The 61,452-nt window shown below is 37.6% G+C and overlaps 3 protein-coding genes across 3 annotated transcripts; 1 reads left to right on the top strand and 2 right to left on the bottom strand.

The window, feature by feature from the left end:
- Positions 1-17,220: 17,220 nt before the first annotated feature.
- On the bottom strand, positions 17,221-25,647 carry LOC107590116 (branched-chain-amino-acid aminotransferase, cytosolic-like). Its single transcript, XM_016278731.1, has 11 exons — positions 25,591-25,647; positions 24,472-24,516; positions 21,478-21,678; positions 21,247-21,357; positions 21,021-21,140; positions 20,190-20,350; positions 19,705-19,847; positions 19,069-19,154; positions 18,455-18,595; positions 18,194-18,268; positions 17,221-17,785 (listed from the first exon to the last, which is right to left on the bottom strand). Exons 1-11 carry the CDS (start codon positions 25,606-25,608, stop codon positions 17,747-17,749), a joined length of 1,140 nt encoding a protein of 379 aa, XP_016134217.1. The 5' UTR covers positions 25,609-25,647; the 3' UTR covers positions 17,221-17,746.
- A 3,140-nt stretch (positions 25,648-28,787) lies between these two features.
- Positions 28,788-45,460, top strand: LOC107590912 (lymphoid-restricted membrane protein-like). Its single transcript, XM_016279868.1, has 23 exons — positions 28,788-28,811; positions 28,949-29,005; positions 29,226-29,285; positions 30,409-30,473; positions 30,617-30,710; positions 31,820-31,957; positions 33,214-33,315; positions 33,792-33,943; positions 34,062-34,063; positions 38,047-38,099; positions 38,657-38,744; positions 38,958-39,105; positions 39,500-39,578; positions 42,128-42,174; positions 42,311-42,393; positions 43,517-43,701; positions 43,931-44,009; positions 44,101-44,158; positions 44,268-44,295; positions 44,576-44,716; positions 44,907-45,041; positions 45,147-45,294; positions 45,381-45,460. Exons 1-23 carry the CDS (start codon positions 28,788-28,790, stop codon positions 45,431-45,433), a joined length of 2,019 nt encoding a protein of 672 aa, XP_016135354.1. The 3' UTR covers positions 45,434-45,460.
- A 2,201-nt stretch (positions 45,461-47,661) lies between these two features.
- dnai7 (dynein axonemal intermediate chain 7) lies at positions 47,662-56,167 on the bottom strand. Its single transcript, XM_016278719.1, has 16 exons — positions 56,125-56,167; positions 55,847-55,864; positions 55,485-55,572; positions 55,310-55,401; positions 55,059-55,163; positions 54,832-54,969; positions 54,575-54,709; positions 54,390-54,493; positions 54,024-54,315; positions 53,834-53,942; positions 50,267-50,430; positions 49,989-50,175; positions 49,643-49,857; positions 48,461-48,619; positions 48,081-48,194; positions 47,662-47,992 (listed from the first exon to the last, which is right to left on the bottom strand). The coding sequence occupies exons 1-16, from the start codon at positions 56,125-56,127 to the stop codon at positions 47,717-47,719; spliced, it is 2,199 nt and encodes a 732-aa protein (XP_016134205.1). The 5' UTR covers positions 56,128-56,167; the 3' UTR covers positions 47,662-47,716.
- Positions 56,168-61,452: the final 5,285 nt, after the last annotated feature.

The following is a 61,452-nucleotide window of genomic DNA, read 5'->3' as shown; positions in this document are numbered from 1 at the left end:
GTATATTGACTGTATGTTGTGCTTGGGGTACTGCAGGTCTATAGACATCTATAGATCATATATAAAGAGATTGGTTTTGATATCAGTGTATTTTGTTCTCTTAAATTATAATACTCATACTTCATGTTTTTTTAAAATCATGAAATGGCTTTCACAATTCATTTAATTTTTGTGATGCAACAAAGTTCAGGGTCAACAGGATATGCAGCATGAAATAATGTAGCACTTAATCAGGATTTGATTTTATTGTAAATACATTTTTACATCACTAGTGGCACCAAATGCAACTGCAAATTGTTTTTACTGTAGGACTGTTTGTTGTTTGGACAAATGGATGGATTGTTTTTGGTCTTCCACTTGTTTGGTCAGCAGAAAAGTCATTTCAACGGCAGAGAAAAATGGATGGATATTTTATTTCATGTTTGTTTGGTACACATATGAATCACACATAAGATCAGGTATGTGTATTAGGTGGCGTAATTTTAGTATTTATGTATTATAAAATTAATATTTTGAACTTTACACTTTCAGTTTGTTTTAATAGTAGTTTTTTATAAGATTTTTTTACATTTCCATTTTCTTAATGTTAAATGTTGCTTTGGCTTCTAACTTAAACAAAATAAGTTTAAGTTGTTCATCTAATGTTTTATTTTATTTCAGCTTTATTTCAATGAACAAAAACTATTTTAGTCTTAGTTACCAATAACAGCACGGGTACTGGGAAAATCAATTAGATTGATTACATGTTGTCACTTTAAATGCCAGGATATGTAATATGTAGGCTAAATAAATAGTAAGAGACACCATGCAAGAATATGGGAGGATTGTGGTTTGAGGATTTCAATAGGCTGCCATCATTTATGCATTGTACTAGCTATGCAGATTGTTTTCTAAATAGAGAACAGTGGTGACCTAAAGCTCCTAAAATGTCACAAAGCATTATAACAGTGGTTCAAATGACTGTATTTGAAGTCTGAAGTCTGTTACCATTCTATAGTTTTTTTGGGGGGGTGGGGTAATTATTGTTTATACTGTGCTATTAGCTTTTATTTTGATATTTTCATTTTAAGTTGCAGTAATTCTGTGCTTTTGTAATTTTATTAGTTTTTTTTATTCTGCTGTTTAGCTTTATTTAAGTTTTTTAATAAATGTTATTTTTATTTTAGTGTATAATGACTTAAATTCCTCATCTCATTCGCTCTCATTCATCTTCACTTTATATAAAAAAGCTGTGAACATTCTGCCTAACATCTACTTCATCAGAAGAAACCCAAATGGGTCTGAAACAATGGTGAGTGAATGATTTTCATTTTTTAATAAACTTTCCCTTTAACAAAAGTGCCTTTATATAAATTTATATGACATCCGAAGACATTTGTAATATATTTTTTTGTTCAGACCAAGTTCAGGTTTGAATAATCTATTACAATTCTTAGAAAGGATATTCAATGGTTTCTCGGGTTTTACTAAGAATCCAGAATAATTTGCAGACTGTAATTTATCTAATTGGGCATAATAATTGATTTGGTATTACCAAGAAAAATGGATGAAAAAAATATTCAAAATACCATAAAGACAACGCTTGCCAGTCGCCTGCTCCACATTTCAAATTATGTCTGCTGAACCTAAGTCAGGTGGCCAATTTTTCTATTAAAAGGCATGATTGGTCCACTATATATCCATTAAAAAGTGCTGACAGATTGTAAGAGCTTTGTCCCGTCACTGAGTACCTCTTTTTTTTTTTTTGTCAGTACAGCCACAGCCTGATTTGTTTGTTTTGGCAGAACCGGTCATATTTTAGGAAGTATCGCTTTGTCATGCGGTGAATGCAATTTAGGGCATTAATGTACAGTTTGGCAAATGCTATACCTTTATTATCTTTTAGTATTCGAGGTGTTTTGCAAGGGGCAGAAACATTACTTCTCTGCTTGAAAGACTGTCTGTGTGTTAGCTTTGAGTTGACAAAACAGTCTTTTTCTTCTGGGTAAACTGATGAATAGATGACTCATTATGCACTAACAGATTTTTGCCCAATCAAATGCTCTCAATAAGCAAAAAGCCCCTCCCCATGAACTGGCAAATAATCAGCAAATATTGGTTCATGGCTATTATGTAACTAAAAAGTATAGTTCCTGTTATTGTAATAATCACTCTTTGAGACGTCAGGTATTGACAAGTGGTTTATTCAGCAGGAACGGTGAACAATCTGTCAGTATTTTCATATTTTGTACAGAAAGCAATTGAGCACCAGTAGCCCAATGAAAGCCTCACAAGCAAAAGAATGCTTTAATGATCAATGCCTAGAATCCTAGTATGTGTTCTTCCATACTGTTTCTGTCTCTGGAGTTATGTTCTGATGACAACTATCAAACTCAAGCAAAATGCCGCAAATCTCCGCAGCAGTCTTAAGTCCTACATTCAATTGAATGGAAGCAGAACAACTTCAAAATAAGCACACAGTTTTTATCTTTAGTGCTGCCCATGATACACCAACAAACCTTAAATATTCAAAGTCTTTGGTATTGTGTGAGGACCTTTTGCTGGAGGTCTACACCAAATTGTGCACATTATATAGACATTCTGGGTGGCTATTGCATATGATTCTACATTATTCTATTGTTTCTTAATTCAGATTGAGATTATATAAAACGCATACTGCCCAGTTCAAAATTACAAACACTTTAAAACCCAAATTTAGGTGGTCCAGAAATGGATAGTTACCTTTCTGAAATGTTATCCATCTGTATCATCTTGTTTATAGATGATTTATCTTCGAATGGTCAACGTCCTGCTAGTTAAAATATACAATTTCTTCATAACACTGATGGTGTAATTTACTTAATTTTGGTGCAATTTTCCTATTAAACCTTCCCAGATATATTGATTGATAAGTAAAAACATAGGCAAGTGAAAAGGAAAAACAATGGTCCTGAATAGTCGTACAGTGTTAGCCAAATTACACTGTTACTAACTGGTTGAATTGTACTGTAACTGTGTCTGTATTACACTGAAGACTGTTTTGCACCGTTTCTTTGCCAGTTACAAATACACAAGTTGTAGAATCAGTGCCAGGATGTCTAAATGAATGTAGTGTGCATGAAAAGCTACTTTGTGATGGCCAAAATCTTGGTAATGCTGGACATTTGCAGTTCACAGTACTCTGTCAAGTTTTTTGGCATAGGGACGTTATTGTTTCAAAAATAATAATTTAAAAACCGTAGAGAAAACAAAAACAGCAATTAACCATCTCGGGTCACATTTTTTCCCCTTTTTCCATGCATTCACAGCTCTCACAAAAAAAACTTTCGCTCGCTTACACTGTAACCTTATTGAAATAGCTTAAAAATAAAAATAAAAGAATATTATTACAATGGTGGCCACAAGGCTGTGCAAAAGGGAAGACTTCCAACATAGAGCTTCATGTTTTCAGCCAACCCCTGCAAGTAACAAACTACAAAATAGCACCATTATACAGTGGGTTGATCTTTTATATGGTTCCGCTATATGATGCCATCACATAAGATTATGGTTAGAGAATGCAAAGGTTAATATAGGTTGAGTATAGATACAGAGTAAACAGTGTGGGTTGACGTGATTCATTGGGGTCAGAAAAGAGGAAATCACCATGCAGAGGGACTGTGAAAACGGCCTAAAGTGGGCTGTAGGGGGATAGTTCACCCAAAAACAGACATTCTGTCATTATTTATGCATCTTATGTCATTTTTATTAACCTGTGCTCTGGTATTTTTCTTTTTCAGAATGAGAATTGTTTCTAATATTTGCTGTACAATCATAGTTTATAGTGACCACGTCTGTAAAGCTTCAAAAAGGGAAAGTAAATGCAAATAAAACATAATTCCAAATGACTCGGGCTCTGCAATCCAGAAATTTAAATCATTATTCACTGACAAATGTCGCCTTTATATAAGCCCATTTACACTGTGGCAATAAAAATAAAATAAAAAGGTAATTGTGTGATAGTTTCAAATAGTCACATATGAGCCATAAGGCTGTGTTATGCAAAATAAAGTCGCAACTGCCTTTTACCCAGCAGAAACGAGTATCAGAAATGGACTGAAAAAGTCGTAAGTAAACACATGAGGAGGTAAAGTAAAAATGAGTGAATGACACAATTTAAATTTTTGGGCGAAATATCCTTTTAATATAGGTAGTGAGTTGCAGTAATGTCACCAGTCTTTCGCTGTAAAGATGCAAACCTGCAACTTCCTATTTGATAAACAGCAGCTGCTAAACCAGATTATGTTCTTCTTAATGGTATATGTTACAATTGCTCGTAATTTTTTGCATCTGTTGTGGTTTCTGTTGTCATCCCTCTGTCTTTACTGTGTGTGCTGATACACTGGTGTAAATGCATGCGGATAACTGTTCGAGTGAATGGCTTTCACCTCCCATTTTCTAAAGAAGGTAAACCATACAGTTAAAATGATTAAAAAAAGAAGCAAAGATCCCTCACACACAATTTAAAAAACACACACACAAGGTGTTTTGCAGGATGTAGGTCGTGTTCCATCAATCCTAAATGTGTTCTCTAGAGCACCTCAGCACATCTGCAGAAGGCTTTTGTATAATCCCCCTTGATCTGGTCTTGCACAATGATTCAAATACGAAAAGACTGATTTGTATTTTATACGTCATCTCTCTGTGCAGCCGTAGTTTGGTTTTGCAAGGGTTTCAAATGGGTCTAGACAGCCTTTCTTGTCAACACGGTCCGTGATCTCACTCCTTTCTGTGCCCGCAAACATTAATATTTTGCCACTAAAAAAAAACTTCCGGCATCCATTAGGTGCAACCGTTCACACGAGGAGATAAACCGTTATCATTTGACTTTTTTAGCAGCTAATTTAGTATTTTCCCCCAGTATGGAATGGTGCAGTGTATGGAAATCATCAGATTTTGTTTGTCTTAACATGGGGCTTTAACAGTATCCAGTATCTTGTTGTTTTTTTTAATTGTATTTTTAGTATTTTGTTGGGGTTTTTTTGTTTGTTTTGTTATGTTTTGTTTTTTTACAGTGGAGCACATCCCTGGAAGACCACAGTCTTTCTTTCCTCTCGTTTTCCGCTGTCCAACAGTTTCACTTGTCTCTCTCAGCCATTCGCCCTACTGTCCTCTACATGCGATAGTTTCTGCCCCCTGTATTTCCTCGGCTCGAGTTCTTCTGATGAACCTCCTGAAAATAAGAAAGAGAAAAGGCAGTAAGCTGATGAGAAGTAATGAAGAAAGCCGACCCAAGGAGAGCAGAATGGCTGCTGCTGCCCATAACAACACAGCTCTTTGGTGAACAGTGTTATTTCATAATGCTGAGGAAATCTACTGTCAAAGCAACACATCAAAGGTTTCACCGCAGCAAGATTAATAAGTGTAATTCACGAGCTGGGAATGAAACCGCGTGCAAAGGCCGGTGTGAGGGGCCAGACTCTGATTTAAGAATGTGCCAGTCAGTTTTTATCCGACTGGAGCTTTCAAGCTTCAAAAAGGATTGTGAAAATATCTTAAAAGTGGTCCATATAACTTGTGTGCTATATTCCAACTCTGTGTGTTATAAACAGAACAAAATGTAAGCCATTATTCGCTGATTTTTCCCATTAATGAGCTGTTACACATTCCAACTGGATCACTGGATGAGTCAATGAGTTAAACTTGAGAACTGGATCAGTCTGGCATTGTGAATTGTTTCAATGGATTTAATTGAAGATATGACTCAAAAGAATGTTTTGTTTGGACATCCATATTAAGATTTAGGATGGATAAATAATGGCTTAAATTTTGTTCTGTTTTTCACACAAAGCTTTAGAAGCCCTTTAACACAGAGTATGAGTTGTGGAAACCACTTTTATGGTACGTTTTTGGTCCTTTTTGTCCTTTTGGAGCTCAAAATGTTACCAGAAATCAGTCATACAGGTTTTAAATTACCTGATATCTTTAAACTAGCCTGCTGGTTTGGGAGGCCAAATCCGGCCCTTGTGGGGGTCAAATTAACCTATGGAGAAAAACCCCTGCTCAGCACCACTGTTGAGAAGAATGATGTTGCTAGAAGACCAGGATGAACGATGAGCTTTTCCCGAAGTGCTTGTTAATGCCGCTGCTGAACTAGGTGATAATTACCCATGTGAAAGAACATGAAACTGCCTTATGGGTATAAATTTTGTGTGCTGTCAATGCACTATTATGTCCTAGACATTACATCTAACGATGAGGTTGGACCACTTACTGTACATGTGTAGGATTTGGGTTGTCTGATCCCAAACGGATTTATGTTAAAGGTAGCACTTAGACACCTGACTAAGTTAATGTTTCTTTCTCCATGTCGCCAATCTCCCGGTGGCCTTAAAAAAATATCCCACTCTCCATTTACAAGTCGCCACTCACCTAGAGCAATATAGCTCCAATAGGCTTCTCCCTGTTACCAAATGAAATAATAATAATAATTTAATATGGCATTTACAAGGAGGAAATGCCTTTCCCTTTCAGAGTTAATAGCTCTTGGCTCGCAGGGCTGCCAGTGCTGACAAAATGCATTAACTTCTGCCTTGCACTTGCTGCACTCTGACAGCGTTGTTTTGGAAAGAGAGGTGCTCTGATTCTGACAAACATGCACCCCTGCAGACTGCATGGCTCTTGGGTGCCGAACACTTCTGGGAGATTAGGGGGCGCTGTTATCGTTCAATAAAGTTGAGTCGTATTGAGAGTTTTAAGTAGGACACTGTAACGGTTGAATTGTGTTGACACTCATTTTGGACACTTTTGATGGCCTGAAGTTGCCTCATTGAAACAATGTCCTTATATGCTCAAAGATTTACTTCATTTAGAGTTTTGTGGCTTTTATTTAATGTCTAAAGCCATCTATAGTAAATACTAAAAATATCAAATGTTCCTCTCTGAATCAGGGGTCTATTTGTATTTGCCATATAAACGCAGTTCAAGTGACACAAAAAACAAGAATTATCTTGCAGTAAACCGTTCAGTCAGGTTGTTACAAAATGGTCAGATTGTTTTCTGGATGATTTTCTAATCTGTTTCTACAAAAAAAATACCCTTCCAAAATTAACATCTGCTGTTTTTGTCAGAATAGCTCTTATGACCTTCATGAAATCCATTGAGTGGTGGCCCAAGAGGTGCAATATACAACAAAAGCACATCTTATAATGCAGTATAATCTGTTTAAATGGCTTTTCAGAGATTTGAAGTGCTGAATTTTAAGAGGTCAAAGTAGGTAATCCTAAAATAAGGTATTATTGTTAGATCATCTATGAACCAACACTGTTCTGCAGGCCTGTTTTCATGTTTTGTTCTTTTTATCAGTAAAACAAGCAGATTAGTAACAGACTTTTGTGTTTTTCATTATCCATATAAATTGTCCACCGATTAGGTCATGCATTTATTGAAGATTGTTGCATTGTGGGATAAATTATCTATCAGATCAGCTGACAGTCTTCCATCCCCTCCCCCAGAAAAATCATCAACCCATTCACAACATTGTGAGAGAGCTGTGAAACCTGAGCAAAGCACATATCTCCATCACAGTGATTAAGATCAATGTGCCGCCTGCCTACCTTTGGGTAGACACCTTGCTTCCAACTAAACATCGTCATGCATCAGAACATGTACATTCCAATGAACACCGCTGGAAAGAGGCTGAGTTTTATAGCCATGCTCAGATTATTAAAGAACAGGGAGTTCTTGGAGCTGCTGCCATACGCTGCCTGTATAGTGTCAGGAAGTTTACTGTTCACTGGAGACTATGAAAGCTGCTATAGTCCTGGAAACTACCTCTTTATCAATGGTACCACAAAGAGTTTATAGTAAGATTAAGTTTCCTTCCAATTTTTTTTGTCTCCTGGCTCTTTTTGCCACTGTATACAATGCAAAGAAATGTTGGCTCTTGCGGACATTAACGATTGAATAGGAACTGTTTGTGGTGTTTGAAAGGTTGTCAGCAGCCAAGGAATGGTTTGCTGTTTGTCAGAATGTTTTGAAATGTTTTAACCAGGGTGTTTTGCTGTTATACATTATTAGAAATGAATAGAAATAATTTTTTTAATATTTTTGTATCTGTTACAAATAGATAGATTTTTTTTAAAATCCTTTTATATTATCTATTTAAAATTATCTACATACCAAGTTGTGGAAAAACAGTGTTTGCGTTGCCATCCTTCTGATCCTAACGTTAAGAAAGTGTGGATGAACTTTATTTTTAATGAAGTTCCTAACCGCATCAGTAAGAGCTCAGTCCTTTGTTCACTTCTTTTTACCGCAGATTCATTTACAAACAAGACACAATTCGACATGGGATTTTCAGAAAGGGTGAAACTGAAAGACGATGCTGTGCCGACTATTTTGGATCCGACAGTAATGTCGGAACACAAGTGTGAGTAACTTTTTTTATACACAACTCTACCCAATCATAGCAGTGGGTGTTTACTTCCGAGTCTACAATTTGCCACACCTATTCAGACAGAGCATTCTGATGAGGGGGGTTAAAAACAGGACAGCAAAAATAGACTATTACTTCTAATTTATGTTTTTTGAGGTAGAAATCTTGATAACATTATAAGTGGACCTCAGAGAACAGTACAAAATAAAAACCAAGGCAGTTCATGATCCCTTTAAAAATAATAAAAATAATAAAAAATTATTCTCCAAAGGTCATGTGAGGTTCAAGCAACAGGAGGGTGGGAATATGATGACAGAAGTTTCCTTTTAGTGCATATGATGACAGAAGTTTCCTTTTAGTGCAAATGATCTACAGGTAAAATTCAATTGAATTGACCAAATAAAGACATGTGAATGAGAAAAGATAGTTGATTTTTGCACTTGGCTCAAAAATCCAAATAGGCATGTGTCGTGGTTCATGCTTGGGTTTAATGAGAATTCTTTTTGTCTGCGTGTCTTGTAATTCAAACACAGACAATGCTTATATATTAGGCCTTGTGTTTAAAAAAAAACCTTCTTCTCACTAGAAAAGTGTTGAACCCAGAATACCCAGTGCCCTCTGCAACGTGTTTGTGTCCAGTAGAACAACGAGACGGGAGGGGGCAGGGGGCATCCTGATCATCCTGTAATCCCCCATAATCCGGTGCTGCTCTAGAACAAGAGCCAAGCCTGACTGTGTGCTGTTGATGCGTTCTTCTCTCCAGCTGCTTCAAACATAATGAAACCAGACAAACAGAATTGAAAAGTGGTCCTATCAGTGATGTTTGTGACAGAACTTCCATTCTGTTTTGCGGTCTTTGCTACTGAGAGGAGATGACCTGCAATCCTTTCATCACCGATTGATTAATAATACTACTTAGTAATGTTGGAAGTATATGTTTGCAAGTTGACGGCATATGAACACCATGATAGAGTTGTGATTGGCCAGACTTTCTAAGTTGAGCTGGACAAAAATTATTTGGTACTGATCAAACATGTCGTAATTATAAATGCTGGTGGTACAATTTACTTTACAGGCATTTTGTGTTCTGTTGATGAAGAATAGCAATAAAGCTGCCCAGAAATGCTATTTATTCAGCTGCTTTACTAGGCCACAAGCTTGTGCATCCAAACTATATTTCCTATAATTCTCCATGGCAGCACAAGAGTGATAAAATACATAGCTAAAAGCAACAATTACATACCTAATGTGCATTATTTGCTCTTAAAAAAAGCTTCCTGTTTTGTCAGGAAGTGAAAAAGATATATGAAATAGTCCATAAAGTGCATTTTATTCTGGCCAAAATCACTTGAAAGCTCAGCATTTCCAGACATGACTCAAATGCAACACAATTTCTTTCAGGATTCACATAATCCTGAATGAGGCTGCAGTTCACCTGTCATCCTGAAGTGCCAGATCATTAGAGGTCCTTCCAAATGTGTGAGAGGAGACTTGCACCCACCTCTGGACAAATTGTGATTTTACAGCGCATATTGAGCCAAAACTTTCTGCATTCCCAGTATGTTTGTGTCTGGGGAATGGGAATGCATCACGAGGTGCACGTTCAGCCTGTTGGCAGAGTTGCTTTGCTGGACAAGACTACACAACCATGGAGGGAAAGGGCAGCTTTGTGTCAACACAAACACTCCTGGCCACGAGGTGTTCTTTGTAAACAAAAAAAAACGAATGATGTGCTCTAGATCGGCATCAATCGTTTCGGCGCCCCTTTCCTTTCCAATAACCCAAGACAATGTGGGATAAGGCTGACACTGAGGCATTTCAAAGCTCATTCTGGGAGCAAAGCAGCTGGCTGATCTTCTTTAAATGTAATACACAAGCATCAGTCACAGCATTTTTTTTCAGCGGCCTCTTCGGCATTGCAAGTGCTCACCTTACAATAATCTAAAGTGAAGTGGAATTCACAACCTATTTCACTTCCATTATGACATATTTTCAGGCATTTTTTTTGGCCTTTGAAAAGTGATTGGATCATGAAAAGTGGGTACCAGAATGGACCCCTGTGGTTTAACGGGAAATAGGTTAAGTTACCTTAAAGACATCACACCAATGCCCCAGGAAGAAATGACCGCTAGACATCCCCTTGGGTCTCCAGCAAAAGCCCAGCAAAAATGAACTTGTTTGAAGTCATTAAAAAGCGAGAAAGAGGATGAGATGCGGGCAATGTCACATCTCAATATTCCGACTTTGTTCCATTGCGCAGGCTCGTTGCGGAGAAGTGAGATTTAGCGAACAGGAGACGGATTTGGAGAGAAAATCCCTCACATTTATCTACATTACAGAGACATTTTCAACAGGAAACAGCTGGGGCAGCATTTGCCTTCTCCTCTTGCTAAGTTACTCATTAAGGATTTTGGGCACCCTGTCAAATAACGTCATCTGCTTCTTAGAATAGGCTCGAATTTGGATCTTTCTAGCACTTACTAACAGAACAGAAAAGATTGCATTGCAGAATGAAAACGAATAAGAGCGTTAGAGAAAGTGGCGAGTTTTTAGAAAGGAACAAAAGTTGAATTCAGAGACACTCCCATGCGTAATTTGCACGGTGTCTTTTTCATCTCTGTATACTGTATTCCCAGCCGACATGTTTGCCAGCGTGTGACTTTTACAATACTTTTATATGATGTGAACTTTTTAAAAATGAATTTCTATAGGACATGATATTAATTTAATTAATTAATATAGGATATTAAATCCTAATGTGTAACTTTTTGGGTTCTGAAATTGAAATTCGCGCCTTATACCCATCAATATCAAATGACGCACATCTAAATTAATAATTTAATATTTAATTATAATTAAATAAGTAATATCACACCGCAAAAACTAATTATATTTCCCATAAACGATATGCAAACTTAATTGTTTTGAATGTCGTTTTATTTTTGCTTCGGCTACACACCACATGTCACGTCACTCACACTCACACACACACACACACACACACACACACACACACACACACACACGTATGCTTCTGTGAATTGTGTGGACTTTCCATAGACTTCTATTACTTGTATTCTGACCAAACGATATTTTTTATCCCTAACCCTAAACCTACCCCTTACAGAAAACCTGTTTGCATTTACACTTTCAGATAAACATCATTTACTATTTTTTATATATTTTTTTCCCACGGGATGGTCCCCACAATGTCAAAAATTTTACATAAACACACTATATGGCATAATTTGCACGTTCAATAGAAAACAACAGTTTATGTTAAAGCTCCTTATTTAATACTCAAAACAAACATGAAAGTAAATTAACAAATAAACACACACCCGCACACGCTATTGATTTATTAGCCTATTATGTCGAGAAGCAAAAATAAACAATATTTAATCAATTAATTTAGCATATTGTGCAAATAGTTGCAAATGTATTAATTTATTTTCATGTTTGTTTTGAGTATTAAATAAGGAGCTTTAACATAAACTGTTGTTTTCTGTTGAACGTGTAAATTATGCCATAAAGTATCCAATTTTAGATTAGATATTGATAAAACAATATAGCACTTCAAACCGATTATCGGTCTATATTCTGTGTACTGTGAGTATATTGTGCATATAGTGTACAATATATTTTTACTGTGCATACATTACGTTAAATATTGTGGTCTGATATCTGTCACTACACTGCTGCATTGTTTTTGGAACATGCACCCAAGACTTTCATCCATCATCACTGTATATGGTGACGTGACAATAAAATGATCTGATTTGATTTAGAAACGAAACCACATTGTCCACACTCATCAGCGCATACATGTGTAAAACACTGCAATAACACAATCCGTGGAAAAGGGGTTGTCGAGTATTTATTTGATATAATTCCTGTCTAGATGATTGATGCTTAGCCTGGCTTCTTGGGTAAGTTTTGTCAAAGTACGGTCTGGCTGACCTCAGAGGAATGAGCTCTCTCATTGCTTCGATGAACAGACAGTGCATTCACTGAGACTTGGGAGAAGATTTCCCTCCACTAATACCATCTCGTAGTTCGCACGGTGAGCCAATAGAAGTGCTTGCATAGTACGGTCTCTCTCACATGCGCACAGAAAAGTGGTTAGAGGGGACACAGTAGTCAATGTGAAGGGACATGGCCAGTATTACTGGTTCTGGAAGCTTTTAGAAACCACCCAACAACCTCCTGCTGTGTATGGTCAGTGTTCACTGGGCAAAAGAGTTAGACTGGCACAGACATTGCTGTGATGTTTTTCTCATGTTTTCATCAAAAGAACAATGTTCACTGATGATGCCAGCAATGGGTCGGCCAGCAGGATGAGGATTTGTTCAATGGTTAGCGGCATTGCTACAATATGCAATGGCACATGGAGAGTTAATCTGACCCTTGCAAAATTGATTTAACCATACAGTACTTTTCACTGTAAAAAATATTGTTCAGATAACAAAGCATAATGTATTAAAGTAAGAAAATGGGTTTATTCAATCATTATGTAATGCAACTTTACTAATAAGGTTGCATATATTTATAATGCTGGGTCAACCTCTTTTTTGCAGTAAAAGAAAATCTATATTTGCTGAGCAACAATTTACAATGAATCTAATTAGTATGTACAGGATGAAAAGAACATGTTCACTGAGACTTGGGAGAAGATTTCCCTCCACTAATACCATCTCGTAGTTCGCACGGTGAGCCAATAGAAGTGCTTGCATAGTACGGTCTCTCTCACATGCGCACAGAAAAGTGGTTAGAGGGGACACAGTAGTCAATGTGAAGGGACATGGCCAGTATTACTGGTTCTGGAAGCTTTTAGAAACCACCCAACAACCTCCTGCTGTGTATGGTCAGTGTTCACTGGGCAAAAGAGTTAGACTGGCACAGACATTGCTGTGATGTTTTTCTCATGTTTTCATCAAAAGAACAATGTTCACTGATGATGCCAGCAATGGGTCGGCCAGCAGGATGAGGATTTGTTCAATGGTTAGCGGCATTGCTACAATATGCAATGGCACATGGAGAGTTAATCTGACCCTTGCAAAATTGATTTAACCATACAGTACTTTTCACTGTAAAAAATATTGTTCAGATAACAAAGCATAATGTATTAAAGTAAGAAAATGGGTTTATTCAATCATTATGTAATGCAACTTTACTAATAAGGTTGCATATATTTATAATGCTGGGTCAACCTCTTTTTTTGCAGTAAAAGAAAATCTATATTTGCTGAGCAACAATTTACAATGAATCTAATTAGTATGTACAGGATGAAAAGAACATTGCAAAACTCTTACTGTTCTGCAAAGCCAAATGAACGGTGAGGTCCTTAAAGGTCTTTTCAGTTAAGCTGACTTTAGTGACATTTTAGTACCATGGTGTTCCTGTAGATTAACTAGAACAGCATGGTGCTAGCAAACTTCAAGGTCATGAGTTCAAATCCCACCCTTGTGAAAAAGAAGTGCAAATCATTTTATAGTAATGAAGAGAGTGTATTATATTTGCAACACACTTAAGTACTTTATTTAAAAAAAAGTACATATTACATTTTAGTGTTTAATAATCTTTTGTCATTTTTTAAAGTAGTACACTTACTGTAATGGGTTGACTAACATACGGAAGCACATGTACTTGATTATAATTTTCACTACAGTGTGTTATTTGATATGACATTAAAGGATAATATATTTTAAATGTACTAATTTGCAACTTCATCTTTAAAAAATGTGTAATTGCAGATAAAAAAAATACATGACATACAAGTTTCACTTGAAATAGTATTAAAATATATTTTAGTTTACCATACATGCATTGAGAGTATGGGATTACATATAATTATATCTATATTAATGTTTAACTTAAGAGTGCTTTTTTATGCACTTATGTAGGAAAGCACTCTTAAGTTTAGCTAAATGCATTTAATTTAAGAAGTTTTAAAAAAGTTTTGAAAACCATTTACATGTAAATATATATATAGTACTTTTAAATAATGTATATTTTTTAAATCATGCACATTAACATATCAAGAGTTTTATCTGTAACCATAAAAGCTGTTTCATTTTACATGGAGAGGGTCACCTCATAGAGGCCGCCATTTTGAAATCACATGCCCAGCTGGATACTATTTGCATTGTCTCTGTGATCTTGTGTTAACTTCTTTCTATCACAAAATAGATCATTTGGATGATGCCTTTATATACAGCATTTCTACAATGACTGCTACATTCACGCCACCAGGTATCAGTATCAAGTAGGCCTAAGTAAGGCCAAGACGAATGCTCTATTGGCCAGCACAACATCAACCAAAACATTAATGAGTGCACGTTTCAGCCAACTAGAAATTTCAGATGTACTCAGTCACTGAACATTTTTTAGTTGGAGAGATTTTATTTTTTTAGTAATGTAGGCCTACTTTATATGCACAGCCATGTATCATATGAGAGAAGTCACGCAATCACTTCTGATGTGATGCGTGTAAGTACTTAAGGATAAACCCTTTGACTGTGGTTCTTCTCCACAACAGCTGTGAATGGAGAATAACAGTAAGCTGAGTTCAAACCACAAGATCGTGTTTACAAAATGAATGAATTAAACCCCCCAGTGTCGTGAGATGGCTAGATGTAAAGTAATACAGTGGGTTTTGTGCTGATGCCTCGCTGCGTGTCTGAGAGAGTCTGATGCAGTGGGCTGACCTTCTCTCTCTCCTTGCTCCGCACTGGGCAGCACTTAGATTCGTTGTACCTCTGCCAACTTGCTCTTCTTTGGAGCCGTCTGCCTGCCTGTCTGTATGAACTCACTGACCAGGAAAAAAGTTTTTTTTACCCACTCCAGACTCTAGGGAGACAATGTCTGAGAGTGTTATCTATCTGGCTCGACCTGCCAAGCCTGCTGACTCTGAGACGGTGGTCCTTGCTTCATTCAGGAACAATATCAAATGGTCTGAAAGAGGATTGCATGTTGGCCCTGAACCATTTGGATGGTTTAGACACAATAATATGTTGATTCATGTTGGTACGGTGGTGCTTGCAACATTTACGCATCATAAGCTCAAGCAGAAGCAGGTTTGAGTCTGTCTTGCATCATATCAATTTCCTCCTTTTAATTGTTTACAAAATTCACTTTTTAAATGTTAAATTTACATTTTTTTCTTTAGGGAAAACAGAATTAATTATATTGATGACTCATCCTGTACTACACAGATATTTATCCAATGAAATGTTTTCTAGAATGAGAATAACCCGCCCCCTAAAACCACCTGCAACCAATAACAAGAAGCAAATCATAGTTAATGGCTATAATGTATGTAACCAAATCTTATTGATTATTTTACAAAGTAGGAGATGAGCACTTTGAAATGCCCTGTCCTAACTTCCTGTTTAAACACTAAATACACAGGAAAGAAAACCGTGTTGAACAAGTGATTTATAGTTAATTATATATTTTGGTATGGACTGTTGCAAAATGTTAACACATAATGTTTGTAAGTGAGTCATAATGTACACTGTCACAGGTGAATTTCTCTCAGATTTACTTTTTTAAAGGTACATATGAACATAAATAATACAATTGTTTAAAAAAAACTGATTTAGAATGCATAGATTGCTAATTAAATTGATTCTTCCTGTAATATTTATGAACTGTCTTTCCAGGCATCACACACACACACAATACAAAAGACCTTTCTGATTAAGTAACTTAATACCATCCACTTCTATAGTGCTTTGACATTTGTGGAAACACGGTCCTTCATTTAGCAAGCGAGACAAGGACTGCAATCATTCTGTCAGCTACCATTAATAATGACTGGACACAATGCTTCCTGCTGGAATTTCATAAACTGGATACTGTATGCCTCTGAGTGGGTGAGACAGAGAGAAAGAGAGCTTGAGTCGTGTGATATGTGAATGCACATGTGTTTGTTCACCCTGATGTTTTATCAAACCATCATCCGTCAAGTGTTGAGATTTGCCATTCATTGTTGCCATGTATCTATGGGTGCTCTTTCCCTTCAGTACACACACACACACACACACACTTGCTTAGGAAACAAGCCATTAGAATATGGGCAAACTTAAAGGAATAGTTCACCTAAAAATAAACATTCTATCATTTACTCAATTTTCTCATGTTGTTCCAAATGAATTTCTTTCTTCTGTTGAACATAGAAGAAATTATCTCCAGTGACTTCCTTAGTATTTTCTTCCAGTCAGTGGGGACCAAGAACTGTTTGCAACAGCAACTGCATGAACTTGAGGATACTGAGAAAATGACGACAGAATTTTCATTTTTGGGTGCATTATTTGTTTTAAAAAAAGTGTTCCACTCCATGACAGCAAATACATATTTATCATAAAAATTGTATTAAGTTATTATTAATATTACGTATATTGAGCAGATGAAGAAAGTACGATACGATAAAATGTATTTATTTCACATCACAAAATACTTTGCCAATTAACAATAATAGTATTACACATCTCTATATCTATATTATTTATTTGAGCTTTTGTAACTGTTATAATCTTATTCCTAGCAACAAATGTCTACAAGAAATAACAGATCAGTTCAATCTGACAAACATCTTTAAACAAATATATTTTAAGGTTCCCTTTGGGTGCAAAAAGGATCTCCACGTCAACTATATCTCTTGAGTTTGTGCGCTTGGAATGGAATTTCAAAAATAAAGAATAATCGGTTATCGGTATCGGCCAAAATTTTCATATCGGTGCATCCCTAGCTGAAAGTAAACATTACAACATTAAAAATTTTTTTTTTAGATGTTAAACATTAAACATTAAACATTAACACGTTCTTTGAAAATGTTATAACATTAAAATGCACAGATTTTTAAAAATAAAGTTCTACCCACAACAACATACTACCTTAAATATCTATGAATGTCTTTCATATGTTTAAAGAGTTTGTGCAATATGACAGTAATTGCATATTATTACCAGCATCAATAATAAAGTTAATTTATAGTTCCACTGAAAGTTGAATCTAACTATACAGTGAGGAAATCTCTCATATACTTCATATAACAGCAATATCAACTAGTTTTAATGAAACAGTTGGTCACCAACTGTGATCTGCTAGTTACTGATGATTAAAATAAACTGTGACCATAAGGAGGCATTTGAGTGGTTTAGTATGCTAAAGAGCAACATATTATTGCTAGACTAGGATTTAGTTAGCTGGTAAACTTTGTACAAAACAAAACATACATGAACGTGGCAAGTAATTATTCCATGGAGCCACAAATAAAGCTTTTTTGTATGATGTGGATGCCTTAAATTTGTTGAAGAGCTTGTGTACGTTGACATAGTTGAGGTGTCTTTATACGATGCAAGACCAGTCACTGGGGGTCCGTCCATACTGCAAAAAAACAAAGATGTTACAAAGATGAAAACAAAATGACACAATATGATTGTTCTGTTTGTCCAATGTGGTTTGGGATGGAAAGGTGGAGGTAAAATGGTTTTTGTTCTTGTTGAGGAGTTGTCAGAATACAATTCATTTATTGTAAACCCCATATAACAAGCAAAAAAAGGGAAAGACCAAAAGAAAATTCCTAATACGTCCATTTCATCACATGAGGGAGCAATAACCCAATTTATAGGCCCCCTTTTGTTCCCTTCACCACATAAGGAGTTTTACTTAAATTGTTTTAAATGCATAACAGCCTATTTATTATGCTCTAAACACTGTTTCAAATAACACTAACATACATTATATTGGCCTATAAAATATGTCATGCAGTGTGTTGTGAGTTTGGTGTCTTACCTGAATATCTGTGAGCTCTTTTAGCAGTCTGGAGGCAAGTGGAGAAAAGCTTCCTTCACATGGAATATGTAGATTCTATACGGCAAAAAATAAGTATAAGTATTAGTAAGAAAAACCTTGTTGACAGGTTGAAAATTTGTTAAGTTCCAAACAAATTGGCCAGGATGTTGCCCCAGAGGCAGATATCTGTTGATTCGCCAGTATGTTTTGATACTGAACCAGTGTGCGGTGCTCTAACCATCCAAAACAAACTAAACTCACCTCTCCCTGATACAAGATCCTGCCAACTGGACTAACAACACAAGCGGTTCCAGAACCAAACATCTCCCTCACTCGGTTTTCCTCCAGAGCTTGCCGCAGGTCGGCCATGGTCAAATAGCGCTCGGATACTTTGAACTCACCCTGTTAGATAAAATGAAACTTTGAACCAAACACTCTCAGAATAAATGTGTAGAAATGTCACTGGAGCTTTTAAAAGGGACAATTTTTACATTATTTACTCCTAAAAGGTTCAAAGTAGTACCTTAAAGGGATAGTTTATCCAAAAATGAAAATTCTATTGTAATTTACTCATGTCACTCCATTCCTGTATGACTCTTTTTCTTCTGTGGAACACAGTAAATTTTGAAAAATGTTGGTAACGCGACAGTGTCGGTTCCCATTGACTTCCATTGTATGGATAAAAAAGTCAACGGGACCTGAAGATGCGTAGTTATGAACATTCTTCAAAATATTTTTTTTTGTGTTCCACGAAAGAAAGAGAGTCATACAGGTTTTGGAATAAACAGGGTGAAAGTGACAAGCTGTTGTACTCATAAAGATATTTTTTTGCACTTTTTTTCTGACAGTATGGTTATGGTATAGACAGGTTTTACCCATTTGCGACCAAGTTCTAGGATGCTTTGTCGTGTAACGCCCGGTAAAATAATGCCATCTAGAGGTGGCGTTGCAAGCTCCTCCTCTGGAAAGAAAAAACAGGTTTTTCATCTTAAACTTTTTTTTTTCAAATACCATTTCTGTCTCTAATGAAGAAATTACAAAGTTGCTGTGAACAAACATGTTCTTTTAGACCACTAGAGGTCTGTGGTAGGAAAGCTTATGTCCGTCATGGAATAAAAAATAAATAAATAAGGTAACTTGTATGACTTAATATCTCACAATTGTGACCTTTTTTCTCCTAATTAAGAATTATTAGATATTAAATTGAACTTCAGACTAATGGGAAAAAAAGAAAGACTTTTCCAAAGTTTCAGTAAAGTTTGAGTTTTAACGCACAATTCAGAGTTTTTATCTTACAATTCACAGAAAACCTCAATTACCTTTTTTATTCTTTGGCAGAAATGAGCTTCAACGAGAATCTAAATCATTAATTGTGGCCTTTTGAAGGTCCTGCAAATTTACTTTGACCTCCATAAAATCTGTATTTTCTGTTAAAGTAAATATACATAACCAAAATACTTTATCAAAACAGAGTGAAAGAGTATCTTTTTACAAATGTAAACAGCAATCACCTCCTTTCTCATTGATCCAGTAGAGGAAAAGGTTCATGGTGCCGACCTCTGTGATCTGATGGTCGTCCCCGTACAGCCAAAGAACCTGCTGACAGCCGTAATCCACTGCCTCATACTGGGCATAGATAGATGCGCCATAGTTCCTAAAAAATAGAGGTTTCACACAGTGTACCATCTTCACAATCAAAGATCTGTCTTAGTCCTGAAAAACCCCATTGTCTTGTGTCATTATCATTCCTTCCGGAATTGATTCGGTACTGACTGCTTTGCTGAGACGCTCTGCTCTCATGTGAGAAGTTTTAAGCAAGATTGCACAGATTAGCACACACAAATCCGAAAATTTTACTATGAGGCTTTGGTATTAAACCAAGCTTGCACACATTTGGATCAAGGCTAAGAATGTGGCTATAAGCTTGCAACAATGCTCCTCATTCATTTAGTGTTTTGTAGTAAAATATTGAAATCTCTCTCATTCATTCACTCACCCTCCCATCTTGCAGTCTCCTGTCCCTCCTCTCCAAGCTCTGATGTATTTGGAGTCGGCCCACAGAGACACTGGTTTAGCACCCGTGCTAAAGTATGAGCCCACAGGACCAAGGATAACAAAAAGCAATGCCTTGTTGGGCTTCTTGACACCAAGGGTGGGCTGCTCACACAGGAATATGTAAAGAAAACACATGTTTATGTCATGCAAAAGTTTTTTTTTTTTATCTAAAGCTATCATGGATTTATCTATGATGTTTTCATGGAGTTATAGGCTAGTGTATCTTTTACATCATAATATTAGAATGCTAATTTACCAGCTTTTATTGCCAATTAAAATATTAAAATCATTATAAATTATTAATTAAATATTGTTTAAATTGTTTATTTAGGTCAAATAAATGTTTTACTTTTTTCTGATGCATAACAATGTTTGTTGGCTGCAATATAACAAAGAGTGAAAAATTTAAGGGGGTCTGAATACTTTCCGTACCCACTGTATATAATATTGTCAGGGCAAGTAAAAACCTGACCTACAAGCTAGAAATTAAAAAATAATAAGATAAATACATTAAAATACATACAAAAACATTATAAAGATGAATTAATGAATAAATAAATAATCTTGTATATCTGTGTTGTGATGGGTAAAATGACATGAACACCCCGTTTTCATTTGGAACTCAAACTAGTTTAAATAGACAAAGTCATAAATGCATGTTCAGACAGAATCAAAGACCCACATTTGTATGCACTTGTTAATCGCAAGATATGAAAGCTAGAAATAGTCAAAATGAGATTATTGTGAGAATGAGTGTTTGTGTAGCTCTAACCTCTGTGCCCAGGAAGGTGGGACGGATGTACAAACTGGCAGAGTCTGAGTGAGGAACCCAATCCTGATCCACCTCCACCAACTTCTTGATGCACTCCAATAACTCTGCACAATCAAAACTCTACAGAAAATCAGAGAAAATGAGAAACAGATTTTGTGTTTTGTGTCTGAACTACATTAAATACTCAATGTGGATGCAGTAAAGAGGGGAGAAACGTCAGTCTTACAGGCAGACAGGCCCTGTGGGCGGACTTCAGCATCCGCTTCATGTTTATCATGGGTCTGAAGAGACGCACTTTGTTATCTGGCCCCCGGTACGCCTTCATACCCTCAAAAAGCTGCACACAGTATGTATTTACATTTAAACATAAATAAATGCCATGTATTAACTGTGAAAGTCAAATTATTTTATATGATGTCTAACCACACAGATGAAACTCCAGATGGCCAGGACAGACCTGTACAGCGTAATGCAGGGCAGAACAGCCTGGATGTATGGACAGGTTTCCAAAAGGTTGGATGTGCGGCTTCTGCCAGCCTTCCTCAAGACTCCACTCAATGGTCAGCATGTGGTCAGTAAAGACCGTCCCAAACACCAGGCCATTCGGGTCAGGTTTTGTCTTATGGGTCTGTGCTAACTGTATCACTGTGTCTGTGGCCTAAACAGAACACAGCCAAAAATACTCAGCATCAGATGACATAATACACCAGCCAAAACTTTTTACAGTCCCAGAATAGGGTCAGTCTGTGAAATCCACCTCTCTAGCCCTCTATTTAGTTCTATGGATCTCTCTGCCTGACAGAAATGCACTCAAACTCTGAGATTAGACACTCTCACAGATTACATGTTCCTTCAGCAACCCTCTGTAATCCCAGATTATGGAGGAAAGGTGAGCACCACACTGGCCTCAGCGTTTATTAGCAAACCCTGATAGCACGCATACATCTCAGAGACATCTATTTCAAGTGCGTGTTTACATCTGGAAGATGCATTTTTTTGGAGAGTTTGCTCATCGGCAATAATAGACGTCAAATAGACATTTAGAAAATGTCTTTAGGATGTTTACGATTTAGAATGTATGTAAAACTGACATCTTTAAGACCTTTATAAAATGTTGGTACACAGCAGATGCTTTCCAGATGAAGTTATCTTTAACAGACATCTTGCAGACGCACGTGTGCTATCAAAGTAAGGTTTGTTTAACTACAGCACAGGCAGAGACCTTCAGGAGAATAAACCTTGATTGATAAATAAAAAAAATGACACATTAATTTAAATGAAACATTTATCTAAATGTTTATATTTTATACATATTTAACATATTTTCTGCAAATATATATATATATATATATATATATACACACACACACACACACAATTTAAGGTTATCTATCTATTGTACTTATTTATTTATTGAAAATAAATGGAACTATAAGCAAATATTTAAATATGCAAAGATATTATATTTTTAAGTGTCTCTAAAGTGTTCCAAAATGCTGTTTTGTCCTGCTGGTCATCAGCGTATCTGTCTTCATTCATGGATTGTCAATTAAAATAATATCAGATCATTGAGACACTGTTTATGGTGCTACATTTTCAGGCGCTGACTCATAAAGCAGCACGAACCTGAGGACCGTGCTGTCTGACACATTAGTTTACGAGTGCTTGGTGTGTACCTGACTATAAATATGCTAGATCCAATTGAACAACCGTCTGTAATCTCTGTTGAGTCTCAGGAGCAATCATGTTGGCAGATTTACAGTGGTGGTCAACAGGAGTACTATTATTGTTGTTGATGATGGTGTTTTCAGTTCTTTAGTTAGTATGCTAATTAGTACTCTTACATAGTATAAAGAATGTTCAGACACAGTGCTTTCTTAGAAAGCTATAATTTTTTTGAGGTTTCACTGTAATGAGTGCTTCTTTGTGGCCATCACCAAGTCATTGCCATGTGTGACCTCATATAGTCCCTTCAAGAAACTTAAATGCGATTATCCTCATCAAAAGACAAACAATGCTCTGCATGCTGCCATGATGAACCCAAAAATAAACACCTCAGCAAAAAGCCTTATTTTAGCAGCAACTCACATGTTTCTGAATTTTGATGAGACTTTATGAATAAGAGATTAGAAAGTATGTTGGATAATAATTTAAAATTAAGAAAATATTTCAATGCTTTTGCAATTTTCTTTGGGGGGGGGGGTGCTGGGGGTTGGAGTTTTATGCAGAAAGAATTGAAATAAAAAATGTTCTCCCATCGATTTGTTTCTTCTGTTCAAGAAACACAAAAAGAGACATTTTGCAGAATGTACTTGTCGCTCTTTCCCATGCAATTACAGTGAATGAGGGACTGGAACAAGGATGTAAATATATCAGTATCATACATTTCAAATGTGCCATATTTAAAATAGCAATGCCTGATTTTAATGAATGAATCATTCTTTTTAGCTGAATCATTTCAGTGAATCAATTGATGTGATTAAATGATGTGTTCAAATTCAACTCACTGAATTTCAGTCTGTTCCTAACACAGAGCTATCATATGACTTTCAATATAATGCACAAGTCATATGGACTATGTTTAGGATATTTAATTGTGCTTGTGTATCCTTTTTGAAGCATGAAAGCGTCATTGTGCATTCATTGTAATGCAAGAAAAAAAATTACCAACATATTCCTTAAAATGTTTATTTTTATGTTCAGAAAAGTCATATGGGATAGAACAACATAATTGTGAGTTCAATGTTACTTTTTGAGTGTTCTTTACTAAATACTGTTTTAATACTAGATCTTTCTAATATTCTATTGGTACATGCATATACTATAACTACTCTAATTTTGAAAGCAGCCACCAACCTGAGGCATGATTGCAGATATTTGACTATAATACTATGTTTACTTTATGGCAATGGTGTGATTTAGCCTGTGTTGAAAAGAACTCAGGCTTAATCACCACCTGAGTCAGAGAAAGGTAGAGAGAGAGACAGAGAGCATGCCCAAAGCCAAGCCAAGCTGGATTGACAGGGCTTACAGTGATCTGAGAGACTGGATTCTCTTTTACTCAGCACGGGACCTCTTGGAAGAGCTAGGACCTTTCTGCTAACTGCCAGAAAGAGGGGTCCAAGGTCACATTTCGGAGTCATGGAGGTCAAAATATGCTAAGTCGACTCAAGACATTAAGACTCAACTAGGACTATATAGCCACTCAAAATGCATTAGTTATGCTATAAATTTTGGAAACAGTGTGTGGACACTGAGACAACCATAAGAAAAGTGGATTTATTGAAGAAATAATCAAGTTTCGACTGAGGAGGAGAGTTTCTAATTGTCTGTGTATCAATCAAACATCAGAATGATGCCATTGGACATTTCGCTAAAGGCAAGTGCTGTTTATGACACTATATATATATATATTTGTATTATGTGTATATAATATGCTAATATGCCTTACCTTAAAGCTAGGGGCATTGCCAGCCACATCATTATTCTCAAGTACCTAAAAGGGAACAAAAATACAGCATATTGGGCATCAGCATATTTTAAGTTGAATTATACAATCAGATCACATAATTTCCTTTTTGACACATTTCTGAAGTTCTCTGGCGTTTTAAGTACCTTAAGTGAAGGAATGTTACTTAAGAGTGCTGATGGTCTTCACTGATTTAATATTCATTACTGCTGCTCTAAAAGAATAAGCAATGTTGATCTTACATTTTTATGCTCTTAACAATGTCTTCCCTTACAAAATATCTAGTATATCACTTAATTCTTAGGCTAAATTGAGTCCTCTTCATGTCTTATTATATGCAATATCTGAGATATAAAAAGAACAGATGAATTTTTAAGTATAGATACTGTCAAAAATAGCTCTCATTAAAAATCAAGATGCAAAAAATAAAATAAAATAAAATAAATAAATAAATAAAAATGTCCTGACTGTCTACAGAACACACCAACCTCCGTCCTGAAACTGAAACCTTTATTTTTAGGATAGCTGTGTATAGAGTGATCTCCAACCAAGTGTAAGTGTTAAGCAACAGCTATAATTATAACATATTTCTTAAGGTCAAAGACTGTGCTGCGGTGAACGATAAGACGTTTCCTCAAAAGGACGAATGAGCATAGTTTTGTCTAAATACAATTTACACTGAGTCGGACTCATTTGCTACAGAACATTAGCTGTGAGCATCACAGGTTTGTAATCTTGGTGAACAAAAAAAGAAAACATTCAAGTCATGATGACCTGTGAAAAATAGACTTTCTATTTTGGAGGTCTAAATGAAGAAGTAAAAAGTATTATTTTGCCTTAGAAATGTAACTTGAGCAAGAGTGCAAGCATTCAGTTTCAATAACACTCAAGTAAAGCGCAAATTATCCAAAATAAAACGCAAGTATATGACGACCTTATAATTATGACCTTTTTACTTTGGAGGTCTAAATGAAGCTGTAAGGAGCAAAAATGCAATTACTGTAATTTTCAATTGCCATAGGTCCCAACTCCAGTGAAACCCCCTAAAAAATTATATCTTAAGTATAGCAAAGAAGTACTTTACACCCCTGATGAACTCACCCACTTATTAGACATCATCACGTTCGGTCATGAAATGAACTTGAAGTGGCTTGAAGCATGAAATGATATGTGAGTGAGCTGGTTTTTAGTGACCAATCAGCTAGGTTGAATTAAAGGCACACCTCCATGTAGTGACCTTCATTACACTTGCAATGTTTACAGCAGTTTACACTTTGAGGTCACAGTGAGCTAGAAGTGTAACCTCACAGCACACTCACTGTGTCCTCATACTATGGTCACTATGTGATGTCACAGTGAGCTAAAAGTGTAAACTCACAGCGCACTGACTGTGAGCTCATACTGTGAGTTCATCATGCGAGACCATTGTGATATTGCTGTGTTAAACTCTAATTCCATTATTTTAGTGTGAATTCACTGTAGTGCTGGGAGATATACCAGTTCAAACGATGAACCGGGTTGAATTATGCACATGGTATGAAAAAAACGTAGACAGCATCATTGATTGAGAGGAGATCCTTGTTAACTACACTTCTGACTAATATAGTTTATATTTTATTTCCATCAACAAAGTATTTCAAAAAATCCAATTCCTTTGTTTATTTTCTATTCTTTTTTAACCTGGTGTTGGCATTTGACATTTGACCAGCTCAATATTTTTAATTCCCAATGAGCTCACATACTACTCACACACAGTGTTGGGGAAAGTTATTTTTAAAAGTAATGCATTACAATATTGTGTTACTCCCTAAAAAAGTAACTAATTGCGTTACTTAGTAATGCGTAATGCGTTATATTACTTTTGCGTTACTGTTTTTAATATAAGAAGTTCTATTTATAGCAAATATAAAAGCCCTTTCACACCAAAAGGTGTAATGAATAAACCTCAGGCTGAAGCAAAAGTAAATTCACGTCTGTACAGTAGAACGCAGGAGAAGAAACACTCTTCATCAATAAAAAAAACAAAGCACAATTGTTAGTTTCTCTAAAGTCATTTTTGCTTATTTTGTATAGTTGAACTGGATCATCACAGGTCAGCAGCAAAGACATTGGTTAATAAAATGGGATTAGATACATTTATGTTAACATATTTAATTATAGCAGGTTTGCGTCATATTCTGAGTTGACATTTCACTGGTTTAATTTATTTTGATGAATACTAAATCTGTTTTTTTGTGAGTGGGATGAATTAATGCACATTCACATTTAGTCTAGAACTACAGTAATATCATGTTCACACAGCGCACACAAGGCCTCTGTACTCCCGATTTCTCCCAATATGGGAACAGGAGAGCTGTCAGTCAATAAATGGGAAAACAAAGTAACTGGCATTACTTTTTTGAAAAAACAATTAGTAATAATAAATACTTTTTTGTAGCTATTATACATCAAGCACAGTAAAACTGTGAAAAACCTAATCATAATAAACAATATTTATATATAAAACAAACATATATATATATATACCCTGCCGGTACGAGACTCGAACCCACAACCTTTGGGTTATGAGTCCGACTCTCTAACCATTAGGCCACGACTTCCCCACTATAATAATAATGAACTAATAATGTAACACTTTAACATACATTAGCATGATAAGAAGTACCTAAAATGATGGAAACCATCTTTGGGAACATTTTATTTGAAATGTAATTTGATTGTTTAGTTTAGCTCACATCTTATTTGTTTACATGGAGAGTAGGGCTGCATGATAAATCGCATGCGATATTTAACACGCATCTTGTCAGTAAAGCCGTTCTGTAATCAGTGGTAGATCTCCATCACGGGTGGGCTTTCGCATGGAGCAGCATTAACTACACAGAGCCGTTGTTCACTGACGAGCTGCGCAAAACATGCGCAAAATATGATCGTGGTTTTGCTCAGCTTGTCAGTGAACAACGGCTCTGTGTAGTAAATGCTTCTCTATGTGAAAGCCCGCACGTGATGGAGATTTACGGCTGATTCCAGAACAGGCTTTACTGACAAAATGCGCGTTAAATATCGCATGTGATTTATTGTGCAGCCCTAATGGAGAGGTAGGAGTTTATGACCTATATTGCAGTCAGCCACCAGATGGTGATCGAAATGTTTTGACTTCACTTTCAGGTTGTGTGTGGCACATGTACTCTGTACCGTTTGTGCTGTTGATACAAATAAAAGTGTGGTTATTGTTTGATAAATTTCACAGGTGAAATAGTCATTTGATCGAGAATTTCGAGGAGGAAAGATTTTCCCATGTAGATTTAGCGTGTAAAATGTAAATACATATAGAATGTAAAATCATCAACATTTTAGTTTCGTTTAAAGTTTACAATGACAAGCCATTTTTTCTTTATAGAATAACATAATATAGAAGTACTGATAAAGTGTAGACATTAAAGGTGCAGTCACATTAACCTTTTTGGCAATTATTTGTGGGCAAAGTGTGGTCATTGCAATAGGTATCCACACAATGCATGAGGACTAAGGATTTAACTTTGCAGATTTTGCTAGAGTTTCAAGTTTGTCTGAAAGCTTGGTTCAAAAGTGACTTCAATGTGAGCTGTTTCATATATTGCTATACTATTGACAATGGATCGTTTTAGCTCATGAATCTTCACTAATGTGACTGCATCTTAAGACCAGGAATGTGCGTTACAATCAATCAGATTTTGATATCTTGTAGATTTTTACTGCTCCTTTCCCCCTTAGATTGACAGATGTTGTTCCTCAGCAGGTTGTGAAGCTAACTAATATTACAATAACTAATATTATTATTTTTGTTTGGTTAAACTGAAGTAACCTCTAAGAGCATCTGAGAACATTGACTCATTCCAACCCAGCAGCAGAGATGCTTCTTAGCATTCAAACCTAGAGGCAAACACTGTCTGATCTGTCATCAATGAAGTCCTGCTCTCTCCTCATGATGTCTCTGACCTGATGTGCTTTCTGTGGTGACCAGACCACTAAGCTAACAGGAGACAAAAGCTGCTTTCATTTATAGCTATTGTTCTTATATGAAGGCAACCGCAATTTAGGTGAATGCAAAAAGTTTTTTTAAGTATGTTAAAAGAGATGATAGCAGCAGACTTATATGAGATATATATATATATATATATATATATATATAATATATACACATACTGCCTCAATATGCTCAGACACACGGTCATGGTGACTCAGAACAAGTAGGTGTTGCTTTGCAAACTTTCTGTTTGACTTTATTGTTGGGATGGCATCTGGCGAGACCCAGGTCCTCTATGACTGTAGCCACTGTAACCATAGTAACACATTCCTCTGTTGCAGGTAAAGTTTATGTATCGCACATTTAATTTAGTTTACTCATTAATGATTGGTCTTTTATGCAAAAAAAAAAAAACATTTAGGTCTGTCATTGGTGAATGTTTTCTTGCACACTTAGGTCCAAGTTCATTCATTTGATGCCATTCTGGCTGACAAGGAGTCGATAATTCAGGAGGTCAGTCCATCTTGTGTATCACCAAGACAATGATTTGATATGAAAACTTAGACACAAAGTTGAGTTGTTTATAAAACTTTACAGAAGAATTTAGCTTTTATTTAGTTATTGCTAAAATCATTCAGTGTTATTATTTATTTGGTATGTTTATAGAATCTGCAATCATGTTAAATTATATTTGTCCAGTATCATAACAGAAACTGCCTTCTTTCTTTTCTAGAAAAATAAACAGATCGATGAACTGAAGGTGGTCATTGTGGAATATTCCTCAGTTACAGAGGTGAACTCCAATTCTCTTTTTTTCTCTCTTCGTGTCTAATATCAGTAATCTGTCATTTTTACCACAGCGCTGTTTTTAATGCTGCTTTGGCTAAGTTGTTCAAGGGTGACCACATTTTATTTAGATATCATATTGCCATGCCCATGTCTGTCCAAATTGTTAGTTTCACATAAATAGATCTTCAAAGAGCCATACAGCCTACTACAAAGAACTCAACAGTAAAGATTTATCCTTTGGCAGACAAGTATCTATAATTTCACACAAGGACAATAATTTATATTTATACCAATATATTTTCTAGAAATATTTCATTAAACATTTCTGATTTGTTTTTAGCTGATGCTTCCAAGACTATCACAAGCTATTTTTGCAATCTGCTTACAAACTAGGCAACAGTATTTGTGTGCCAAATAAGCAAAATTTGCAACAGCAATTTAAAATCCATCACAGAAAACCAAATGTTTAAGTTTGCAAGGCTTAAAAATGGATGTATCGTACGAAAACTTTCAGTGGCAACACAGCGCTTCCCAAAAAGCTTCTAACACTTCCCCTGAGCCAGTATCAAAGAATCCTGGAAAAATTTGTTTCCGCAAAGATATTAAGCAGCACAGGTATTTTCATCATTAATAAGAAAAGTTTCTTATGCACCAAATCGGCATATTAGAATGATTTCTGAAGGATCGTGTGACACTGAAGACTGGAGTAAAATATATTAAAATAGTTTAAAAATATTTTTTAAATTGCAATAATATTTCATGATTTTACTGTTTTTCAAAAACAGTAAAATCCCCCCCCCCACGTTTGAATAATAGTGTATATACAGTTTCTTTGGAAACACTTTGGAATGTGACGACTGTCTATGAAAACATACGATAGAAGTGTATAATAATGTGGCAAATCATGTATTTGGCTGAGAGCCACAGCAGACAACTTTCTCTCTTTGACTTTCTCCCTCAGAATGCTGAATCAGTGGTGTAAGAAAGTTCTACACGCAAATGATTTAGAAACTAAAGCCTGAAAAATTATTGTAGATAAGGAAGTGTACATGTGATAACTGTGGAATAAGTTAAATCTCCCCCAGAGTGTTTAATTATTGTGTATGTGTTAATTTGGCTTGCTTCAGCTGTTGAGAGCAGACAAGATCAAACTGGAGAGTCAAATGCAAATGATGCAGCCTGATATGACAATGTAAGAGCTCTATGTACTGCACTTAACACAGCAATGAAAATACTAGCTGATTAACTGACCTTATTAATGGCAAGCATAATACTTGCACAAACATCAGAAATGACTTCACATGTTTTTCTAACTGTATATGTATGTGTTTGCAGCCCAGGTCTTTCTCTCTCTGTGGCCTACAGACTAAATCAAATGAGTTCAGGTTCTCTTCAGACGGAGTTGGCTCTGGCACAGAATCCCGTGGAGGTTTGCAGTGTTTTGTGTGTGTTTGCAATTCACTTGTCTATCTTTGTCCCGTCCATGATTTGGAGTGTCTCTTCTCTCCACTCCCACCAACACTCATGTGCTGTTCTCTGTCCGCCCACTCTCTCTCCCACTCCACTGCCATAGAGTGCACTCAGTAATCCACACCCTCTCAGTGCTTTACACCAAACTTTAGGCATTACAATGAGCCTGACTACATGTGCTTTATTTCACAATTTTTTATTTATTTATTTTTTGCTGTGGTAGATTCCATTGTCGTAGCTGGCGATAACTGTATACTAGGGTTGGACCCGCTTTTACCTTCAAAACTGCCTTAATTCTTCATGGAATCACACAGTTGCTGCAGATTTGTTGGCTGCACATCCATGTGGATCTCCTTTTCCACCCCATACCAAAGGTGCCCTATTGGATTGAGATTTGGTGATTTTGGACACCATTTGAGTATAGTGAACTCATTGTCATGGTCAAGAAACTGGTTTGAGATGATTTGGGCTTTGTGACATGGCATGTTATTCTGCTGGAATTAGCCATCACAAAATAGGTACACTGTGGTCATGAAGGGATGGACATGGTTAGCAGCAATACTCAGGCAGGCTGTGGCATTTAAACAATGCCCAATTGGTACTAAAGGGCACAAATTGTGCCAAGAATATATCTCCCACACCATTATGCTACCAGCAACCTGAACAGTTGATGCATAATAATAATAATAATTTGTTACATTTTATATAGCTCTTTTTTGGTTACTCAAAGCGCTTTACACAGAATGGGGGAATCTCATCCAATCTATTGTCCAATTTTGGTGAGCTTGTGCAAATTGTAGCCTTAGTTTCCTGTTCTTTGCTGACTGGAGTGGCACCCAGTGCAGTCTTTTGCCGCTACAGCCCATCTGCTTCAAGTTTCGATGTTTTGTATTTTCAAAGATGATCTTCTGCAGACTTTGGTTGTAACAAATGGTTGTCTATCTATCTATGGCATTAAAATATGAATAAATAAACTATAAAAATATTTTTAAAATATTTATATTAAAATATTTTGAATGTTATAATATTATAAAATATTTAACATCATGCATGTCTGTGTATTTTTAGGGTTTGGAGCATCTGTCCTCCTCTGTTTGTTTTGCATCTTCTTTGGATGAGACTCTAGATCGTGAGGTTCTTCTGCTTCTTCAAGGCCCGACTCCAGAGCAGCTTTCTCTGGAATTTAAAACTCTGATCAGCAGACTGGTAACCAACTAACCAGCCATCACACTCAAATTTTTTTTTAAAGGGGTCATATGATGCGATTTCAAGTTTTCCTTTCTCTTTGGAGTGTTACAAGCTGATTGTGCATAGATAAGATCCCTGAAGTTGCAAAGACTAAAGTCTTAAAACCAAAGAGATATTCTTTATCAAAGTTAAGACTCTGCCACGCCCCCCTAAAATGGCTCGTTCTAACACGCCCCCACATATCTTCCTCACTATGTGGGAATATTTGCATAATGCCACCCAAATGTGCAAGCAAAGAAAGAAGGCGTGGTCTTCCGAAAGTAGATGCATTTAGGAATCTTTAAGATTACTTACAACAGAACAGCAATGCATTTTATGGACGACCGTTTCGTGAGCCTAGGAGAGGAGGTAATTCTGACTTTGCTATGACAATCTGGCGCTTCTGAATCAGCTACTGTTTTGTTATTAGTTTAAGTATTTGCTATTGACTGTTCAAATGCGGAGTTTTGCGCATTGTGTGCGTGCGTGCGTGCGTGCGCGCGCACGCGCGAGAGAGAGAGCTGTGTGTGTGCGCGAGAGAGAGAGAGGCGTGCGTGCGAGAGAAATGCGGAGTTTTGCGCATTGTGTGTGTGCGTGCGTGCGTGCGTGCGCGCGCACGCGAGAGAGAGAGAGCTGTGTGTGCGCGCGAGAGAGAGAGGCGTGCGTGCGAGAGCGAGACACATCACAGTGGAGTCAGCTGTCTTAACCGTGGCTTGTGTACTGCAAACACATACCAGCTTCATCACTGTGTCTGTCACGCAACTCTGTTCCCCTTTCGGGCTCTGTCTTTACATTTATTTTGAAAGATGAAGCTCACGATTATGGTAAGGGGCGTTACATTTCCGACGCGTGCTTGCGGTGTTCGGCCAATCACAATGCACTGGGTCAGCTGGCCAATCAGAGCAGACTGCGCTTGTCGGAAGGAGGGACTTTGTAGAAAACAAAGCGTTTGAGAGAGGCGGGGCATAGAGGACCTACAATAATGTACAGTATTTAAAAAATAGTGTTTTTTGAACATTAAAGCATGTCAACATATTCTTTTACACCAAATACACAAAATAATGATCTTTAAAAAAGCATCATATGACCCCTTTAAGCAAACTGTATCTGTACAGTTAGTCTGATGTTAATTTTGCCGGCTTTCCATCTTTAGACACCTGAATGCTGGTTTTGTATGATGCTGGTCCATGATGTTTTGGAGTGTTCACAAGTGTGTAAAACATGACTTTTTCCAGAAAAGGGAGTTTAAGGAAGATGGCATCACCTGTCTCACAGCATTCAGAGGCCTTACAGAGAACAGTGAAACTCAGGAGATCAATACCGACTTCAAGATACAGGTAAGAGAGTTTCTTCAACTAAGTCAAATCGTAAAGTATCTATCAACAGTTATGCAAATTTTTGCACATATGTAAATAACTAATCATGATAAAAATTATATAGAGAGACACACGGGCATTTAAAAATGATATAAGAACTCCTCTCCCCTTATGTGAACTTTTATCTACCACATTGCATAACTGCTTGGCTGGACATGGTCACTCTTATTGTGTGTATTCAGTGGACCACATCAGTACGTGCGGTCTTCCCCGGTGGTAAACTATACAGGCCAATATTTCTCACTCCAATTCCCACGATGCACAGGGGTAATGTGTCGGGTCAGACTAACTCTGTTACTTTCCTTAAGATAGTCTTTGATGAAACGTTTTGATCTTATCGCATTCACTATGATTTAGTTGGTAGTAATGATTTACTGGTGCACTGTGTGTTGTATTTAGTCAGTGAGCCTCATTGTTGATCTTGTGAACTCTGGCAGGGCCTGGAGGTGCAGCTCGAGCAGAGAAGGAGTGACTGGACCCGCAGTCTAGAGCAGTTGGACCAGTACACAGACTCTCTGGAGAGGGAGCTTCTAAAGATGGCTAGCAACATGCGACGTTCTCGTACCGAGATCCTGCACCTGTCTGTCAAGTAAGTGGACTGATATGGTAGCAGAGATGATATTGTATGATTTTTGATGGCAGTTTATTGAAAAACAAAGATTTTCTCATTTTCCAGTCACATTTGTCATTGTGTTATGAATTTTAAGGGGTGAAATCCACTTCATTAGGAATATATACGTATTCAGGAATTTCACGTGAGATTTCTGTGTAGTCTTGCAAATTTGTGGAATTGACTAACAGAAAGCTGCTAGGTCAGTGGTCTCAAACTCAGTTCCTGGAGGGCCACAGCTCTGCAAAATTTAGCTCCAAATCACACCTGCTTGGAAGTTTCTAGTAATCCTGAAGACCTTGATTAGCTGGATCAGTTGTGTTTGATTAGGGTTGGAGCTAAACTGTGCAGAGCTGTGGCCCTCCAGGAACTGAATTTGAGACCAATGTGCTATGTGCTTCATACATTGCTACACTACTTGACAATAGATAATGGCCTGTTTTCGCCAACGAAATTTCACCAAAATGCAATCAAAAAGCTTAAAAAGACTTTTATCACCTTAGCTGTAGTAAATGCCATGAGACTAATTCTGTGATGTGAATAGCAGCATGCCTCCCTGAGAAATTCACTGGCAAAACAGCTACTTTATTATAATGAAATTTTTCCCATTTTTATGTGTTGCTAGAAACCTTTTCATGATTATTTCTGTCATATTCATGTATCCAGATACTTGTGGTATTAAACTTAAGTAGTTAGAAGACCTTGATTAGCTGGATCAGTTGTGTTTGATTAGGGTTGGAGCTAAACTGTGCAGAGCTGTGGCCCTCCAGGAACTGAATTTGAGACCAATGTGCTATGTGCTTCATACATTGCTACACTACTTGACAATAGATAATGGCCTGTTTTCGCCAACGAAATTTCATCAAAAAGCTTAAAGACTTTTATCACCTTAGCTGTAGTAAATGCCATGAGACTAATTCTGTGATGTGAATAGCAGCATGCCTCCCTGAGAAATTCACTGGCAAAACAGCTACTTTATTATAATGAAATTTTTCCCATTTTTATGTGTTGCTAGAAACCTTTTCATGATTATTTCTGTCATATTCATGTATCCAGATACTTGTGGTATTAAACTTAAGTAGTTAAATTTAGGCATAGTAACTTAAAGGAACAGTATGTAAGATTTTTTTAAATTAAAATATCCAAGAACCACTAGAACAGTGTTATATATTTTGCTGACTTGTGTACTTGCATTATCCCAAATGTTTCAAAGAATGTTTAAATCCAGAGAAATAAGCAATTTTAAAGGGGTCATATGATGCGATTTAAATTTTTCCTTTCTCTTTGGAGTGTTACAAGCTCTTGGTGCATAAAGAAGATCTGTAAAGTTGCAAAGACTAAAGTCTCAAATCCAAAGAGATATTCTTTATAAAAGTTAAGCGTTAACCACGCCTACCTAAAAAGGGTCGTTCTAACACGCCCCCACATGTCTACATCACAATGTGGGAAGATTTGCATAACGCCGCCCAACGTTCACGCAAAGAAAGAAGGCGTAACTTTTATTCTCGCTGTAGTATTGTTGCTGCCGCCATATCGTGAAGACGCTGTGTTTCGTTGTGAAAGCGAAACTACTTTGTTTGGCCTTCCAAAAGAGGACGATATCCGCTTCGTCATGCCTAGAGCTGATCCGTGCTGGTCGCTGAGGAAATACACCAACTTCATGCTGTGGCTCGCTGGATCGGCTTTCACTGTGGAAGAAGCGCAGTCCAGCCCGGGGTCATCACATTTGGTTGCCGGTTGCTTTGTAAAAAAATCGACTCGTTTTAAGAAAGGCGGGGCATAGAGGAGAAACAGTAATGTACAGTATGTGGAAAATAATGTGTTTTTTGATCCTTAAACCGCAAACTCATTTCATTACACCAAATACACCAAATAATGTTCTTTTTAGCAACATCATATGACCCCTTTAACTAGTGACACGGACCGTGTCTACAGTGTCATTGTGTCGCCTGCCAATGACGTCATAACCCCTCGTTTTGTTTTGTAGAAAATATGGAAACACCAAAGACGCTTTAATATGTACAGAGTAGCATTATAACAACTTTCAAATGGTATCTCGTATGATAAAACAGCGCCACTTTTTTCCCCCACATATGTGGTCGACTGGCATAATAAAAGCTCCGCTGATTTTGAGCCATGTGTCACGCTAGTTCAGTGGCCTCGTTTCGCTTCGATGGCTTTCAGCCTCACCCTGCTTCATTCTACTACATTAATAAATCAATAGCTCATCCATGAACATGATTTCTGCCTGAGTCCCGTCGGATTGCATCGGCTGTGGGGATGAAGACGACAGCTCCCATGATTCCACACTCAGTCACGGCGTCATCAAACTACGCCTTTTCTTCTTTGTTTATTTTGAATATGCGCCCTTTAGCGGCGAAAATGACACATTGTGCCTTTAATTTAGAGTTTGATCTTCGTAGTAGGTATTGGTAGTACACATGGCCATACAGTTTTTTTTATTTCAGGTCAGGTGTGATTTGAGAGGAAGTTGTCTGGTGTAAATGGTCACACCTAGAGGACAACCGGTCTGTGTCAGATACCTCAGGCTAAATAATCCTTCCTTAACCTTTAGTGGCACAGATCAGGCAGCCATCCCTGAAGCTTAAACACTAGCTGGAAAAACAGGGTCATTCTAGCTTCAAACCATTTTTGGCTTTCCTTTCACCATTGTTCTGCCATCTTTGGTCAGTATGTAAGGTTAACCTTTATTCTCTGTCCCCATCCTTGACCACATGACTGCCAGTAACACCAGAGGCTTGTCACTTAAGCTCCATTGTGTGATCATAACAACTGGATATGACATTGAGGCATTAAAACATTTTTATATATATATATCTGAAAACTGGGACAATTAAATTTCTTAATAACACAGTTTTGTATTATAAATATTTGTAATCTAATTGCTGTTGTGTTAAAGGGTTAGTTCACCCAAAAATGAAAATTAGGCTGTGTTTTACTCACCCCCGAGGCATCCTAGGTGTATATGACTTTCTTTTTTCAGACGAATCCAGTCGGAGTTAGATTAAAAATTGTCCTGGCTATTCCAAGCTCTTATCATTGCAGTCAGCGGGTGTTGCAGTGCTTCAGTCCAAAAGAAGTGAAATAAAAAACGCCCATCCATAAAAACCCGCTTGTGTCACTTCTGAGCGGCGCATGCGCAACGCTGACCTCATACGTCATCAGCCCGGAACTGCTTCAGTGTACAACTGTTGGCGCAAGCTAGATTAAAGTGATTATTACGTTTTGAATATGGATATTTGTCTTGCGTTTCACTACAGGAGGCCTTTGTTCACCCCCCGGAGCCTTGTGAGACACTTTTTATTTTTATGGATGGGCGTTTTTTTTAATTTCACTTCTTTTGGACTGAAGCACTGCAACACCCGCTGACTGCAATGATAGAGCTTGGAATAGCCAGGACAATTTTTAATAGAACTCCGACTGGATTCATCTGCAAGAAGAAAGTCATATACACCTAGGATGGCTCGGGGGCGATAGAGCTTGGAATAGCCAGGACAATTTTTAATAGAACTCCGACTGGATTCATCTGCAAGAAAGTCATATACACCTAGGATGGCTCGGGGGCGAGTAAAACACGGCCTAATTTTAATTTTTGGGTGAACTAACCCTTTAAGGGCGAATGGATTTCTGTGAACGGCACCTTATTCCAAACAAAAATGTAAATGTTTGTAATCTTTCATGAAAATTTAGTTATTTTTTCTGCTTCTGAAATGTTTGGTTAACAATACCTAGGCTAAGCTATTTAGGCTTTGTTTTCCAATTAACACATTGTTTATGGGATGTACAGTATATTGATACCATATTGGTTATTGGCTGATATTTAGTTTATTTAAAAAGTAAATAGCAGTTGTTTGTACATTTTAACATTTCATATTTAAAGCAGTTGATTTTAATATTTTTAATTTTTCACAAAATGGTATAGAATTTTAATATTAGTTAAACCTTATAGGTGAATTCCCTTCTTGTGCTCGTTGAATATACTGCTTTGCTACGAAATGTCACATTATGTAAGTAAAATGGGTTATGAATGCCATTTCATGACTTTTTTTTCTCTATTTCAGGAACTCCGTTTGTGGGTAAGGGAGGAATGCAGAGGCCTTGCACAGCTCTAAAGGTATATTTCAGTTTCTCTTATCTTAATTTCCTATAATACCTCTCTATCAGATACCAAATCAATTGATAATTGTGTGAATGTTATCATTCTTGTGGTCTATCTCATGATGCAGTGACGCAAAGCAACGGTTTTATGCTCATTGATATAGTGAAGTTCAAAGAGTTTTTTAAATACAAGCTTTCAGAGTGTCATGTCTTAGGCATTCCAAGCCACATGGTTCTTTTTGTTGTCATGGAAATGTAACGTTTGGCTTGGTCGGTGGATCCATGTGACTCACTGCTGCCAGGTTGATAGTTTTACTAGAGAATGCTACTTGCTAGTAGGAATTCGGATGACCCTTAGAACCAGTGTACACACACAAACACGCATTGAGAGGGTATTGCACATCACACCTAAATGAACTTGCCACCATTTGCATTGCAAATGTCTGAAGTGTGGATTTGCACCCAATCATCATTCAGAAGTAGCCAATATGTCATCTTTGGGGAGACATTTTCTCTGGCAGAGTAGAGATTTATTTTATGCTGCCCTTCTGAATCTTTTCCTGGCCACTGCAGGAGGAAGACAGACTCCCAGAATGCACTGGGCCTGAGGACGCCCACGAGCAGGCTGCTCCTCTGCCTCACACCCACAGTCAGTGTGCTGGTAAAAGCTCTTCTTCTCACTGTCCTTCTCTGCTTAATGTTTTAGTAACATACAGTACTAGACTAAAATACATTTAATTTCTCAGTTTAATATAAGATGATTTTCATAACACAAAATTAAAATTGTAAATGTTCTGTTACGTTTTTATTTCAATTTGAATTTATTTAATCTCTCTTTTGTGTGTCTGAACACACCTCCCCACTCACTCTACAGATGCATCTTTGAGCTCCGAGACGCCCGGTGAACAGGTGACCTCAGTCAAACACCTTATTTCATCTACTGAACCTTCCTCCCTTGTGAACTCGGAGATGGTATCTCCCTCTGCGGGCCAGCCTGAAGTTGGGGATTCCATTACAGGAAGGTACAATTTCCATATATCAGCATTTGCTTGTGGATTTTCTCTGGCTCACTGATATAAAGTGCTAGTTAATGATTCACCGAAAATAAATTATGGTCTGCTTTCATTCGAAATTCCTACCACACACCCAAAGATCACATTTGCTAGTCAAATGTGTCCTCTCTTCCTGTGTTGGGCTGTTTTGTGGAGACATATTAAGGAGTTATTACTACTGACAGAGCCTCACTTTGCATGCTTACCATGCACCTGTGTGGCCAAACTCGGACAGACACCCCATCCATGCTCTGCTGGAGCACACGAACCAAACATTGCACTTCCTGAGAGCAGCTGCATCCTGAAACATCAGAAAAACAAACCGACAATTTAGTGACAAACTTTCTCTTTCCTCCCTGGTCAGGACCCAGCAGCCCACTGCCACAAACGGAGGATCTGAGGGAGATCGTATGGCCACCACAGCCGACATGAGTGACTCGCAGGTCAGTTTGAGGGAAACCAAGGGGAAGCTTGTTGCGTTTGTAGCGCCGCTTGCCATTTCTTCCTCTTTCCCCTTTTGTGTTTCTGTTTCTTTCTAGTTCTGCCCTTCTCTCTTATGTTCTTTTGCAAAGAACTTCATGTTTGGTGGTCCTGTGTAGTGAGACAGTAGTTGTCTTTTCTGTTGTGCTGTAAAGAGGAGCCTGCAGTTGGGCGTTTTGGAGCGTTCTGGATGGCGGTAAGCAGGAATGACTGCTCGTGAGAGGACGTTCCTCTACCCTCTTATCAATGTGATGTGCCTGGGCTTTCGGTGTTAAGAATTGCTTTGTGCTGCTTTGTAACATTTATATAAGCACCTGACATCTGACAGACTGGTTTTGTAAGTGGAATTTGCCCATGTTTGTCCAGAATCAGATATTAACTGTTTTATTAATCTGTGAAACCAAGGGTTATTCTGACAGATGCACTGTGATGATTGCCCTATTGTTGACACTCTCTCGTGAACGTTATTAACTTATAAAAAGATGGGAGATATTCAGGTGAACTTGGAGTGCAACCAAAATAAACTGCACTTCTGATCTGAGGGCTTTTCTGCACTTCAATTCATAGGGAGTGGGCAGTGTTAAAACAGTATGTAGCATATTACTAGACATCGGTGTAGGTAAGGGATAAATCAACTGTCCTATAGCATGTAGGCCTATTGGTTTTAAAGAAATGCTTCATATTCGGGTCCAGCCTAAATGCAGAAAAGCTAGTTTACACTGCCATTCAAATGTTTGGGGTCAGTAAGATTCTTATATATAACTTTCTCCAGAGTGCTCAGGACCTCAGACTGGGCCGAAGGTTTACCTTCCAACCAGCCAATGACCCTAAGCACACAGCTAAAATAATGAAGGAGTGGCTTCACAACAACTCTGTGACTGTTCTTGAATGGCCCAGCCAGAGCCCTGACTTAAACCCAATTTAGCATCTCTGGAGAGACCTAAAAATGGCTGTTCACCAACGTTTACCATCCAACCTGACCGAACTGGAGAGGATCTGCAAGGAGGCATGGCAGAGGATCCCCAAATCCAGGTGTGACAAACTTGTTGCATCTTTCCCAAAAAGACTCATGGCTGTATTAGATCAAAAGGGTGCTTCTACTAAAGTCACAGCAAAGGGTCTGAATACTTAGGACCATGTGATATTTCAGTTTTTCTTTTTTAATAAATCTGCAAAAATGTCAACAATTCTGTGTTTTTCTGTCAATATGGTGTGCTGTGTGTACATTAATGAGGAAAAAAAATAACTTAAATGATTTTAGCAAATGGCTGCAATATAACAAAGAGTGAAAAATTTAAGGGGGTCTGAATACTTTCCGTACCCACTGTATGTATATATATATATATATAATGTATTTAGCAATGATGCATTCAATTTATCAAAAGTAAAAGTAAATGAATGCTGTTCATTTAAACTTTTTATTCATCTAAGATATTAATATTAAATGTTAAGAAGCACAACTATTTTCAACATTGATAATAATAAGAATGTGTCTTGAACACCAAATCAGCATATTAGAATGGTTTCTGAAGTATCTTGTAACACTGAAGACTGGAATAATGGCTACTGAATAGTCAGCTTTGCATCAAAGTAATTACATTTTAAAATATATTCAAATAGAAATATTATTTTAAATTGTGGTAACATTTCACAATATTAGTTTTAGCTGTATTTTTGATCAAATTAATGTAGACTTGTTTTAAATGCATGAAAAATCTTAATAACCCTTAACTGGTTTCTTAACATTTTTTGCTTTAGTATCTATATTTTGTACTGGACGTCAAGTGCAATAAATGTTGTGATCTGCCTAATTTGGCTAGCTTCTCTCAAATTACAGATTGGGCTCCCAGCCTTTGACGTCAACAGAAAATATGGGAAGCTTTTCATAAGCCTATTTATTTTGCTATCCTAACTTCACAAAGTGCAACTAACCAATGAATCATGCATTTGTTTCTTCCCTGGTGATTGTGACTCAGTCGGAGCAGACCTGCAACAGTTTTTGGTGTTTTTTTTTGTTGGTTGTTTAATTGTTATTTTCCTTGTGTTTTTTTTAACTTGGTGATAAAATATGTTGCTCAGGCTGTGTGTGTGGTTTTTCATTAGTATGTTTGGAATAAGTATAGCACTTTTTCACTCCCACTTCAATGAACTCTGCCAGTACAAGTGCTCTCCCCCTCCATCCCTCCCCCTCTCTTTCTGTCACTCCCTCTCTCTCTCTTCCTGTCTTTTCCATCCTCTCTCTCTCGCGCTCTCTCTCTCTCTCTCTCTCTCTCTCTCTCTCGCTCTCTCTCTGCCAGCTGTAGAGCTCTCACACACATTATGTAAGTATCTAGCACTTCTCTCTCTGTAAAGCAGAGCGTAGCTCTTATATTTCATCTGCCATGTCATGGGACAGGTATGGAAATGAATGCGCGTGTGATGTTTATTTGCATATGTAGGTAGTTTACACAAGTATGTGTGTTGCTGTTCAGAGTGTCACTGGGTCACAATGCCATTCTGTTGTCTCCTATAGAGACTGAGTGAGGGACATCTTTCTAAAGTGTCTGCAAAATCGGACAAGTGAGTATTTTTCCTCTTTGTGCAACTGATTATTTGAATGTATTTATTATGCAGGGGCTGCTGGATTGAGTGTGTTAGTGCTCTAATGTGTGTCTCTTCAAGAGTTGCTTGTACATATTGTTAATTATTTGTTTAGGAGTCCCTTGTTGCCAGTAGCAGAGGAAGAGGAGGCCATGCCAGAGGCGGCGGAGGTGATATCAACTGGGGTGAACTCACCAGGTAGGAGGAAATACACTTGAGGACGTTCCCAGTTGACCTTTTAAAAAGAGATGTCAAATGTACTGCTTCTGACGACTGCAATTGAATACACTTCTTTGTCAAAATGAAGTTGATTAATGGAAATGCAGATTTGCCAATGTCTTTTTTTTTTTTTACGTTAAAATTAATCTATGAACAATATTGACAGGAAAAAGAGAAAATGGGAACTGTTGTTCATTTATTTGTTTTCATTTCTGACTGATTACTTGAATATTTACATAAGAAAACTTAAAGCAATGTGTTCATAATTGACAAAAAAAACTTGAAGGCTGCATGCCATTGTTCTAATTTAATTTGTTAATTTATATTCGTATTTTGCTTTTTAAATGAGTGTGTTCAATAGCAATTTGGCTTTTGCTATGGTTTTGAAATCGATAGTGACAATTGTGAAATCTCACAGAAATTGCTATTGGTTACTAACATTTTGATATTGTGACCAACCCTCAGCATTAGCATCAGCAAATGTAAATATAAGATGACAGCTTAAATGAAAATGAGAAATATTGCTTTGGCAGCTTAACTGAAATGAAAAATGGAAGGGCTAAAATTACTAAAAATGTACATTTAAAGATAAATGGAAATATTTAAAAGAAACATACAAAAACTTAAAATTACTAAAACATTAAAATATAAAAATAAAAGCTAATTAAAAATATGAATATATACTACAGTATAATAACTCTGGTGAGCTGCATTGCTATCTGCAACCTACAGTACATAAAGAGCATCCTAACTAAAATGCAAATTAATAACTGATTTAGAACCCTACGTTCGGTGTGTAATTTGTACGCCATTACCAATTGCAGTGCATGAGACTTTAGTCACAATTTATCCCAACAGAGATTGTTGTTAGCATACTGCTAAAGATAGCTGTGCATTACTCCAAAAAATTTATAGCACACAAATATTAGGGGAAATCCATTTTTATTTATTACATCAAACTATTTTTTTAATTATACAATTTATTAGTAGTGAATTAAGTCTACATCAACATTTCTCTCACCTTGTCTGCTTGGCAGCTCACTAGGTTTTGGAGCAAAGTTGCTCTCTAAGTGTCTTTCTTTATTTTCCTTTTTGGATAAAGGCAAGAAGACAGTGGTCACATCTGATTCAAACTCTGCAGCCTCAGCTGACTCATTGAAGGATCCTTCTGAAAAAGCGAAGGACATGACCTTTGACCCCACTGTCAATGAGGGTAATTTTCCAACAGTCCTTGCTGTGCAAGGCTCCAAAAAAGACCCTCTGACTCTGAGGAACAAGCTCAAGAAGGTAAGAGCCACTTTCACCAGAGTCTATGAACTAAACAAATACAACAAAAGCCCGAAGAATCTGGTCCTACCTGCTTTCCCAAATCTTTTTTTAATTACATAAGGTGATTGTGTTCTTATTAATAAACATTCTTAACATGCCATCTGATGCCCAGTGTAAACTATTGTAATGTGCTGATGAAGTTTACATACCTGTGTAGTACATTTAAAAAGAAATGGTCTTCCTACAGGAAATGAGCAGTATGGAAGCCATTGAGGAGCAAAAAGCTCAGGAGGACGGCGAGCCTTCAGTGGCCACAGAAAAAGAAGGTAGATAAGCGGTCTTTCTCTCTCCCTGTCTGTCTCTTTCTCATCTAGTTTAGCTTGTTTCCTCAATGTCAGTCTCCTCTTCCTCCCTCAGGTGACACATCTGTCATCTCTGAAAATGCCAGCGATTCCACCAAAGATGACAAGAACAGGTTATAATGCTTTGTGTACTGAATTTATATCCATACATTTTAATCTGATTCAAGACTCACTTGACATATTCATGTACCCATTAATCTGAAATGTGCATTTCATCTGCAGCCTGTCGCCAAGTGACAAAGAGATAGAGGTGAGTTTTTTTTCTCTCCATTCAGTCCAATTTCAATATAGAGTGTAACTATATTTGATAGATGGTAATAATAATTGATTGTCTTGATAGGATTTGGCAGGGTTATGCATATACATTTTCATCATAATTGGTAAATTACAAAGAATTCTGCAGAATTGGTATAAAGATGTTACAGACCTGAATTAGATTCTGAACTAGCGATTAAGCTGAAATATTTACAAATGTGTATCCGTTTTCTCAGTGATGTTTCTGGAGTGTTTACCATGTGCTCTCCCGCCAGGCGGAGTTCCACCGGCTCTCTCTGGGCTTCAAATGTGACATGTTCACCCTGGAGAAGAGGCTACGCCTGGAGGAACGCTCGCGGGACCTGGCTGAGGAGAACGTCCGGAAGGAAGTGAACAGTTGTAAAGGTCTGCTGCAGGTCAGTGTCATTTTGGGCACTTTCTGTTGACATAAAATCATGTATATTTTATCAATGCAAGGAAGTAGTGCTTTTTTCAGGGCATTGTATTTTTACAGAAAATTCTTACTGAAAATTTCTTCCAAAATTTGACCTCAATTCATATGTTTGAACAGGTAGCTTGAACATAACACTGTGTTTTGGTATATAGGCCCTGATTCCACGATGTGAGGAAGATAACCAGTCCATGGAGATCATCCATCGTCTGCAAAAGAACCTGGAAGTCCTCATTCAATCCATGACCAGAGTGTCCAGCCGTTCAGAGATGCTTGGGGCCGTTCATCAGGTTTGTGTGTTTACTCAGGCCCTTCAGAGTGCTGAAATGGTCCTCTAAAGCCAAAGTTAACAAAGAAGCCTGCTTGTTTACATCTCAATTTCCTTGCATGTGTAGGAGACCAGAGTGGGTAAAACGGTGGAGGTGATGATTCAGCATGTGGATAACTTGAGGAGGATGTATACCAAGGAGCACGCAGAGCTGTTGGAGCTCAGAGAGAACCTCACGCCGAATGAGAGGTCCTTTGGGTCCCACACTGAGAGGGGTAAGTTGATATTATTCTTATTAAAAAAATACTTGTGTAAAAAAAAAAAAAAGTAATATCACATGGGGTTTCTTTTGTGATTGCAGATGATTTCAGAAACAAGAAGCAGTCAACTGCGAACATTTTCAAAGTGAGTTAAGGCACAAAACGCACCACTTCAAGGTCGTGAATTCAGCTTGTGGAGTTATTTACTGATTTAAAAAAAAAATGCTTAAAGTTGTAATAATATTTTACAATAATACTGTATTTTATAAATCAAATAAATGTAGCCTAGGAGAGCATAAGACTTCTTTTAAAAACATAATCTTACAGACTCCATGCTTTTGAATGGTGGTGGTGTGCATGTAATTTAAAAAATGAAAGGCAATACAATTGGCAGAATGGTTGCTTGTGTTAATCGGCCAATCAGTTATTGGCAGACCTCAAAATGGTCATATATTGGCCAACTACTCTGCCTGACCAATATATATCAGTCTATCACAGACCTCCTGTTTGTCTTGTTTATGTACTTTGTCAAACATTGCTTTTAGCAACAGCTGTCATTTTTCACATTCCTCTAAATGTTCAATGTTTTCTCTTCAGGTCGCCTCAGCCGTCTCACCTATTCAGACTCATTTTTATTTATTTTTTTTAAATGTGCTTTTTATAACCTGCTATTTTCTAATGAAAATATGGCCCAGAACATATTCTACACACAAGTATGCCAGTGCTTCTGGCTATGCAAGCTTGATTTTGTATGTTATTGATTCCAAAGGAATGCATGTTAAATATGTACAATGAAACCACACTGTTGCGTTTTCTTGCTTGTACGGAGTATGTTTCTGGGCTAAGGATTACAATAACATGAACATTTTACTTGCTCCTTCCCTATTTAGCATAACAGAACACCTTGCTTCCTGCTGCTGAAGATATGCTTGTACTTTTCTTTTTAAACATTTCTTTCACTTTCCATCCCAGCCCCAGCCCCAGCCCAACAGATCACACTCCACCCAGTCTGACCGATGGGAGGCCTGCAGTTTCCAGAGGCACCAGGGGCATTTGGATTTGGGTGGCCTTGCTTGTAGTTCTAGCTGTTCTACTGGCCCTGCTGGCGAGCCTGATGTTACAGCCGGCAGTAGATGCAGCACCTGTGGGCACCGGGGACTCCTGGATGACCATCCAGCAGCTTCTGTGGCCCTATACTGGGCTGAGGCACAACGGCCAGCCCCCTGTGTGACACCAGGGGGTCGGCAAGGCTGCAGTGGCCGGTTCTGACATTCAGAAAAAACTCTGGCTACAAGAGCTGTGATGCAACACTGCTGCCTGTCCTTCTAACAGAACACTTTGTGACTATTTCTTACCGAAGGTAAAAAGAAATGTGGGTGTCTCGAGAGAGATGTGCTGAAAACTGCAGACTGCTTGGATGCTGTGTACACAAACCGTAGGGTTGGCCACGTATGTAATAAGCACTTTTATGAGACAGTCAGGGCAAGCCAATCACACGGTGGATATTTGGATTGGAGTGAGATGAGTACACTGCAACAGTGTGAATGTCAAACATCATATACCGGTTGCCCAAAAAGGCTGCCTTTTTTTTAAACCTTTTGAAATTGATCAGTGTATTTTTATTGGCAGTTTGAAAGAGTATTGCGATGAGACCTTTTTAAAAAAATGTTTTTTTTTTCTTTTTGTTAACTTATTTTACAGTTTTATGCAGTAGATATTATTAATTGTTACAAACACATGGTTTTTATCCTCATAAAGCTGTTGGTTTGGTGTTCATTGTAAGAAGTTCATACACTTTTGTATGTTCCAAAGAGGGGGGAGAGAAACTTTGCACAATAAAAGAAACCGATCCAACTCATGGATCAACTCATACAGCTTCAGTCAGTATGTGTGTTTGATACTCATGCTTGGGTGTTTTTATTTTAGTTGTTCAACCAAAGCTGGTGGTAGAAAATGAAGTAAATGAACCATTGCCAAGTAGCAACAAATTCAACATGAGTATAACAATTTATAAATCAAGGAGAATCTCACCAAAACATGAGTCATATTTCAGCTACAAAAAAAAAGTTTTTGTATTTATTTGTAATATATTTTTAATAGAATTTATAATAACATCAAATTTTTTTTTTAATTAAATACACTTGCACATTTCTGTAATATTCTGGCGTTTAGGAACAATTTCTCCATGAAAGATTTAGTGTACATGCTCTCTTCTTTTGTGGTGGTATCTATCTACTGTATTTATATTTATTGCTTGTTATAAATAATCATTCAATAGTATTATTTGGGTCCACCTGCTTATAAATAATTTTACAGGGTGTTATTACATATCAGCATATCATCAAGATGTAGCAATGACGGTTCAAAACAGGTATCAAATGTTTTAGATATTAGTGTGTATGCATGTAGTCTTTCTGGATGCATATGCTTTCTCTTCTCAGGAATATGTGAGGACACGTGTTGCACACAGGAGGCTCTGTACATTGTCTGTGTAGAGATAGTGAGACTGACGGACTCTGGCTTGGCCCTCGGTGCTCATGTCCTGTCTGAGCATGTGCAGAAAGGTGGAGTGGAACTCGCTGCCCTCGGCCAGCTCAGGAGAGAAGCTGTCGTCATGTTCCTTCATCTTCAGATGCTGGTTCCTCTGAGCACCCAGCAGGTAAAGAGACCATGCCTCCTCAGCCACAGGCCTGGCCTCCAACTGTTCACAGGCCTACGGAGTCAAAAAGATAAAGGTCAGAGGTACTGCTTTGTATACAGTAGTTCAATAGTGCTTCAGTCAGTCTGAGTGTATGACACACCTGAAGAACAAGGTGCTCTTGTCTGCATTGTGTGTTCCAGCGGCTCCAGGAAAAAGCCACGGCTGAGGACATTAGAGCCATTTGTTCATACACTGTGTGCTCTATTAATGGGTCCTAGAAGTGGAAAGAACATGGATAAAAATATTATTACATCATGGATTTGTATAACTGGTCTATTTAAAAAAAAAAAAAAAATTAAACCCTACACTTTCAAATAAGGGTCCAAAAGGAATGTTCTACATCGACCTTTTGCCACAATGAAGAACCCTTTGTGCAATACAGTTTACGGACCGGTACTTCATATTAAAAGTTCATGAAACCATCTATGCCAATACAGAAAATGTTTTTGAGAGTGAAAGGCAATTCAGCCCCTTGGTTACCTTTGGGTTGATGCTGACATACTTGTCTGAATACTCATTCACAAATATATTGATTCCAGCTCTCCGCATGGCCTTCTGCAGATCTGAGGGGCTCATCCACTTCCCTAGAAGATGATCTAGGTTCTTTCTTTCCTCCATGTGCAGCATACATTGCTTACCCTGAGAAACGAAAAGCTATCGATCAGTACTGGTGATGCACACAGAGAGAACCATTTTTTTGTAGCCTTCGACATGTATGGAAAACAGCCTGGCCTTGAGTTGATGCCATACTGCTGGTCTTAGTTAAATTAAATTGCTCAATGACAGGACGCTTTTTTTGGATCCATTAATGTATTCAGAAATCTATTAAAAATGCAGTTCAAGCATGCAATAATTTGAGTGCATCTAGTCCGATATATTAACTTTTTGGTCACTTTATTTTAAGGTCCAATTCTTGCTATTAACAAACCATTAACTGAGACTTTTGCATCAAACTTCTAATTTGTTGCTTATTAATAGTAAGTTAGTTGTTATTTTTAAGTATTGGGTAGGATTAGGGATGTACAATATGGTCATGCAGAATATGTGCTTTATAAGTACTAATAAACAGCCAATACATTAACAATAGGCATGCTAATAAGCAACTAGTTAATTGTAAGAATTGGTCCCAATACTAAAGCGTTAACTTTTATTTTGCAAAATGTCATATGGTGTGACATTTCTGATAATCATTACTTAATTCATTATATTTGTTACTTACCTTAAAAAATTGTGTATACGTGTATAAAATATAGTTTTCAAAATCATTATATGAAACCAACATGAATACAGAAAAGTTCTATATTTCTATGTTTTAAAGTAGATATTTAAAAATCTTGACTCAAATGAAGGTGTAGAACCATCTCCAGGATGATCAGAAGAAATGGACAGCCCCTGAGTTAAATATATGAGTGTCACAGCAAAGGGTCTGAATACTTAGGACCATGTGATATTTCAGTTTTTCTTTTTTAATAAATCTGCAAAAATGTCAACAATTCTGTGTTTTTCTGTCAATATGGGGTGCTGTGTGTACATTGAGGAAAAAAAATTAACTTAAATGATTTTAGCAAATGGCTGCAATATAACAAAGAGTGAAAAATTTAAGGGGGTCTGAATACTTTCCGTACCCACTGTATGTATATTTTTGGACAGGGCCTCTCTTGCCTTGACAGTGATGCTGACTTCAATAAGAGCTCCAGTGATTGTGAACAAAGCTGAGTCTTGGCCCAGAGGCCTCAGCTCCCATGACTGGAAAGGCATGTTAGTGTATGACTCCTGCAGTAATGTGAAGGCATAGAATGCATTCATCTTAAAGGAGATGCTGCGAGTCTCTGCGTCATAGGATGCCTCAGAAATGCAGTCTGCCCGCCAGTGCTGACCTGCAAAAACAGGTGTGCAATAAACAGGCATGCGGTAAAATACTAAGATATGAAAATAACGGAGGCTAAAGTAGAGGCTGTATATACAATACACAATCTGATGCTACATATGTGTGGTGTGAATTGTTCACCGATAGGATCCCAACGTGCCACATGTGGATCCTCCAGAAACAAAATTGAGTCAGGCAGAGCTACAGTGACCCCTACAGGCAACGAGGCAACAGTGCTACTGTGTTCATCCAGCCTCACTGAGGTAGAGCTCTGAGCTCGAGACTGCTCTGTGGAATAGGGGAAGACCTGGAGACCGGTTTCTAACAGCTATGAGGAGGCACAACAGTAAATGACAATTAATGCACATTATTCTCTTTGATCTCTTGCAGACTGTCCCAGATTACATCCAAAGATGTACCTCTCTCATTTCCCAGCTCTTCACTATGTGAGACTGAGGTGGTAGATGGAACACATCAAAGTAGAAGACTCCACCCAGGGGTGTGAACTGCTGCAGGTCCACTATATGTACGTCAGCACTGTCAATCACAGGTTCAGCTGGTGATGAGTCTGAACCATTTTGATCTAGAGACAAGTTAAGTTATCAGAAGCTAGCAATTACAGTGATACTACTAGTGATGCATAATATATCACTTGATAGTCATTACAGGTGCATCTCAAAAAATTTGAATATCGAGAAAGTTTTCACTTTCAAAAAGTGAAACTTTCATATATTCTAGATTCATTACATGTAAAGTAAAATATTTCAAAAGTTTTTGTTTTAATTTTGATGATTAGTGCTTACAGCTCATGAAAGTCAAAAATCCAGTACCTCAAAATATTAGAATATTTCCTAATATCAATCAAAACAAAAAAAGGATTTGCAAAACAGAAAAGTTCAAGTTCTTTAAATTGTTCATTTATGCTCCCAGCTCTTCACTATGTGAGACTGAGGTGGTAGATGGAACACATCAAAGTAGAAGACTCCACCCAGGGGTGTGAACTGCTGCAGGTCCACTATATGTACGTCAGCACTGTCAATCACAGGTTCAGCTGGTGATGAGTCTGAACCATTTTGATCTAGAGACAAGTTAAGTTATCAGAAGCTAGCAATTACAGTGATACTACTAGTGATGCATAATATATCACTTGATAGTCATTACAGGTGCATCTCAAAAAATTTGAATATCGAGAAAGTTTTCACTTTCAAAAAGTGAAACTTTCATATATTCTAGATTCATTACATGTAAAGTAAAATATTTCAAAAGTTTTTTTTAATTTTGATGATTAGTGCTTACAGCTCATGAAAGTCAAAAATCCAGTACCTCAAAATATTAGAATATTTCCTAATATCAATCAAAACAAAAAAAGGATTTGCAAAACAGAAAAGTTCAAGTTCTTTAAATTGTTCATTTATGCACTCAATACTTGGTCGGGGCTCCTTTAGCACAAATTCCAGCATCAATGAGGTGTGGCATGGAAGAGATCAGCCTGTGGAACTGCTGAGGCACTATTGAGCCTTCAGCTCGTCTTTATTGTTGGATCGACTTTCTCATCTTTCTCTTGAAAATATTCCATTGATTCCAGGTCAGGTCAGGTCATGTTGGCTGGCTGGCCAATCAAGCACAGTAATATCATGGTCAGCAAACCACTTGGAAGTGGTTTTGGCACTTTGGGCAGGTGTTAAGTCCTGCTGGAAAAGGAAATCAGCATCTCCATAATGCTTGTCAGCAGATGGAAGCATAAAGTGCTCTAAAATCTCCTGGTAGACGGCTGCATTGACTTTGGACTTGATAAAACACAATGGACCAACACCAGCAGATGTCACGGCACCCCAAATCTTCACCGACTTCAGAAACTTCACACTGGACTTCAAGCAGCTTGAATTCTGTGCCTCTCCAGTCTTCCTCCAGACTCCAGACCTTGATTTCCAAATGAAACGCAAAATTTACTTTTATCTGAAAAGAGGACTTTGAACGAGCAACAGTCCAGTTCTTTTTCTGCTTAGCCCAGGTAAGATGCTTCTGATGTTGTTTCTGTTTCAGAAGTGGTTTGGTAGCCCTTTTCCTGAAGATGTCTGAGCGTGGTGACTCTAGATGCACTGACTCCAGCTTCAGTCTACTCCTTGTGAAGCTCTCCCAAGTGTTTGAATCTGCTTTGCTTGACAGTATTCTCAAGCTTGTGTTCATCGCTGTTGCTTGTGCACCTTTTCCTACCCAGTTTCTTCCTTCCAGTCAACTTTGAATTTAATATGCTTTGATACAGCACTCTGTGAACAGCCACCCCTTTCAGTAATGACCTGCTGTGACTTACCCTCTTTGTGGAGGGTGTCAATGATCATCTTCTGGACCATTGCCAAGTCAGCAGTCTTCCCCATTATTGTGGTTTCAAAGAACAAGAGATACCCGGAGTTTATACTGTAGGGATGGTCATTTAATGAAACCCAAATGTAAATATTCTGATATTTTAAGATACTGGATTTTTGACTTTCATGAGCTGTAAGCTCTAATCATCAAAATTAAAACAAAAAAACTTTTGAAATGTTTTATTTTACATGTAATGAATCTAGAATATATGAAAGTTTCACTTTTTGAAATAAGTTAACTTTTTCACGATATTCTAATTTTTATAAAATGCACCTGTATATTTTTTTATTTAATCAATATTGGGCAGTGTTGCTATTATTACCCAAAACTATTGAAAATTCATTTTAAAATAAATAAATAAATATTGCCTTTGCAACTAACTGAAAATTAAGTTGTACTAAAATTACTAAAAATGAATTAGTTATTCATCTTTAGCAGATTTTAAAATGGAAACCTGTCTTTCATACTTTCATATGACGTGTTATAATGTGATGCCTACATTATGCCAAGCAAACATAGCAACTATAATATGTTCATATTAAAGGGGTCATATGATGCGATTTCAATTTTTCCTTTCTCTTTGGAGTGTTACAAGCTCTTGGTGCATAAAGAAGATCTGTAAAGTTGCAAAGACTAAAGTCTCAAATCCAAAGATATATTCTTTATAAAAGTTGAGTCAGCCACGCCTACCTAAAACTAACACTCGTTCTAACACGCCCCCACATGTCTACGTCACTATGTGGGAAGATTTGCATAACGCCGCCCAAATGTTCACGCAAAGAAAGAAGTCGTAACTTTGATTCTCGCTGTAGTATTGTTGTTGGTGCTGCCATGTCGTAAAGGCGCTGTGTGTTTTGCTGTGAAAGGAGGTATTCGGCCAATCATAACGCACTGGATAGCTGGCCAATCAGCGCACACCTTGCTTTTCGGACCGATGAGCTTTGTAAAAATCGATGCGTTTCAGAAAGGCGGGGCATAGAGGAGAAACAATAATGTACAGTATGTGGAAAATAATGTGTTTTTTTTTACCTTAAACCGCATAAACACATTTTATTACACCAAATACACAAAATAATGTTCTTTTTAGCAACATCATATGACCCCTTTAATACAGATCTCAGTTTGTATAGTTTAATGAGTGCGGTTATTGGTTTTGAATTGAAAGTCTTATTAAAGCAATAAACCAAGAGAGGTTGTATGCATAATGTAAAGTGTTGTGATCCTTCAGCGGTGTATTGATTTTATAAAATCGTGGCAGCAGATTAAAATGCCAGCGTTAATTAAAATGAATAATAGCCACAATAAATAATTGTTCTGCCAAATGATTGGCCTATCTGATAATATTAAACGCATTGGACTTGGCTCATTAATATGATATTATTATAATTCAACTGGTGTGCATATTTTGCCTATTATATGAGCTTCAAAGTAGATTTCAGAGATGGAACAATCCATTTTATAATTATTTAAATCATCGGTAGTATTCTACATATTGTTATAGTTAACTAAAACACAAATTTTAGTATGTTATAAAAAATTCAACCATCTTATTTTGTTGAATATAAGGAAAAAGAAGAACGAAATTGGGAAAATCAGGAAGTAAAAATATGAAAAGTCCAAACCAGCTTCTAATGCTGTTGTGATTTCCTCCATCTGACTTTCTCCTTCCTCTAACGACTTGACTGAAGAGCTCTTCCTCCCCTCCTTAGCTGAGATCACACTCACAGCACTCTGACACATGGGCACACACTGATATTAACAGCCACAGAACACACTAGAAAACAAGTACATACACATCAAAGCCTCCCTCACCCTCTTTCTGCTGTCTGATCCGACCGAACGACTGTCTTCCTCCACTGGCATTGAGCTTTCTCCCTCCCCCTCTCCTTCCATCTTCTCATCCTGCACCGCTGCAATGCTCTCAATTGCTGGAATGAGAACGGCCTCCATCATGGATCTCCTTCTCTGGAGCTGTTCTCGCTCGCTGTGATGGGACAGGTGATCATATCGTGTATGAAGGATCCGAACAGCGACGTCAATCACAGCAAGTGGCTTTGGCAACTCAAAGCCCAGACCCACCTCCTCAAACCGGAAGCCTTTAAACCTGGAAACATGGATTGTCAAGTTTTTCCTTTATCCCACAACAGTGCCTAATATTCACCATGAAGATACACAAACCTTGGGTTTTTGTTGAGGTTCGCCCACAGACAAAGAGTGATATTTTCGTCCTGGACTACAGTCTGCATGTTGCCGGTCTCAATGTCAGAATGAGAACTTGCGGCCTGAATGGAGAGCAAAACACACATCTGATATGTGTTCAAACAGAAGTGAGCTTCATAGGAAGATCTCAGCATAGCTCTTGCCTTCAAAAGCTCCTCAGTGGCCTGGTTGAGTTTGCAGTGGATAAGACTCTGTAGACACAGGAGTGTTTCTCGATACTGCTGAGCAACACTGGGGTCGGGACCCTCACTCAAGAGAAAGTCCAGTTCGTTTGTCAACTGTCAAAGAGAAATAGTTAAGGTCCATTCACACCAAGAACGAGAACTATATTAGCATCTCCGTCATCAATAACTGACTTGAATAAACTATGAAAACAGCAGATCCAGAGTGTTGGTCTCACCTGAAGAGCCAGAGCACAGTTCTCCAAGACCTGCTGGATTTGGGTTTCTGAATCTTCTCTCCACAAACTGATGAAGGAGTTGATTTCCGGCTGCACTGATGGATCTGGGCTGCCGTCGCAACGCATGTAACGCTCCCACTATAAAGACCAGAGACCAAATCAGCACTTAAAGTAGCCCCAGTATTAGCCTGAGGCATCTGAATAGAGTTTCATCATGATTCTTGTACCTTAGCTTTATCCCTGCATTCAGATTCCCACGCAGTGACTGCAGAGTGATTCTCATCTAGAATGTGCCGCAGCTCATTCAGCTCGTCCTCTCTGCGCTCTCTGTCCTGTGGATTTTGACAGGTGACAATCATTCATCACATTAAAACTTGTCACAAGAAATCCATCAGTACAGACAGCTACATATGCACTAAATCCTGCAGGGAAATGTCTGCAACACAACTGTGAATGTTCAAATGGAAGTTCATCAGACCTTCAACTCAAGTTGCTCTTGTTTCTCTTGTTGTATTCGCTCCCTCTCCAGCCGTTCATTCTCCTCACGCTCAGCAATGACACGAGCTTCTTCTACAGGACAGAGACACAGTATACAGATTTATTATCAATTAAAAACTGATTTAATATGAATTGAATTGATATTGCAGATGTACCTTCCTCTCTCCGTCTTTGTTCATCTGCCTCTCTTTGCAGTCTCTCCCTCTCAGCCTTGCTGATGTTTCCTCCTTTGTTTTTTGCAGACTGGATTCAAAATGCTGATTATTTATAGTATGAAAACTATAATAATGATTTTTTTTTCTCGATTTAACGTTTGAAGTTGTTCTACAAATATTCTAAAAAGTGTGTGTATATATGTATATATGAAGAGATGTTCTACAAACTTTATTTTACTGACAAAATTGGGATTTTTTTTTTTTAATTAAAGCTGACCAACAAACATTAATAATTTTAATACAATTAAAGGCAATTTTAAGTTGAAAGCTGTTTACAAACATACTCCCATCAAACAACATACCTTTCCATCCTTTGGTGGCTGTTAAAGAAGACATACAAATAAAATAATTAATGGGAAAACTTTACAGAAAAAGTAAATAAACCAGACAAACATCGCTAACAAACCCAGGATGGTAAGTTTAACATAACATTTTGGCTCGTGACTTTCGCTTTTGCTGCTTATGTTTCATTAAATATGAAGCCAGAAGTCACACGAAGAAAGATTTATTGCATATATATGCATATTTGTTCGTACTATCGCTAATATTTTTCTTTTAATACATTGTTAAAACGACTCACCATGTTTACGAGCTCTCAGGCAGTAGGCTGGCGTCCTCCTGTCACTATGGCGACGACGCATGCGAGATAGAAAACAATCCGCTCGGAGCACGGTTATCAGGAGGAAACTAGGGCTGTTCGATTCCGACATTTTTTGGAATCGAGTCCGATTCTGATTCCTGGTTCTGGAATCGATTCCTCTCTCTTGTTTTTTATTCTTTTTCAATTCTTGTTTTTGTTAGATTGAAAGAATCTATAATCTCACCACGACTGCAGGATAAAGGTCGTAGAAAGGAGCCTTCTCATAATATGAAGCTTTATTTGTAAAAAAAAAAAAAAAAAATTACGATACATAAATTGTAATTTTAGCTCCGCAGGGGGACGTGCGTTTATCGCATTAATTGAGCATGACATGAAGTGTCTAAAATAAATGTGCACAGTTCAGCTGAATGATGAAGTTTACTTTGACTGTATGCTTTGCACAAAGTTAACAAACTGTACACTGAAACAACATAACCAGAACATTAACGATAACCGATAGAGCTCGTGGTTTATCTGTCAATCAGATGAGCTCTCAGCCACTGATCTATGCTCGGGTTTTCTTTTATAATTACCATTGGCTGATAGAAGTGTTTAAAAAAAGAAAAGAAAAGTATTTTAGATGGAAATAAGATCAAGACCCTTGATCACGTCATGGTCTATTCCAGTGGTTCCCAACCCTGGTCCTTGAGGCACCCCAAAACTGCACGTTTTGCATGTCTGATTCAGGTCATCATCTCATTAGTAGAGACTCCAAGACCTGAAAATGGAGTGTCAGAGAAAGGAGACATGCAACATGTGCAGTGTTGGGGTGCCTCAAGGACCAGGGTTGGGAACCACTGCTCTATTCAGTCGTGCAGCGCTCAAAATCGTGGACAAGCCAGGGCCACCGTAAAATAACCTCTGAATCGTTTTTTTGAACTGGTTCTAATGACTTCTAATCACTTTTAGCGAGCACGAGGGAGGCGAATGGAAATTAAAATATAAAAATGAAAATAATATTTTATCTCACAACTCTCGTAATTACGGCTTTTAACGAGCATGAGGGAGGTAAATGGTGCTTCTCAAACGGAAGGCTGCATCTTAAAATTCAGATAATCTCAGTACCGACTCCTTTTCTTTGTTTATTTTCGTGAATTTAAATGTGTGCAGCCTTCCGTTTGAGAGGCACCCATAGATAAGCTTTGTTGAACTGAAAAGGGCTCTGAATGAGGAGTCGATTCCCCTTGATGGAATCCTCTCGATTCCCAACGCCTCAGAATCGAGGAGGCAGTGGTTGGAATAAGCAGCAGCAATTTAAGAACACTGGTGCAGTTTTGCAGAACAGGAGATCACGTTGAGCTGCCTCTGGAAAGAAAATTAGGATTCAGTTCAATATTACTTTAACAAATAGACACTCTTATATCTCTGAAAACAAACTTCATTATGACTAGAACGTGTCATACTTTTTGTAAATAACCTTACCATAACCAGTTATAGTGTGATGAGATAGTATGAGAAACAGAAATAGTATGAGTAAAGTAGCTACATTTGGATACAATATACTGCATTTCAAAATGATTTCGGTTTACAATTTGCAGTTGGAATGAGGGTAGCTAGTGGACTCACCTCGGAATAAATTCGTTTTAGTTTACCTAATCATAAATCCAAACAGTTTAGCGTGAAATACAATGTAGTGAAGATGAAATCACACTTTGTGCTGAAAAAACGAAGACGACTCATATTTTGCGCCATCCTGTGTAAAAACAAGACAATATTGCTGCAGCCGTCAAAGCGTTATTAAGCGTGACCAGATGGCGGCAATATTGAACCTTTAATGCAAGCTTATTTCTTACAAAATCAACAAAACTCCTCTAGACTATTGTATAAAGCCGCTGAGTACACTTTTAATGGTTGTTTGTTATTTCTTCACCACATTTTCTTTTGGGGACGGTTCCTCTAGGGCTGGGAATCGATTCCAAAAAGAATCGATTCTGAGGCGTTGGGAATCGAGAGGATTCCATCAAGGGGAATCGACTCCTCATTCAGAGCCCTTTTCAGTTCAACAAAGCTTATCTATGGGTGCCTCTCAAACGGAAGGCTGCACACATTTAAATTCACGAAAATAAACTGAAAGAAAAGGAGTCGGTACTGAGATTATCTGAATTTTAAGATGCAGCCTTCCGTTTGAGAAGCACCATTTACCTCCCTCATGCTCGTTAAAAGCCGTAATTACGAGAGTTGTGAGATAAAATATTATTTTCATTTTTATATTTTAATTTCCATTCGCCTCCCTCGTGCTCGCTAAAAGTGATTAGAAGTCATTAGAACCAGTTCAAAAAAACGATTCAGAGGTTATTTTACGGTGGCCCTGGCTTGTCCACGATTTTGAGCGCTGCACGACTGAATAGAGCAGTGGTTCCCAACCCTGGTCCTTGAGGCACCCCAACACTGCACATGTTGCATGTCTCCTTTCTCTGACACTCCATTTTCAGGTCTTGGAGTCTCTACTAATGAGATGATGACCTGAATCAGACATGCAAAACGTGCAGTTTTGGGGTGCCTCAAGGACCAGGGTTGGGAACCACTGCTCTATTCAGTCGTGCAGCGCTCAAAATCGTGGACAAGCCAGGGCCACCGTAAAATAACCTCTGAATCGTTTTTTTGAACTGGTTCTAATGACTTCTAATCACTTTTAGCGAGCACGAGGGAGGCGAATGGAAATTAAAATATAAAAATGAAAATAATATTTTATCTCACAACTCTCGTAATTACGGCTTTTAACGAGCATGAGGGAGGTAAATGGTGCTTCTCAAACGGAAGGCTGCATCTTAAAATTCAGATAATCTCAGTACCGACTCCTTTTCTTTCAGTTTATTTTCGTGAATTTAAATGTGTGCAGCCTTCCGTTTGAGAGGCACCCATAGATAAGCTTTGTTGAACTGAAAAGGGCTCTGAATGAGGAGTCGATTCCCCTTGATGGAATCCTCTCGATTCCCAACGCCTCAGAATCGATTCTTTTTGGAATCGATTCCCAGCCCTAGAGGAACCGTCCCCAAAAGAAAATGTGGTGAAGAAATAACAAACAACCATTAAAAGTGTACTCAGCGGCTTTATACAATAGTCTAGAGGAGTTTTGTTGATTTTGTAAGAAATAAGCTTGCATTAAAGGTTCAATATTGCCGCCATCTGGTCACGCTTAATAACGCTTTGACGGCTGCAGCAATATTGTCTTGTTTTTACACAGGATGGCGCAAAATATGAGTCGTCTTCGTTTTTTCAGCACAAAGTGTGATTTCATCTTCACTACATTGTATTTCACGCTAAACTGTTTGGATTTATGATTAGGTAAACTAAAACGAATTTATTCCGAGGTGAGTCCACTAGCTACCCTCATTCCAACTGCAAATTGTAAACCGAAATCATTTTGAAATGCAGTATATTGTATCCAAATGTAGCTACTTTACTCATACTATTTCTGTTTCTCATACTATCTCATCACACTATAACTGGTTATGGTAAGGTTATTTACAAAAAGTATGACACGTTCTAGTCATAATGAAGTTTGTTTTCAGAGATATAAGAGTGTCTATTTGTTAAAGTAATATTGAACTGAATCCTAATTTTCTTTCCAGAGGCAGCTCAACGTGATCTCCTGTTCTGCAAAACTGCACCAGTGTTCTTAAATTGCTGCTGCTTATTCCAACCACTGCCTCCTTGCAAAGTGAGTAAACCTTTGAGGGGTGATGTTATAAGAGTGTTAAGTCATCTGCTGATTAAAGGTAATTTGCACTTCATATGTGTGGGACAGTCCTCACTCGTCTTGACTTGAGGAAGGCTGGCTGAAGCCGCACATCCAGCCTTTTAGGAGCCTGTCCACACACCCAGGCTGTTCTTCCCTGCATTACGCTGCACAGGTCTGTCCTCGCCATCTGGAGTTTCATCTGTGTGCTTTTACACACCACATGTCTATCCAGACACTGAAACAGGAGCATGACATTGTCATGACAAATGCAGCCACGTGTTACATAGACAGACAATAACATCATTACATTTGTTTGGATCATTGATATTGTTTGTAAATATGATGTTGTGTCACCTATCTATCTATCTATCTATCTATCTATCTATCTATCTATCATCTGTTTTTCTGTCTGTCAGTGTATTTAAGACTTTATAATAATATTCAGTTGTCCAATATTTTTGAGCAAATTAACTAACAAACATTATTTTTTGCTCTGTAGTATGATCTACACACTACGCAGCGGAAACAGCTCTTGTCTACAGACTGCCAAAGGAGCTTGCAGATATTCAGGTGCAGAACAGGAGTTGTCACATGCTCATTGACACAGCATGAAGTGTATAAAAGCCCTAAATCAGATAAGTTACTGGGGTATTTATAAAGCTAATCGAAAAAGGTGTTTTCTTGTCAAAACGAGAGAAAAAAACACTGTTTACCATGCGCTTTCTGGCCAGCCTTCTGCTTTATAGTTCCTTGGTGGAGTCAGATAATTGCTACAGAAGCTTTTATTTGCATCACTACTGACTTTTAGCATGGATAGATGACCGTTTCCTTTCTCATTATTACTGTTGTTTAGGGTTTAGTGCATGCGGCTTGCTGACAGGATCTAAACTTCAGTGTTTTACATAGCAGCTGGAGTGATCTGACCTCTCCCCACATTCAGCATTTGTGTGTGACCTGGTCGGGGTCATCTGATCATACCATCTTTTTCAAAGCCGTTGTTTAGAGTGATAGTGCAGGGCTAATGTGAGATTAATGGTTGTCCGGAGAGAGGCAGTGAGCAGATAGGGCCCGCCAGACATTTTCCTTCAACTCTTTCATTATGCTCAGTTCGTAATTACACTAAACCTAATTATTGTCCCGGGCTTTGTGATCTTCAAAGCCAAGATGTAACAAATAAAGCCGCTTGAGCGCAAGCAATGCAAATAGAGAAAAAACCGCTTAATGAACAATAAAATCGACAAAACGCTCCAGAAAAAAACGAGATTGGAGCTGATGTTAAATCTGTTGACATTTAATTTCCCAGCGAAACAGAAACACGCTTTCCTCTAAAAGACAACATTCGGGCACAAACAAATGTGCTGGCTATGAGGAGAGGAGAAGGATGAAAGATGGGTTTACTAACACGTCTCTTCGTCTCTCTTTCATGTTAATTAGAAATCACATCCCTTTGTTTCCTTTTGCAGGCACTTATTTATTTTCCTATTCCATCCATTAGAACAAATTTGCTACATGAGAGACAAATAATTGGATTTGTCTTCATGGCTGTCGTGGACGGGGGGTGTTTTTTTTTTTTTGGGGCTTTTTTT

The sequence above is a fragment of the Sinocyclocheilus grahami genome, unplaced genomic scaffold (genome assembly GCF_001515645.1).
Source record: "Sinocyclocheilus grahami isolate Dianchi unplaced genomic scaffold, SAMN03320097.WGS_v1.1 scaffold8.1, whole genome shotgun sequence".
Lineage (NCBI taxonomy): Eukaryota > Metazoa > Chordata > Actinopteri > Cypriniformes > Cyprinidae > Sinocyclocheilus > Sinocyclocheilus grahami.
The sequence above is the reverse complement of the archived record's forward strand: the minus strand, read 5'-3'. Positions and strand labels throughout refer to the sequence as shown.

Bases quoted from the DNA above. Each gene is read 5' to 3' on its own strand.
- LOC107590116 (XM_016278731.1), bottom strand. The intron at 19,155-19,704 runs GTGATTGCTGTT...TTTTCTTTCCAG, and splicing joins CTGGATCAATGAGAAAGGAG to AGGAGGAGCTTGCAACGCCA. The intron at 18,269-18,454 runs GTGAGTTTAGTT...TTTGCCGTATAG, and splicing joins GGATCTTGTATCAGGGAGAG to AATCTACATATTCCATGTGA.
- LOC107590912 (XM_016279868.1), top strand. From the start codon at position 28,788: ATGACTGTAGCCACTGTAACCATA. The intron at 28,812-28,948 runs GTAACACATTCC...TTGCACACTTAG, and splicing joins CTGTAGCCACTGTAACCATA to GTCCAAGTTCATTCATTTGA. The intron at 33,316-33,791 runs GTAAGAGAGTTT...GAACTCTGGCAG, and splicing joins ATACCGACTTCAAGATACAG to GGCCTGGAGGTGCAGCTCGA.
- dnai7 (XM_016278719.1), bottom strand. The intron at 49,858-49,988 runs GTGAACAATTCA...CTGTTTTTGCAG, and splicing joins GGCACGTTGGGATCCTATCG to GTCAGCACTGGCGGGCAGAC. The intron at 47,993-48,080 runs GTGTGTCATACA...TTGACTCCGTAG, and splicing joins AAGAGCACCTTGTTCTTCAG to GCCTGTGAACAGTTGGAGGC.